General features: G+C 40.1%; 1 protein-coding gene across 1 annotated transcript; it reads right to left on the minus strand.

The window, feature by feature from the left end:
- Positions 1–9,205: 9,205 nt before the first annotated feature.
- On the minus strand, positions 9,206–58,863 carry LOC128741202 (protein peste-like). Its single transcript, XM_053836833.1, has 7 exons — positions 58,300–58,863; positions 22,754–22,955; positions 22,165–22,470; positions 11,058–11,264; positions 10,489–10,995; positions 10,353–10,426; positions 9,206–10,296 (listed from the first exon to the last, which is right to left on the minus strand). The coding sequence occupies exons 2-7, from the start codon at positions 22,874–22,876 to the stop codon at positions 9,888–9,890; spliced, it is 1,626 nt and encodes a 541-aa protein (XP_053692808.1). The 5' UTR covers positions 22,877–22,955; positions 58,300–58,863; the 3' UTR covers positions 9,206–9,887.
- Positions 58,864–60,948: the final 2,085 nt, after the last annotated feature.

The following is a 60,948-nucleotide window of genomic DNA, read 5'->3' on the forward strand; positions in this document are numbered from 1 at the left end:
AAAGTCAAAAATTGGCATGTCTCTGATGAACCAAGTTTATCAGACCACAGACATATCATTTTCGACATCGAGGCTAATCCTCTAAAGAGAGAACAATTCAGGAATCCGAGGAAAACCAATTGGAGTTCCTTTAGGGATCATCTGATTGCCTCACGTAATTCCTGTCACAATAATATACGAACTCCAGTTGAGCTGGATATCGCTCCCGTAAACACGCGAACAGTTTGCCGTGATGTGCCCTGGTGGAATGAGACGCTTAGCAATCTCCGTCGGAAGGCAAAGCGTCTGTTCAACAGGGCCAAAATCACGTCTAACTGGGAAGACTACAGAGCTTCCCTCACCAAATACAACGCTGAGCTACGCAAAGCCAAAAGGAAATCACGAGTTAAATTTTGCGAAAGCATTCAAACTCTGCCAGAGGCTACGCGTCTGCAGAAAGCGATGTCCAAGGACCATTGCAATGGTCTAGGGCAATTGAAAAAAGAGGATGGGAGTCTCACTGTTACCACCAGGGAAACTCTGGAAGTTCTGATGAACACGCACTTCCCTGGTTCGACAGTGACCACTGGGCAAAACATAGGCGGGCAACAGTGGAATGGGTCATTACACAATGTGCCAAATGATTCGGTTCTACTTGCACGCCGCTTGTTTGCGGTGGCTTCGATCAATTGGGCACTCAGCTCTTTTGAACCAATGAAATCTCCAGGTCCGGATGGTATTCTACCCATTTTCTTACAAAAAACGGACGGTGTTATAATGTCCGAGCTCATCAACTTCTTTCGAGCCAGTTTCACTTTGGGGTATATCCCAGAGAATTGGCGGAAAGTCAGGGTGGTGTTCATACCTAAGGCTGGCAAAAAAGACAAAACCATGCCTAAGGCTTTCAGACCGATAAGTCTGACTTCAACGCTTCTTAAGCTGATGGAGAAAATCACGGATAACTATATCCGCAATGAGTTTTTAAAAAACTCTCCGTTACATGTAAATCAACATGCATACCAACACGGTAAATCTACGGAAACCGCACTGCACTGCTTAGTGACGTTAATGGAGAAATCGCTCAAATATCAAGAGACGGCACTTTGTGCTTTGTGCTAATATGTGCTGCCTTTGATGGTTCAAAACGAAGCGTCAGGAGAGCCGGTGAGACATCGGACTCGTTTGTAACGTTAGATGGTTTGAAGCAAGGTGACGGACTATCAAATTTGTTGTTCAACATTACATTGGAAGGTGCTATTCGAAGGGGAGGATAGGGCTTATCATAAATTCTACCAAAACAAAGTATATGGTGGCTGGTAGAGAGCGTGATAGCCCTTCGGGTGTTGGAACTGCAGTGGTGATAGTAGGAGATATTTTTGAAGTGGTCGACGAAATTGTTCACCTTGGAACGTCAGTGACATGTGATAACGATGTGAGCCTTAAAGTAAAAAGGCGGATAGCGGCTGCCAACAGGGCTTTCTATGGATTAATTAGACAGCTGAGGTCCCGTAGCCTGCTTCTCCCGCTATATAAGACACTAATTCTTCCGCTGGTACTTTACGGCCACGAAGCGAGGACGTTGAAAGAGAGTAGCCGACGAACTCTTGGCGTTTTTGAGCGTAAGATCCTGCGTGGAGCGTCCCGTGCCTCTTCTTGGTGGAATATTAGAAAATGAAGTGTGATGCAGGCGCATTAAGGTGAAGGTCGTCAGAGGCCAGTTGCATTTTTACTGATTTCAGTACTTGTTTTCACTATCGTTTTGTTTATGCTAAGTTTACGCTACGTTGCTAGTAGTAGGTAATAATCTGTTATGAACAATTATGAAACGTAGAATCGCGTATCTATTTTTGCTGTTGAACTAGATCCGACAGTAATTCTATCACATAAAATGTTGTTTACGGTGAATTTTATTATCAGAGAATTTTATAAGCAGGTATAATTTCGACACTTTACGACCGTTAATTTAATAGTGAAAATTATTGGCCAATTTCACACTCAACGTAAATATGGCATCACTCCCGTTTCCTTGGTAACGTATCAACAACGACGGTCGCGGATTCGGAATGGCAATCGAAACGAAGAAAAGTTTTTCATATCAATTCACAGAGGTGGGCACCGCTAATCAGCTAACCGCTAACATTTTAGCTAGCGAGTAGCTCGTTCGCTAGGTTTTAAATGTGCTAGCGCTTCTATTACCTTCCGATAAACATAAGTACTACTAAATAAACTACCAGCCACTAATTTTTGAAAATAATTTTTGGAAATAGTTCAACTAGCCATGAATGAACTATATTTGCTCGCGTCGCGAACAGCAGCGAGCGATTTTATCAATTTGTAAGAAACCGCACACTTATTTTTGTTATTATTTTCAAAAATTAGCGGCTAGTAGTTTATTTAGTGGCACTTTAACTTATCGGAAGCTAATGAAAGCGCTAACAGATTTGAAACCTAGCGAACGCACTACTCGCTGGCTAAAAGGTTAGCGGTTAGCTGATTAGCGGTGCCCACCTCTGTCAATTCAAGTGAACAGTTTGGGCAAAATCATTATAATATCTTACCAGATAACTCTTCGGGTGGTAAATTCAAGTTTTCTGTGTTTCAAGTTAAGTTTCGCGAGTGATGTGATGAATGGAACGGCCGAAAAAATTAAAGAAAAATTGTCAAAATATAGTGATGAATTTTAATGGGGTAGAAATCTCAGTATTTAGTGTAAGTTATGCCCCAAAAAGTAATAGAACCTATAGAATGCAATGTTTAGTGCTTCGAGTTGCAAGATCTCGAGTCTATGGGAGCATGTTGATACACTGAAGAAGGGAAAGGAAGGGTGATATTCGGTGGCATACTAATATACGATATAGGATCTTTTTCTAATTCCCGTCGTAATAAGGAAAGCCATTCTAATTTTCATCATTTGCTGGATGGATTTAGTGAATACTCCAAAAGTTCTTGTACTGATTTGACTAAAACACACTTACCTTCCGAACCGTGAACTTTGAAATCACTGAAAAGCGACTATTAAAGCATATTATTGAAATTATGCAACTGACTTTATTGCTAAAATTCGTCGTACCGTTTTAAAATCCGTCCAACAAAATTTTTCATCGTCCGAACTAAAAATCACAACAATGTTTACGAAGTTAACGCGCATGTATTTGTGTAGGACGGCATGACAAATGTTATTCTGCAAAATTTCTGCAGGTCAGGCAAGCTTTCCTAGCTGTAGAATAACAACAATGCCTTGCGTGAGTTATTTTCATTTATGAATGACGGAAATTAAAACGATTAGTCGACATTTTCTTCTTCGTGGCACGAGAAAACGTAGGAAATTTGGCTGGTAGGACTTCTTTAATGATAAAAAGCATTTAAATAGATCTCAGCTCACTTTGATTGATTGCGTATGATAGACAACTAACTAAAATATTAGGGAACAACTAGTTTTGCATTGTGTGTCATACAAATGCTGATATTTTTAATAATTTGTGTTGGATAGGACGGGAATAGGTAATTACGACGATGTAGCAACATACCCTAATATACGAGTGCAAATTTTTCAACTACAGTCTAATTAACGTCTATGCACCGACAACTCCGATGATACTAAGGATGAGTTCTACAACAGGTTCGAGAGGACCTATGGAGAGTGCGCAAAATAAAACGTGAGAATCATCATCGGAAATTCAAATGCGCAAAATAGGAAGAAGGAATTCTTCCGTCCTGGCATTGGAAGACATATAGCGTTCATCTGTTTTCTAACGATATCAGTCTGAGGCTCATAAATTTCGACGCGACCAGAGGAATGGCCATCTGTAGCACCTACTTTCCACGTCTGAATATTCGGAAACACACTTGGAGGAACCCAAATTGAGACTCCAGCTCTCAGATAAGTGTACAAACTCAAATTTTGGGTGAAAACTTCAACAAATTTTGGCTACTTACTACCGATAATTGAATTATTCTCTGTTACAAATAACGCATTGATAAGTTCCTGCTACCATTTTTTTGGTTGAAAAACTACTCAAGTTTTAGCTAAATTCAACCAACTTACGGGTAAACTCATTTAAGCTCTAAAAGCGGTAAACGAACTACGGCTGTACAAAGTAATCCACCGGATCATTGTCAGGATCTAGGAGGAAGAACAAATGCCTGAGGAGTGGTTGGATGGCCTCTTTTGCCCTATTTACAAAAAAAGACATCATCTCGTGTATAAAACCTTACATGGCTCAATTCTGCCTATAAGGCGCTTTGTCGGTGAGTACCAAACAGGTTTTCGTGATGTTCACTTCACGACGGATCAGATGATTACCTTGCGCCAGTTACTAGACAAGTTCGGGTAGTACAACTTGCAGACTCATCATCGGTTTGTGGGCTTTAAGGAGGCGTACGATTCAGTCAAACAAAGTTAGCTGCTAGAACATGATTTTCCGACGAAACTAATTATGCTGATTCGTACGACGCTGGATGGGTTAAAATCATGCGTCAGAATAGCGGGTTGGACCTCAGCCGCTCTCGTGACGTTTGGTTGGACTGAAGCAAGAGGATGCACTCTCTAACTTGCTATTCAACATTGCCTTGGAAGGTGCAATCCGAAGAGCAAACGTGGAAAGGAACGGGACTATTATCACGAATTCTCACATGCTTTTTGGATTTACGGTCGACGTCGATGTTATCGAAATCAACCGCAGAGCAGTGGAAGAGGCCTCCAGGCCTTTTAAAAGGGAAAACGGCGAGCATTTTTCTCAGGTTTCCGATGGTGGTCTTGAAATTAGAATCGGTTGGGTGGATCATGGTGAAAACGGCGATTTTCTATAACATCCTATATAGCGACCAAATACAAGATGACCACCAAACAAATTTTTACTACATTTGAAAGCCCTGTTCTTCTTCTTTACAAAACCGGGCCATTTGTTAGTTGTTTCATGTCAAATTTAAGAAATATCACATGATATAGATCCCAAGGTTTGCTCAAAATTCAACTTTTTTGCAACTGTTAGGCCCCTTGGCGAACGTGGGGTCCACTATTTCGAGGTATCAAAAGTGTAATTCTTATTTTTTAACCATTTTCAACCAATTAAGCGCAAAAGTTCCAATATTTGAAAACCTCGTGTCTGTAGTGGCCCCGTTTCAGCGAGAATTACTCTAAAGTTACAAGAGTTATCTAGTTGTTTATGTGATCATCTATATTCCTAGTGTAAATGTTAAACAAAAATGGACTCAAACATGATCCTTGCGGAAGCTCAAAAAAGCTTTGCACTTTAACTTCTCTCCACGAAGTCGGAACGCAGTTTGACAAGAATAAGCTATTGCGAATTACTAGTAATATCACTTTGGCTTCACGCGGAAGGTGTTTAAGAACCGCGAAATTTATGTCAGCTTACCCTGGGGTAGAATTTTCGCAGTGTGAAAGAGCTAATTCCAGTTCGTCATATATAAAAGGTACAGAAAGTTCGTTGAAAAGCGAAACTTCTTCAAATTCTACATGCTGTGGGGAAACTTCCACGAAGGGTGGGCACATCTTTTGAGCGAACCTCGATTTGCACTCTTGGCTACATTCCGTTATTTCGTTAACATCCTCATTCTTCTGGCTGCAGACCATAATGTAGTCATTGCCGTACTATGGTCTAACGAATTTATAAAATTCTTCCAGTAATCCCGTTTTTTAACCTTAGTTAGTCTAACTAGTCCATCTTTTTGTACAAGACAAAACTTTCTCTAGTTCCAAACTTTCTGAAAGATTTATACGCAGTGGATTTGGCAGCAAGCGCTCTAGAGCAATGGGAATCCCAGCATATAGGGTACGGGAGGGTATTTTCAGCAGGTTTCTAAATTCAGCCTAGCTTAAAAATAAACTAGACGAGCATAACGACAGATCGATACAGCTAGATCGTGCAGGAGGGCAAATTATTCAAAACAGCTGAACTGGCCGTCTTCGGCGTGATATCAATTTTGACTTTCATCGCGCCCTGTGGCACCTAACTTCGGCGGCCTCTGGGAGGCAGCCGTGGGGTTTGCGAAAATGTAACTCTTTCAAGTTCTAGCTCAACGACATCTTTCCTTCGTTCTTTCCTTACTCAGGATGAATCAGTCATGAACTCTCGTCCGCTGACTCAGCAACATGGGAGATGGACCAGTGTTTTACTCAAGCAACACACCATTCAAGAAAATTGTAATCTTGATATTTCTTAGCGTTGTACAACTATTCATTCGCTTTACAAAGCTATGCCTTCAGAAGCAGGTCGCTCTAACACTTACTATTCAACATTGCTCTCCACTGGCGTGCCCAGGCTGGGCCACACTGGGGCACGTGTCCCACCTTTTCTGAAAAGTTTAATGTAAACCAAAATAATTTCTGTAACCAAGAAGTTCACATGGGTCATGTTTGCGATAGATAAATTTACGTAATTAGCGTAAAAATAATTCCTGTTTTAAGACGAATTCCATTTCAATATTTTTTTTCTTGTTCGTCAATTTCGAATGTTAAAGCATGATCAAATTTCTGTGATAACACTTTTTGTTGTTCCTGAGTTATAGCTGAAAAACTCGGTTTTCCAGAATTTCCTAATTCAAAAATACGCATCTTCATGAACCAAACAACGCAAACAGTTTCTTATAAAAATGGTAGTAAATTTTCTTAGCATATTCATAGATGGCTTATCGATGGATCTAGAGGTGGTGCGTCTACTGATGCACTATGGGCCAGAAATTAAAATTTCGGGACAAAAATTTGCGATTAAACGGCATGTCTCAGCTCAATGTGGTCTTCGGCAACTTTTTGAATAAAAAATTGATGCATATTTTAAAGGGGTCGTCCAATATTTAAACGTTACTTAAACAACAATTGAAGTAATAACTTTTTCAGTAAACTTTTTTCACCTTTTTGGTTTCAAAATATTAAAGATAAACCAATTTCAAGTAATGTTTCTGAAGATATGAAACTTCTACCTTTTACCCATTTTCAGCAATAGACCTTTGTTTATAAACGACCCTTCACATTTCTTCTTGTAACATGTTTATTTCAACAGACAGCTCAAAGTGATGTTCTAGAATATATTTTGCACATAAAAGAAGAATATTTTTGTTGAAGGCTGTTTTGCTTTATATTCATTAATTAATAAGATATAACTGATTTTAGGTTAAAAACCGTCTGATGAAAAATCTGAATATCTTAGCCATCTGCAAGTATCTGCAATTAGTTTGCATACCAATTTGTAGGGAATTATTAAAGCTATCTGCCCAAATGTGTATTTCAGAGAATACCTGGGAATACCATGGCTGGGAATACCTGGGAATAGTGCGGATTTTTTTTCATACATTTTATAACTTAATAAATATGCGTCCTAGCGTCAAACGGTCTTCACAGAAAATATGTATTTCAACATACTGAATAACTTTGTAGAACATTTGAAAGCTATAAAATAATCGTGTGCCAAGTTATTGAGTGTAATTGAATGTTAAGTGCTCTTTTTTAACACATCATTATATTTCGCAACCGGTAAGAGATAGATAGTTACTTTATTCAGCAAAGTTGCTTATTTTAGTATGTTCTGCAACTTTTGGAGAAAAAAATCTTTTTTTTTAATTATTTAAGAAAACAAAAGTTTGTGTCACCCTAACAGGTGAATTCATGGTCACCCTAATAGTGCAGGAAGATGCGCTATATTTTATTATTTTACTTCTGCGAAGACACCACCCTTGAAAAAATACACATTTTTCATCAGACGGTTTATAGCCCAAAAACAGTAATATCTTATTAATTAATGAAGAAAAAGCAAAAACAGTGATTAGCAAAAATATTCCTCTTTTATGTGCAAAATGTTGTCTAGAACATTACAATGAGCTGTCTGTTGAAATAAACATGTTACAAGAAGAAATGTGATTTGAGGGGTCGTTTATAAACAAAGGTCTATTGCTGAAAATGGGTAAAAGGTATAAGTTTCATATCTTCAGAAAAAATACTTGAAATTGGTTTATCTTTAATATTTCGAAACCAAAAAGATGAAAAAAAAATTTACTCAAAAAGTTATTACTTAAATTGTTGTTAAAGTAACACCTAAATATTGGACGACGCCTTCAAAAGATGCATCATTTTTTCATTCAAAAAGTCGCCGAAGGCTACATTGAGCTGAGACATGCCATTTAACCGCAAATATATTTGTCCTGAAATTTTAATTTCACGAGAGAAACGAAAAAAAATGGCATGAAAAAAATAAAAACGAAGGAAAAAAATTGTCAAAATAAACGAGACATAAGAAGAGAAAAACAAATGGTTAAGGAAGAAACCGGGGGAAAAAAGACGGAAAACTGAACAGAAAATGAGAAATAACTGAACAAAGAAGGAAAAAATACGGGAGCGGAAAAAAGGACAAAAGAGAACAGAAAAAGAGAAACTTAGCAAAGGCAGGAACGGGACTGAAAAAGAAAATAACTGAAAGGAAAAAAGAAAACAGAAGACAACAGGAATAAAACGGGAAAGAAAAAACAGAACAAGTCAGAGTACGGATCAAACGAAAACGAAAAAGGGATAAAAAAAGAGTTAAAAGGGAGAAAAAAGGCGAAAACCGGACTGAATAAAAATGAATAAATAATGATAAATTACGACTGGACAGAAAAAGAGGAAAAATGGAAAAAAATACGACAACGGCAGAAAAAAGGGGGAATTCCTAGAAGAGGACTGAAAAGCGCGATAAACGGGAAGAACCGAGCAGAGAAAGAAGAAACAGTGCTCAGAAAAAAATAAACCGGGGACAAAAGAAGGGGAAACTAGACAAGCAAGGGAAGACGAAACAGATAGCAAAAGTAACTAAAAGGGAAAATAATAATAGCGAGTGAGTAAAATAAGCAACAGAGGAAATGAAGACAACGGGAAAAAGAGGTCAAATGAGATTTAAAAGAGAAAAGGATGGGACAGGAAACGAGAAAATGAGACAGAGATAGAAGAAATGAAAAACAGGAGAAATGAACCAGAAAAAGGTAGAACGGGAATTAAAAGACGTAAAAAGAAGACCGGACAGAAAAAAAGAAAAACCCGAATTAAAAGACAGAAAAAATTGTGAAACGGGGCATCAAAAAAAGAGAAAAACGGCAAAGAGAAAACGCTACGGAAAAGGAAAAAATTGCAACAAAAAATGCAACAAATAGAAAAATAAAAACTCACCCGTTGCTCGTTCGATTTTCGGTCATCCGTTAAGTTTTGAATAAATCACTTATTGTCTAAAACTATATTCTCGTTCTCACAGTGCTATTATTATCATCATTTCTGTACAAAGTTTGTTTGCATGTGTTACTTAACATGTATGCACAATATTCTACGTAAAAAATATCCACTTACGGTATTTGATCACTTGAAGCAAGTGTTCGTGAATGTTCGGTATAAAAGTAGTTCAATCAAATTTGTCTCTTACCAATTCAACCGATACTGTACGCTAGTACGGTGCTGTCATCCTACTGTTTAACATATTCTTTATTTTGTCACCTCCAACACAGGAACTGTACCGTAGTAAGGCATTGGAAAATTTCTTAAAAATGTTCGTAAAAAAGTGGCAACTTTGGTCCATCTGATACTTGTACTGGCACTTTGTTCGCGGTTTCCGGATTTTTTTTTCCTAAATGTCTCTACATGACTATGATTTACTGGTAACATGCAACTTAGCCTAAACTTAGAGGAATCCTTCCGTTTCCTGTATGGTGATATTCTTTTAGGGATTGTTCCCTGCCGCACTCGTCAACACACAACAAAACAATTTGTGTTCTTCTTTCAATACAAACAGGTACCTTAACAGCTAACCTCCTAAAAGTAAATTCAGAGAACTGGAACGCTTCTTCCCACTCCGGTCCCACGCACAAAACTGGAGGAAGAAAGTCTTTTTGGTAGTTTGTCGCAGCGCCCGGGCTGCTGCTTCGGACATCGGGTTTCACGTCTTCGTGATGCCATTCTCGCTGACCAGTCGCAACGGTTTGGTCTCGATCAGCGGATGCGACTCGACGATCGTCGCCTGGTGCAGCTTACCATTGCCGGTGGCTTCCTTTTCCTTTTCCGGCAAAAGGATCGCTGTCTTGGCAAGGTTTTGTTGGAGCAAAACTTTCTCCGTACCTGCGGTATCGTTTACGGCGTTCCGCCGTCGATTCAGGGTAAGCATTCGTTCTACCGGATACCACGCGAGCATAACCGTGCCCAAAGCGAGCAAAACAATACCGCAGATACGGGCGGTTTTTGGAATGCTGAGAGCTTGTGCAATTTCACTGACAAATTCCGGCTGCATCGTGACGTGCTGTTCGAACCACAGCACCGGCAGGAACACTCGCTTGACGTCCTCATATAGGCTAAAAGAATGGAAATTGTGAGTTTTTACAGCCAAATGAACAGAACGGAAGCTTACGCTATGTTAGGGTGAGACTCCATGAGTATGTTCAACTGCAGCCTAGCCGCAACGTCCAGTGGAATTCCCGTTGTCTGCAATAACAAATGATTGATTTTAAAAATCACTCCAATATTCTGAAACAACAGTAACTCACCGGTTCCATTGTCATATAGAACTGATGTTTGCTTTTGTCCGGACTCAAGCCTTCCACCTGGTTCAGATAATACTGATCTGCACCGTAGAAATGCGGAAAAGACATAAACACGGGCGTTCCAAAGCGACAGGACGAAATATTCAGCACACCGGAAGGTACAATTTCCCCGGAACTGAAGCAAGCCGTTTCCGGAAACTTGGTACCATTGTCCACCGTCCGTGGACCCCCGGCATACTTGAACCCTCGGATGCCGGCAATTTCCTCCTCCTGTTCGAAGTCCAGCGGTAAACTTCGACACATATCGGGTGTAAACAACTGAATCGGAACATCTTTCGACAAGTTTGGCGGATAGAATTCACCAGCCGAACCGTTTAGCATCCCGCAATGGTCGGAAAAGAAATTCGTCCTCGGTTTGTAGTTCCACTGGGCCATCGAGCCGATCTTCGCAATGTCATCCACTCCGGTGTGAACGTTGTAGTGTCCGATTAGGTCGGCCGAATTATTGCGCTGTGAAAATGTGGATTTTAAATCTTCAGAAAGGAGGTTACCATGCTGTAATTGTAATTTACCGTGTAGAACCATCCGACGCGATCGAACGGCACTTCGCTGGCATCGAACAGCTGCTTTCCCATCAGGACCATATTGTCCTCGTACCCGTCGAACAGCAGCTCGCCGGCCGTTTTCATCACGAACACGTCCTGATCGTACAGGGTCAGTCCCATCGAGACGCTCTTCTGTTTGACGTAGTTCCACGTACGTGCTCGGTTCGCCGCTGACTGGAAAATTAAAATAGTAAATAAATTTTAATATAAAATAGTAAAAATTTTATGACGGCAGTACTCAAATATTAGAAATTTATAATTAAGATAAAGTTTCTTAATAAATCGAACTGTTTTGCTTTTGTAGAGGAAAACTTTCATCAAAACGGCAAAAATCACATTGAATTTTGTATATTTTTTCAATAATGATTTCTAAAAACTCTTAATTGTGGAAACTGATCTTTTTACGAAGCAAAATAATAAGTTGTAACAAAGGGCGACGCAGGACTGTTGCTTTTCTACATCAGAAAATTGAAATTTTATTTTATTCACTCATGCATATGCAGGGAATCAAAATATCATTGTTCCGAAATAACCGACAAAAACGAAGAGCGATAAACCGGTTATTCTCTGCCTGTAAAACAAACATTCGTAGCAACCAGAATGTATCACGATAACCAAATATTAGGACAAATAAATGTCCCTTCACTACTTTCGATGAGAATATATTTTGATGCACACTCGCTCTCACAAGCGCTCGTTGTTGATGATGCAGATATACAATAAAATATGTCTTTGTCGCCAGTCGGTTGGTTAAAGACAATACTTTATCAGCAACTTGAACAAAACGGATAAACAGCAAAAATCTTAAGAAAATGACTAGCTTGCTTTGATCGAAAATCTGGCGTACAATGTTACCCCAGTAACTACCAAACACTGCAGCTGCCGACACAGTGTGACACGACTAGGATTGCATATGTTGCGTGTATTGACTGATAAAGAATAATGTGATTTGACACTAGCGTATCCAGACGTAAACAAAAGGTGCACCCGACCTTTCAGAAGAATATTTTGGCTTTGAAAATCGAGTAATCGTAGGATGACGAATCTACTATTACTTATCGCAAAAATACCGGCCGATTAGGTTTAAAAATCTTGACTTTCTGGTGCAATTCGATGAAATCATACTTCACCGGACGAAAAGCTTTTGTTCAGGTTGACCATGAAACCTCAGCAACATTCAACGTCATTTCAAGAATTCCTCAAGGGAGTGCACTGGGCCCGCTTATTTTTATCCAGTACGTAGACAATCTTGCATATCGGCTGACGTCTGGAAAATTATTCTTCGCTGACTAATTCCAAATTTTTCGGGTAATATCATTGGCCTTGCCAAACAACATTGATCAACTCTTAATATGGTATGACAAAACCGGCCTGGCTGTAAATATCAAGAAATGCAGGGTAATATCTTTTACTCGCTGCCTAGCTACTATTGAGTTACAAGATTAGCTCGGCCGTCCTTGAGCGGGTTAATTTCATACTGACTTAGGTGTGGTATTGGATAACTGATTGCGATTCAATGAGCATGTGGCATTACTTGCAGCTAACGCTTTTTCTTCACCATAGAGCATACTTGACAGAACAGTCCATGATCTTCAGTCACTCTATTGCTCATTGGTATGGAATATACTTGAGTATGCAGCGCCAGTGTGGGCACCTTAGGGGTGGACTGGGCGACGAAGGGCCCACCGGGCCTTTCAGATTAGGGGCCTCATTTTCCAACATTCAGCCAGCGCTACAGACGTTCTTCCTACAATATCCATGTCATCGGCAGACGAATAGATTTGATCGATTGAAAATTGTGTCCGCGATTTGATATCCGCTAAGCTCCCGAGATCTGTTTAGAGCACTGACTATCGTTCATCGTAGCTCTTATAAGTTTGATCAGCTTTATGGAAACGCCGTTCTTGTGATTTTCCATACGGTCAATGGTATCATTCGTAGCTTTAAAATCAATGGAAAAATTGTGCGTGCTAACTCCGTATTCACGGACTTTTTGGAGGGCAACCACCCAGCTAGCATTTTTATATGTATAAAAAAGTTAAAAATCAGCATTACGTACATATATACATGCTAATAAATCGTATTTGATGCGACAAAACTGACATATTTGTACTATTTTGGAGACGATATACGTGATGAGGAATAAATATGCGCGTTTCAGTTATATAAGTAATTATATACGATAATGTTCGATTAAGCCCGGCTCGCTCCGTGCTGCTGTACAATTTTGTGCTGAATATCGTATGTGTGTAAGTTACTATCATTATATACGACAGAAAATCAACTTGGGCGCACTTTATTAATTACAATTCCGAGTTTATTAAGAGATATTTACAATAATTTTTGTACGTTGATATACGAGTTGGTGCTGATTGGGCACATTAGTGAGAGTCGTCGAAAAATGATCACACCGAACGATCAACAATCCAACGCCTCTGTATGAAACACTAAATACAAAAAATAAATTGTATAAAAAGGGCAGTTTGTAGTTAGCATTGGGTGATCGCACGATTATTCTCACAGTCTAGTTTGTTGCCTTTCTTATACATTGGGCTTTTCATGCCTCCGGTATCCAAAAGTTTTACAATCTGCCGGTGTAGGCAATTGGCTAGCTCTCGGGCCTCTTGACCAGCTCCATTCCAATACCATCCTTCCCAATTGATTTATTGATCTTCAGCTGCTTGATGGCCCTCCATAACTGTCATATGCCCGGTTACCCGGTGGGCCAGTGTACCCCTCACTTTATCACATCTTACACGCCCTCCTACAAGATCACCTCATCACCTCTAATCGTATGTTTGGTAGCTGTTATCTGTGTATTTGGTAATTCTAAGTAAAAGTTGCAAAAAATCATCCACCAATAAGCCTCTTTAGGAGCCATAGCGCTGTTGGCACTGTAATTCGTCCGTCGGAAAGGTAAATTTAGTAGAGATAACCTCCGCAGTGATCTGGTTGGTGCATTCAAGTTGACTTGACGAAGGATGGTAGGGCAGTCGATGTTGGATGTCAAGATATCCGAAACAACCATGGCGCGCGCTGTTTCTCGGCGAAGTTCGAGAGTATCGATTCGGATGAGTTGGCAACGATCCTCGTATCGAGTATTCCTAATTGGCTGTCGCCATGGAAGCAATCGAAGAGCGTAGCGTACGAAGCGACGCTGGATACTTTCGATGCGGTAGATAGCGTTATTGTAGTGAGGGATCCATACTACGGAACAGTATTCTAAGGAAGCTCGAACCAGTGACCCGTAGAGCGCTACCAAACATTCAATGCTGTTAAAGTCACGTGTCATTCGCATAATTAAGCCTAGTTGTCTAGAGGCTTTGGCAACAATCAATGAAACGTGTTGTTTGAAAGTTAACTTAACATCAAGTAACACGCCGAGATCCTTGACTTGTTCCACTCGCTGAATTGGAAGTCCATTGAGTTTGTAGTTGAAGTGAATCGGTTGATTTTTTCTCGTAAAAGTGATTACAGAACATTTGATCGGATTTAGTAGCATACGATTCGTCTCGCACCAACTGACAAATGCATTTAACTGTTGTTGAAGAAACAAAGCATCGTCAATGTTTCGGACAGCGTTGAACAATTTCAAATCATCCGCGAAAGCTAGGCGTGGGCAATCTAGCGAATGGATTCCGTCGTTAAAATATAGAACAAACACCAGCGGACCCAGATGGCTGCCTTGTGCAATCCCGGAAGTAGCAGGGAACGAAGCGGAAGTCACATCACCAATTTTCACACTCAGGATTCGTCCAGTTAAGTACGATTCGAACCAGTTCAACATATTGCCGCTAAAACCATACCTATCCAATTTAGCGACAGCGATGCGATGATTAACTTTATCGAAAGCAGCGGAGAGGTCTGTGTAAATCGCGTCGGTTTGCGCTCGTCCAATGAAGCTGTCAGTTACATAGCTAGTGAAGCAAAGTAGATTCGTAGCACACGAACGTTTTGGGAGAAATCCGTGTTGCTCATCTGCAATCGCTTGTTGGCAATGTGAAAAAAGTGGTTTAATGACCACTAGCTCGAATAATTTCGACGTGGCACACAGCGCAGAAATTCCTCGATAGTTATCGACCTTCGACCGATCGCCTTTTTTGTGAACCGGAAACAAAAATGCCTGCTTCCAAGCTGCAGGGAATTTTCCAGTAGAGATGGACAGACGAAACAGGAGAATGAGAGGCTGAAGCAAACCAGCAATGCACTTCTTGAGCAGCGTAGCCGGAATCCCATCCGGGCCTGGAGAGTACGAATGTTTGAGCTTTGCAGAAGCGGCCAGAATCATGTTGGCATCAATGTTCATCGATGCGAAAGGGTGATCAAAGCGAGGAACGATACTTGCGGCATCCGATACTTGGTTTGTTGTAAGTACTTCGTTGCAAAACACGCTGGAGAACTTTGCTGCAAATAAGCTGCAAACATCGGCAGCATTATTGGCCATTTCGCCATCTAATTCCATAATGGAGGGCAGGCCTGACTGCTTCCGCTGATCATTAACAAAATTCCAGAACCGCTTAGGGTCAGACTTCAACTTTCTCTGCATATGCCGTTTATAATTCGAAAAACAGCGTCGTCTAAGTCTTTTGTAATCGTAGTTGATTCGTCGATAATATTCACGCAGCTGTAGTGAACCGCACGCAGAAAACCTCCTGAATGCAGCATTTTTTTTTGTTTTCAAGCGTCGAAGCTCCGCTGATTGCCAAGGAAGAAAATTCTGCGAACGCCTTTGCAGTTTAGGAACGAAACGGTCAATCAATCGATTAATAATTGATGTGAACTCGTTAACAGTCAGGTCGATGTCGCTTGCATTTAGAGCGTCTGCCCAATCAACGTTGTATAATGCGGTTAGTAAACCCTCATAGTCGGCTCGTCGAAAATTGTAAAAAGTACCATTGGTGGGCTCGGTGTATGCAACACCATCACAGTTCGCAATGGAAAGAACAAGGGCCGGGTGGTGACGAACCAGCTTGACGAGTGGTGCTGGAGCGCATGCCAATTGGGGAGCGGCATCGCTAGTGCTCACAAAACAAAGATCGAGGCAGCGCCCATTCTCATTTGCGTTGTTGTTAATTTGCTGCATGTTTGCAGAATTGTATCCGTCGAGGAGGTCCAAAGCGCAGGCGTGAAAAATAGAGTGATCTGGGTCAGCGTACAAAAATCCGTCACGAGAGGGACACCAGAGTAAATTAGGCAGATTAAAATCGCCGATGATAATAACCTCATCGCACGGTTTAGTCCTAGCGATGATCGACAATAGAGATTGAACATGTGTATCGATGTGTATGTAGTGTTGGTCTTAACTACCATCATAAGAGTGTAATAAAACTCAAATTGTTACTTGGGATGGACTGTCAGAGAGGCAATTCGTGTTCAGGAAAGGAAAGTGTACGGTAGACGCCATACGTACAGTGATCGAAATAGCTGAGAAGGCAACTAAGCAGAAGAGAAGAGGAAATCGACACTGCGTCGTAATCACGATTGACGTTAAGAACGCTTTCAGTAGCGTCAGTTGGCAAGCTATCGCTGCAGTACTGCACATAATGAGGTTCTCTGACTATCTGTGTAGGATCCTCAATAGCTATTTCTTCTTCAGCATAGAGCCGGGGTGGCTCGTGCACGTTGGGCCCCGCTGTTCCTGGTACCGGTGGGGTTGTTGAAGCGAACTATTCTCGTCGCACTGTCTTCTGGCATTCTTACGACGTATTCGGCCCACCGTAGCCTGCTAACTTTCGCTAGATAGACGATGGGAGTCTCTCCAAGCAGTGCCTGTAGCTCGTGATTCATACGCCTCCGCCACTCTCCGCTTTCAGTTTGTACTCTGCCAAATATCGTCCGCAGCACTTTCCGCTCGAACACGGCAAGGGCACGTATGTCCTCCGTGAGCAGCGTCACGGTTATGGACTTGATCATAAAGAGCTACCGGTCTAAAAGGGTTTTGTACATTGTTAGCATCGTTCGGTGGCGTACGCTTCCTGATCGTAGCGTTTTACGAAGGGCAAAGTAGGCCCGATTTCCCGCTTGGATGCGCCGCTGGATCTCCTTACTAGTGTTGTCGTCCGCGGTCACCAGCGATCCCAAATACACGAACTCTTCTACCACTTCTAGTTCGTCGCCGTCAACGGTTACCGTCCGTGGGAGACGCGCATTTGTTTCCTTTGAGCGTCTTCCTTTCATGTATTTGACGCATTTATTTTTAGCCTAATTCTCCCAGACTCCGCTTTCAGTCTGGCGTAGATTGCCTCCGCCGTCGCAAAGTTCCTAGCTATGATATCGAAGTCATCTGTAAAGCCTAGAAGTTGGCTACCCTTGGTAAACATCGTGTCTCTCGTTTCGATGCCCGCTTGTCGGATCACCCCGTCAAGAGCGATGTTGAACAGCATGCAAGATAAACCGTCACCTTGTCTCCACCCTCCCCGCGTCTCCAAGGGACTCGAGAGTGTCCCAGAGATGCGTACGAAACACATCACTCGATCCAAGTTTGTTCGGAAAACTGAATTTGTACATTATCTGCCATAGCTTGTCTCGATCGACTGTATCTGTATCGTATGCTGCTTTTAAATCAATAAAGATGTGATGCGAGAGCACGTTGTACTCCCGACATTTCTGCAAGATCTGTCGGAAAGTAAAAATTTGGTCCGTAGATGCGCGAGCCGCCATGAAACCCGCCTGATAATTCCCTATGAAACCTTGTGCTATCGGTTACAACCGGCGTAACAGGATCTGGGAGAGTACCTTGTAGGCGGCGTTTACCAGCGGTATACCACGATCGTGGCAGCAGTCTAGCCGATCACCCTTTTGGGTGGGACAAACCACTCCTTCCATCCATTCCTTCGGTAGCTTTTCCTCCTCCCAAATCCTCGAAATAACCCAGTGTAGAGCCTTTGCTAGCGTTTCTCCGCCATGTTTATAAAGCTCTGCCGGTAGGCGGTCCTTCCCAGCGGCTTTATTGATCTTCAGCAGCCCAATTTCCCGTTTGACTTCTTGGAGATCAGATGCTAGGACATTACTATCTTCCATGGGCACTCCTGGGTTAATTTCCGTTCCGCCTCCTTTTGCGACTTCGCCATTGAGGTGTTCATCGAATAACTGCTTCCATCTGTCGACCACCTCGCACTCGTTTGTGATTAGATCCCCTCCCTCGTCCCTACACATGTCAGGCTTCGGTTTGTAGCCCTTCCGAGTTTGGTTCACCTTCTTATTCTTATTCTTATTCTTATTAATACCATCACAGCCACAATAAAGGATTCCTGGAAATAATTTTAATTATTTCTAATCATAGAAATATTTCAAATTATTTTCTTGTCAGTATTGACATTTGCGAGATATCTTGCAAATGTTAAATCGGCCAGGCCAACTGTGAAGTATTGACGCAGAGACGATTCATTGAAATGAATCTTGTGTGAATAAGTTATTCATACATAGATACATTTCTGAATCTACAGGGGTAGAAGAAACGGGGACGTCTCGTACCAACCGCTTCTGATTTATAATTAAGTTGATCAAGTTTTGATTTTCGCTGGGAGTATTTGGCTAGTAAAGGTTAATTAATACTCCGGACCCTCGGGGATGGAACAAGTACATTTACTTACTTGCCCTTGGTAAAAACCTAGGTTATAGCGCCTTTGGTCGCTCTTAATTGCTACTTCGGACCCTCAGGGATGAACTTATGGCATTAACCACAAGCCAAGCTGCAATAGGCCAAGGTTATAGCGCCTTATTTCGCTCTCTGAAAGTAGATAAAACACTATCTACCCACATACAGAATATATATAGAATCGTTTTAATTAGTTACTCCGAAGAATCAAAATTTAAGAATAATAAAATATATGAATGAAAGAAAAGCAAACAGATAATAAGTGAAGCTATAAAACGATCTCACCGGCATTTAAATTCTTCGTCCGTTCTATTAGGTTCCGCCACTGAACAGCAGTTTTTATTGAATTTGCGACACTTTTAAGACCTCTTCGAAAGCAAGGTTTTCGGAGCTCCCAGGCCAGGACATCATAAACCACAAAAGTCGAGCGTAAATATAGACGAGCAATTTGGTTGCCGCAAGCAACTCCGTCAGCATAATTTGTTTGTCACTACGTTCAAGGCACTTTTTCTGTATCTGCTCCTGTCGGCCGGTCACGGAACAACTCTTCATTAGCTTGATTATCGATTGACGATCGTACGGCACCAAAAATCCGTTTTGTTGAATAAATTTTTCACAAATTGTATCAAAAATTTGACAGCGAAAAATTTTGCTGCCGACCACACGCACTGCTTACTGCGATCTTTCTCTTCCGAGTTTGGTTCACCTTCTCATAAAACTTGCGCTTGCCATTAGCTCGGAATAGTTGCCCTAATTCTTCACGATCTCTGTCCTCCTTTTGGCGCTAAAACCCCCTCCATGGAACATTTCTGGTTATACCCGTGACTCAAATTTATAATCAAAGAGAAATTAATTTCAAGTAGTAAATGCGTAATTTTGCTACTTATAATTGCCTGTCATGGCCGAACATTGCCCGCCAAATCTGCCTATCGCTGTTGACGTTCGGGTTTCGCCTGGCCAATGGGCTGACCAAGGCGTTACAATAAATTTATGCCAAGATAAGTGGGTATAGTTACGTGGGGTCTCGTCGCGACATCTGCCAACCCGTGAACCTTGGTGATTATTTGGTTAAACACACCTATCCCAACGTTAACCGCTTTCCGCAACATCTAATACAGCGATCTGTACTGCTGCGTCTGACGTACTCTGTCATCTCGTTCCTTGAACACCTCTTAACAGAGCCTCTGCCACGAATCCACTGGTTCCTCACTGCTCCGCCAACCACCAACATCAAGTCTCCAATCTTTATGTCCTGCGGGTTCACGAACCATTTACTCTTCCAGGTAATGAATAGTAGATAAATACTCTTTTATCCATCTTCTCCAAAACTCCCCCGTGATGAGCTCCCAACTATTTCAAACACTGTCAGCACCACTTACGGGTGCTAATGACCTCATTTTTGTAGCAGCAGGGCTCCCTAGCAAAAAGTGATAGACGTAAGGGTTTCGTGATCCGTCAACTCTAGAACAATAAATGTAAGCGGACGACGGTTAATCATTGCTTCGACTTCTATCATAATCGTTTCTAGAGTTTCATCGTCTGATTTACGCGGGGCATCAAGGATTGATCCAAATGCCACCTTTACAGATCTTACCAGCCTCTCCCACGCCCCACCCATGTAGCGTTTATCTTTCATATTTATTGGTCACTTTAGGTTTACACCGAGTGCTACACAGTGTTTGCCAATGGGTGTGAACTGAGAGCGCTGAGTAAATACAGAAATAGAACAATATTGAGAATGAAAATTTTGGAAAAAAAAGTTCTATAGCTGGTAACCAGCTGGTTAATGCATACCATCGGTGTCTTGTGCACTGAGCATAAAACAGACCCTACAGTGGTCCATAGCTTCTTATCCAGTAGCTCCTACCCCTATCTCCTCGTGCTATCAGCCGGAATACGAGCAACCCCGGTGTAGATCAGATAACCAACCCCAGTGAAAACCAAGGTCGTATGCTGACAAAAAATGCAGTGCGGTTGGTCGTGGGCCTAGCAAGCTGGCGCCACTAAAAATACAAAGCAACGAACAATCGGCAAAGATCAGGCGACGTGCTTTCTAAAAAAAGTGAAGTGCAGACTAAAACTTAAGGGCCGATTTTTTAACATAAGCATAATTAAAGCCCTCACAGTCCTCACCTCGGAAGTACCGATGATGACAAAGACGAAGTTTACGCGCAGTTCCCACGTCAAGCGGTTGATCAGGAAATCAGCAGGAAAGGAAGGTATTGGAGCAGAACTTATCAAAATGGGCCCTGACAAGTTGGCCAGCTGTTAACTAACATCAAGATTTGGGATTCGGAACGAACATCGGAGGAGTGGAAAGACGGAGGTTATTTACCCTTTTTACAATGGTATACAATGGACTAAGTTTGCACTGTTTATTGATTTCAAAGCCGCCTGGACGACGCTAATTAGACCGAATGTCCTCTACGAGCATGAAACGTGGACATTACTAGAAGAGGACCAACGACCACTCCGAGTTTACGAAGAATGGACCACGAACACACATGTTGCTAGAATGCCCGATAACTAGGTACGTTATGAAGTCTCTTGTCTCTTCGGCAAATTATAAATAGAGAGCGCACTTCTTGTTCTAGAGAGCGAGATTGGTTGAAAAGCATATTAATAGTATTAATAAGCAGTTTTCTCATACCACAGTACTGTGGAAAGAGCAAAGTGCGGAATACAGAATACACCGACATCAGACGGCATCACAATGCACTGAAGTCGCAACTATTGTTACGCAAATTTCGAAACTTTTAAACTAAGTGGAACGGATCCTTCGAGTAAAAAGCCGCTTGAGTGTAAATTAAAATATTGGACGCAAAGATAATGTTCATAAAAAAAACTCAAATCCAAATCAATTTCAAATCGACAAAAAATAAATATCGAACTGTTGAACGTTTAAAGGTATTAAAAAAATCTAGTCTGAAAGAACATAGAGAACTGCCATTTAATAAAACATAGGGTATCATCAAGCTTCTATTTCCCGAAAATTTTGAGCGAAACCGGACTTAAGGAAATTTTTTGACGACCTGTTTTGTGCGTCCTCATTTTGTTGATGCGGATCGGCTGCGGCTGCAGTTTATTTTAATTTTATCAAGATTATATTTTCTTTTTTGAAACCGAACCCGATCTCAACTATTTTTAAGCTCTCTCTTTAATTTCGTTCCAAAATCGTGATGAAAAATTAACATAATACTGTTATGCAATTTCCCATCTGAACGCACCAAATAATCAGCCCGACCGGTCTCAGCCCGACCAACCAGTGCAACTTAACGAACAAATTGCTTTTATTTAGAGTGTAACAATAGTTCAGTTTTGTAAAAAATACAACAACTTGAAGTTTCCTGTTCTTTCAAGTAGTTTGAGGTAGATTTCTTCACAGTAGTAGATTGACGACGATAGTAACACACAAGTTGTAAGCCATTATCAGTTATCCAAATGACATTCCCCCATATGTCTAGTTTCCGCACTCACCAGAGCGACCACATTGATGCTGCTAATCACATCATCCAGCGTGCCGTTGCTTCCCTCCTCGTCGAAGAAGTACACGCTTTTCTTCCGATAGCTGACGGTTGCGTTGTGATCGTGCCACACGATGTCCACCTTCTCCGGTCGTTCGGTAAACCGATAGGGCCCTAGCTCTTCCAGGATCGGTTTGGTACTGTGATTTCTCAAGTCTGCCGGGTTGGTCCAGTTGAAAAAGTACACATCCATCGATAGGGGGAACGGCGGTGAAACCCATGCATCGTACCCCCTAGATGTGGGTCGAAGTTTTAGTTCCTATAGGTATGGGGAAAAAATCAGGGGAAACGATCAGTTCGGAATTCGCAGAACTCTCTGATATGATTGCTGAGTAATCGTGACACAATTGTAAAAATCATGATGAATGCGACACGGCAGTCGGTCTAAGTCAATCACGCGCCAATGGAGGTCAATTTATCATTTGAACCTAACCGATAATTAAATCCGGTGACTTATATTGCGGTTGGTAGAGTACATACATATGTACATATGCAACATTTCGTAAACTTCTAGAATGGTGCTCATCAGAACCAGAACTTACCTCGTGCAGTATATCCAAGAAGATAGCCTGGAAACAGAAGGTGAAAAAGACGCCGAGTGCAATCAGGATTACTCCACCGGATGTCAGCAAGCACCTTCGGTTGCAGAGCTCTTTTAAATGCATTTTGATTGAGGTAGATTCTAGGTCCTAATGGCTTAGTAGTAGTTTTCCCTTTCACAGGTTGATGGTTGTTTCAAATGATCTGGAAGAAAAGACGAACAGATAAAGAATATTAAATTATTTTCCAATGCAGTAAATTTTTTTGACAAATTCGCCACAAGTACTCATATATGTTTCCCTCATAAAACAATGATAATTGATAATTCCCATTCTGCCTCAATCCAGAAATAGCACTTTCCACAAAGCTGCATAAATGAACAAACAACTCTTTCTTCTCAACCATACACACTGTCAACAAAGTCCCCGCCGCGGTTTTGTTGATAACTGGACGACGATGGTACGACGGCGCGAATTAAATTAAACTATTTCTTTCAATTGGTCAATTAACACGCGAACCCTTGCTCCCGATCCCGACGACTTGCTCCTAGCTGTACGGAAAGTCTGAGACCAATTCCGACGAGATGTGCTTCATTTTTGCCGGAATACTTTTCACTCACAGATACGGAGATGTTTCTCCGAGCTAGATAGCAATGATAACTAATTACGTTATGGAACCCGGTGCAATACAATGCACAATCGGCCACCAGCCGGCACAGCCGGCAGATCAAAATACCCCGGCTCCATTGTCATCGCTGGCTTGCGAACACGGCATCATCGACACAATTATCGCCAATCTAGGCTAGAAAGTCCGGGCGAGTCTCCAAGCTAGAAATGAACACAGAACTTAACGACCAACTGCACAGACCTATTGGATATGCGCCAATTGAACTTTACACCATTCAGCACTAAACCAATTACCTACGGGGGCTGATCGGTCGGTCGGTGCGGTACGGAGCGACGACGGCGGTCAATTTTGCCAACGAAGCATCGGAGTCCGCCGGGCCGTCAGCTGCAACAGGTCTTTCCGTGACCGGCACAATTCGGTGACTAAGCCGGCTTCTCGGCGGGGTAGCGTTTTCGGTGGTAATCGCTCGGAGCTTATCTTATCATAATTGTGACAGCGGCCTCACGCACACGAACGAACACACACAAACACACGGGCGGAACAGAACGGCCGGCCGGCCGGCAGGTCCGTTGGTGATCTGATTTTTGCTGTGTTTACTCCAGCAGGTCTTGCTATTGACTTGCTGTGGATCGCAGGATCGGATGACAACATTGAATTTGTTGATATTCAAATTAGGTTTTATATGATCCTTGGTTATGACTAGATAAGACTGGCTATTTTTTATACTTTACCGAAAGATAAATTGCATAATGCGTGTTTGAATTTATTGTTTCAGCAGGAAGGAGAAAACATAAACATTATTTGGAAAACGGATACTTTTGTAAATAAATTTCTCGCTTTTGCAAATCAGCAAAAACTCTTATCGAGGTTACGACTTTCATGCGTTAGAGTACTGTCACGATTCATTTTTTCTGAAGCCTCAAATTTCGGAGACTGAAATGAAAAAATATTCGCATGTTTTGGTTCTCATATAACCTGCCCTGATTCTTCAAAGTTTTGATGAAAACTTTAGTGACTTTGCACAACGAAGAGAGAAAAGCTTTACGCTGTGACACATTCCAGCGTTACGGGACACAATTAGCACCCATTGTTAGCCTGTGAATCGCCTCCTGTTTCACCAGTTTTTTGGCAAATACCTTGTAAAATAGTTGTTTAAAGAGTACTTCATTTTCCACTAGAATGCCTGGGATTTGATGAAACAGGAACCAATCTGCATAGTAGGGATAGTGTCCCGTAACGCTGGAATGTGTCTGTGTGTTTCGTTATACAAAAAATACAGCTTTTACTTGTTTAACTGACCAGACAAGCGTCCAGCGTTTAAGTCTCTAAGTTCAAAAATGCAGGTCGATTAGTTTGAAAACTCCAGACTTTCGGGTGCAACTGGGTTTAAAAGTAAAGTTGAAATTGGACAACAAACTAGACTTGAAATTAGACTAGAAATTAGAGTTTAAATTAGAATTGAAATCGCGCTTGACGCAGGATATTAAATTAGATTTGAATTTGAATTTGAATTTTATGGGCTTGAAACGTTACTTCATGTTGAACTGGAACTTGAAATTGGGCTTAAATTTGGAATAACTTGGATTAGAAGTTTTACTTGAAATTAGACATCAAATCGGACTTAAAACAAAATTAGAAGCTTATATTTGAAATTGGAATTGGAATTGGTTTTAGACTCGGGATTGGATTTGAAATTAAGCTCGAATTGGAACTTAAAATTTAACTTGAAATTGGTCTTCAAATTGGATAAAAATCAGATTTAAATTAGATTTATGATTAGACAAGAAATTATATTTTAAATTAGGCTTGAAATTAAAATTCAAATTGTATTTCAAATTGGACTTGAAATCAGAGTTTAAAAATTGAACCTACACTTGAAATTAAATTAGACTTGAATTTGAACTAAGTTGAACTAGAAGTTTTACTTCAAACCGTATAGATACGAAATTATACACGAAGTTGTACTTGAAATTAAGATCGACATTTTTCGTCTTATTCTTTCACGCTTTCAGTTCAATTTTTTTCTTTTCCAACTCCGTTTTTCAGCTAGTTGTTCCGTTTTTCTCCTTTTCTGTACCGTTTTCTTGGTTTTTGTTCTCCCTTTCCTTTCGTTTTTCGTCTTCTACTTTTTTCTTTTATTCGGTCTCGTGTTTCTTGTTGCATTGTTCTACGTTTTTCTACGTTTCCTATCCCAGTTTTTCTTATTTTAAGTCCTATTTTTCCTTGTATTTCATTCGTTTTTTTATTATTTTGTTACTCGAATCCCGACATTTTTATTCCCTTATTTCCTTTTTTTTCGTTTTCAGTTTTCGTCTTTTTCTAACTCCTTATCTTTTTATATTTTATCGTTTTTCGTCTTGGTTTGTTCCATTTTTCCTCTTTTTCATAGACTAATCTCATGTTTTTAGTCTTGACCTTGAAATGCGGTCATACATATACAGTGGGATTTCGAATTTGGCATGGTTCGATTTTGGCATGCCTCGATTTTGGCAACAAAAGTATCCGTTTTTGGCAACACAAAGTATTTTACTTCCGGAAATATTCTTAAATATTAGCCATTTTCCGCAAACATACTTTAAATGACGAAAAAATATTGCCCGAAACGTGTTCATGAAAAAAAGTTTGCGGTTTCGAACAATATTTTTATTGCCGTAGGACTACGTCTTACCGCAGATCGCCAAAAAATTACTTGCACCGCACGGATAGCTCTTGGCGGATTTTGTAAACATAAAAAGGTTGCAATCGTTGATTAATAACATTTAGTCCATTTCTAACGCACTTACATTCAATTTTTTCATACTAAAAAAGGGTCTCGATTTTGGCACGGTTTCGTTTTTGGCAACATAGATGACACGCATTTGTTGCCAAATTCGAAATCCAACTGTAATTAATATTTTTTGAAATGGTGGTAGGGGAAAGAAATGAAAATTTTTTGATGAAGGAGGAGAAAGAGCGGAAAGGTGGGGAGGTGGGGGGGGTGGTATTGGTAGCTACGCTTAACAAGTACAGCAGTCCCCCGAATAACACGGTTTCGAATAAGGACGTTTCCATTAAGGACGGTCTCGAGCAGGGCTGTCATTCGCTCACACTATGCGCCCAATGTTCCAATATTATGCCTTGTCGCACAGAGCGATCCGGCAACACACCTCTACAGCTAATATGCACACAGCGTACGAGCGAAAGCGGAGTGGGAGCGAACGACAGCACTCGGTGAAAATCGCCCAGTGAGTGACAAACAGCACTTGGTGCTGCCCTTTGCCACACTCCGTGCGGAATTGCGAAAAAAAAATTGTTTTGTATTTACAAATTTTCTGCCCTTTTAAAAGTGAAAATACACGCTGCACTGAACAACTAATATGGTCTATGTTAAGTTAGTACGGATCAGGCACCGCAACAGTAAAAATGTTTTTTTCAATCACACCACTTCAACTGACCCAGCGCAGGGTGTACAATCCAGCCGCGCAGAGTGCGGCTCTTGGTGTGGTAAAGCACGCAGGAAATTTATCACTCTGCGTTTGCGGCTGCCTTTTCTTGGTGCGCATAAAACACGAAAGAGCGTGTTTAGCAAAAGAGACACTGAAGGGAATTTGTGGGCGAACACACACCGCATGGCGAGTGTTGTGTTGTTTAAGAATGTGTGTCTTTTGGTCTGCGCTGCGGTTTATGCCACCTCTGGTCTCGAGTGATTCCATTAACGCGGTCGAACGTCCTTATTGGAGTCTACGTAGCATATGGGAATTAACCTAATTGGTTCCAACATGGAATAACTTGTGATCCTGACCTAATAGACGGTTGGTGTCTTCGACAAAGTTGTTCAGTACATCAACGGGTTTTCATTGGATTATAGTATTGCAGAATTGTCTCACAACGTGGCGCTAGCGTATATGTAATATTTTTGTATAGGCTGCATCTGGCGCTGCAGGCTATCTAGAAAGTTGCGGCCTTCGGGAAGGTTGCTCAAATGGCTGCCACCTTCAAGATGGCATGGAAAAGAGCGCAGAACTGACTCACTACGTGGCGCTAGTGTATATGTAATCCTCTTATGCAGGCTGTATTTCACGCTGCTGATTATCTAGCAAGTTGCGGTCTTCGAGAAGGTTATTCATATGACTGAGACCTTCAAGTAGGGATGGAAAATATTGCAGAATTATCTCACTACGCTTCCCGAAGACCACAACTTGCCAGATAGTCATCACATGGCGCTAGCATATATGTAACATTCTTGTATAGGCTGTATCTTGCGCTGTTGACTGTCTGGAAAGTTGTGGCCCTCGGGAAGGTTATTCATATGACTGCCACCTTCAAGATGGTATGAAATATATTGTAGAATTTTTTCACTACGTGGCGCTAGTGTACATGTAACATTCTTATACAGGCTGTATCTTGCGATGATGACTATCTGGAAAGTTGTGGTCTTCGGGAAAGTTATTCATATGACTGCCACCTTAAAGATGGTATGGAAAATATTGCAGAATTGTCTCACTACGTGGCGCTAGTGTACATTTAATCCTCCTATGCAGGCTGTATCTTACGCTGCTGGCTATCTAGCAAGTTGCGGTCTTCGAGAAGGTTATTCATATGACTGCGACCTTCAAGAAGGGATGGAAAATATTGCAGAATTGCCTCACTACGTGGCGCTGGCATATATGTAATCTTCTTAAGCAGGCTGTATCACGCGCTGCTGATTGTCTGAAAAGTTGCGGTCTTCGGGACGATTATTCATAAAACTGCCACCTTCAAGATGGTATGAAAAATATTGCAGAATAGCTTCACTACGTGGCGCTAGTGCATATGTAACATTCTTAACCAGGCTGTCTTTTGCCCTGCAGGCTATCTAAAAAGTTGCGGTCTTCGGGAAGGTTATTCATATGACTGAGGCCTTCAAGAAGGGATGGAAAATATTACAGAATTGCCTCACTACGTGGCGCTAGCATATATGTAATCTTCTTAAGCGGGCTGTATCACGCGCTGCTGACTGTATACCAAGTTGCGGTCTATGAGAAGGTTATTCAAATGACGGTGAGATTTTTCTGGCCATTTAGGAAGTAGCATTTACGGATAGATGGTAGACTAACCCGATGGATTCCTTTTGCGAGGACTGTGGGAGATATACGAGTTTCTTCTAAAAAAAGCATGCTGAACATAATAGCATAAACATAAAGGTCATTGATTTGCAATTGTGGAGCCCCACCTCTGGACACGCCGGTGAGCAGATGCGTTCCATGTAAAAAAGTTGTAGGGACCTAAACTGCCATTTTCAAAAGATGATTAGATTTCGTGGTTACCGTTGAACCACTATTATGAAACTGGTTCATCTCTACCAGGATGCTTACCAGGATGAGTCCAAAAATTTTGCTTTGTTAGGTTTCAACAAAAATTTAAGTAATGTACAAAATTTTTGTATTTAATTTTTAATGTATGGAAAAATAAACACTGGTTTTTTTCTTTTTTGTTTAGTTATTGACGGTCTGATGTTATTATCTTTTTCTTGCCCCCCTCTTCAAAAAAATTTCCAGACCAGGACACCTAAGTAGCACACTTTCGTCACTTCTGGTTGCTGCAACCTATTTATGACTGAAATCAGTCATTAATTGGTTACCACAACTAGTTTATAACAACTGTACTAGTAGGGCATAATCTCCACGGATCAGCATGGTTTTTACCCTGGTAGATCAACAACGACAAACTTACTTCAGTTTACGTCAAACTGCATTCGAAATATGGAAAAAGGCGTGCAAGTGGACACTATCTATACCGACCTAAAAGCAGCGTTCGACCGCGTCGATCACTCTATCCTGTTAGCAAAAATCGAACGTCTCGGAGCCACAATACATTTTACTGAATGGCTTAAGTCATACCTAGTTGGTCGTTCACTCTGTGTTAAATTAGGAAACATTGAGTCTAACTGCTTCCTTAGCTTGTCAGGTGTTCCTCAAGGAAGCAACCTGGGACCACTATTATTTTCCGTATTTTTCAATGACGTCTGCTTCATTATCCCGCCAAACTGTAAACTCATCTATGCTGACGATCTGAAATTATTCTTCGTCATACGAACTGTAATGGACTGCATTAAGCTGCAACGGCTCTTGGACTCTTTTTGTAACTGGTGCTTGCACAATTCACTGACTCTTAGTATATCAAAATGTTCTGTAATTACTTTCACACGTAAGAAAAACCCATTATTATGGAACTACACCGCATCTGGAGAAATACTGGAAAGAGTATCAGTAATTAAAGACTTAGGCGTATTACTAGACTCACAACTCTCCTTTAGGCATCACTATTCACACGTCATAGCAAACGCTAACAGAAACCTTGGCTTCATAATGAGGATTGCCAGAGAGTTCACAGATCCGTTTTGCTTACGGTCGTTGTACTTTTCACTAGTCCGCTCCACTTTGGAGACATCAGCTGTAATTTGGAGTTCGTATACTGAAATTTGGACCAACCGCATTGAAGCAGTACAAGCTAGGTTTCTACGTTTCGCTCTCAGGTTTCTTCCGTGGCGTGATCCTAACCATCTGCCAACCTATGTTGACCGTTGTCGACTATTGGGAATTGACACACTTGAAAAAAGGCGAAATATCGCCAAAGCTGTTTTCGTAGGAAAACTTTTAGTTGGTGAAATAGATGCTCCACATATACTTTCACAAATCAATATAAATGTGCCTTCCAGAACACTAAGAATACGAAATTTTCTACGCCTTGCATTTCACCGAACCGATTATGGCCAGAACGAACCCGTTAGGGCGATGTGTGACGTCTTTAACAACGCGTTTGAACTATTTGACTTTAATTTATCCAGTGTTACTTTTAAGAATCGACTTAAGCGATTGTTGTAATGTGTTTTTGAGTTAAATTTGTATTAGTGGTAAAGAGATTTTTTATATAAGCTACTATAAATGTATATAGATCGTAAGACAGTTTTGTAATTGTAAAACTTTTGTAACGGTGTCAAAAGATGGTGGGGTTTTTACGCGCACCTGAGGGTCGACCTCAGGTGGGCTTTTCCCCACCCCCCAAATTTCATTGAGGCCTGTGAAGGCCAGATGAAATAACTATGAAGTAAATAAAGTAAATAAATAAACTGTTTTACAAATTTGTATAAGCTTTATTAAACTTATTATTAGAATGTGAATTGGTTGCATGGTTTTAACAGATATTTTGTATTCACTGCAGCGCAACATAAAGCGTTCACAAGATTACATATACACTAGCGCCACGTAGTGAGACAATTCTGCAATAACTTTCTCGAAGACCGCAACTTACTAGATAGCCAGCAGCGCGAGATACACCCTGCCTAAGCGGATTAAATGTACACTAGCGCCACGTAGTGAGACAATTCTGCAATATTTTCCATACCATCTTTAAGCTGGTAGTCATATGAATAACCTTCCCGAAGACCACAACTTGCCAGATAGTCATCATCGCAAGATACAGCCTGTATAAGAATGTTACATGTACACTAGCACCACGTAGTGAAGAAATTCTGCAATATTTTTTATACCATCTTGAAGGTGGCAGTCATATGAATAACCTTCCCGAAGGCCACAGCTTTCCAGACAGTCAACAGCGCAAGATACAGCCTATACAAGAATGTTACATATATGCTAGCGCCACGTAGTGAGTTAATTCTGCAATTATTTCCATCCCTACTTGAAGGTCTCAGTCATATGAATAACCTTCTCGAAGACCGCAACTTGCTAGATAGTCAGCAGCGTGAGATACAGCCTGCATAAGAGGATTACATATACACTAGCGCCACGTAGTGAGTTAGTTCTGCGCTCTTTTCCATGCCATCTTGAAGGTGGCAGTCATTTGAGCAACCTTCCCGAAGGCCGCAACTTTCTAGATAGCCTACAGCGCCAGATACAGCCTATACAAAAATATTACATATACGCTAGCGCCACGTAGTGAGACAATTCCGCAATACTATAATCTACTGAAAACCCGTTGATGTACTGAACAACTTTGTCGAAGACACCAACCGTCTATACGGTCAGGATCACGAGTTATTCCATGTTGGAACCAATTAAGTCAATTCCCATATGCTACGTAGACTCCATTAACACGGTTTCCATTAACGCGGTCCCTATTAGCGTCCTTATTGGGGGGACTACTGTAGTCGTTTTGACTCCTACCTTTTGTCCAATGTCCAATGTACGAAGTATGACCGCATTTCAAGGTCAAGACTAAAAATGAGATTAGTCTATTTCATGGGAACGGGACATTTTCCCGAAAACCCGCGCTGAGAATCGCGGCTAACACGCTGACAGGCGAACAACGTCACGTGTAGTACCTTGCAAGTCGTAAGGGCCTGTATAGTGTCGTCGTCCTGCCAGTAAAAACCAGATATATTTAAACTTCTCGGTCGCTGGTTATCTACAGTAGACGAAGGAAGAGGCACAATTTGTGTCTAAAATGCATCCAGAAGCGTCGCTAACTTAATAAGTGGGTTTTGCAGTCTCCTTTTGTCCAGCGCCCTATGGTTTAAAGGTACAAGTACCAGCGCACCACATGCCCTGGCGTGTGTTGTGGGTTCGAATCCGGTAATAATCTCAGATTATTGCTTGGTTCGACTCATGCACCTTCCAGCATTGGACAAAAGGTAGGAGTCAAAATGACTACTTGTCAAGCGTAGCTACCAATACCCTCCCCCTCTCCACACCTTTCCGCTCTTTCCACTCCTTTCACCAAAACATTTTCATTTCTTTCCCCTACCGTTCCTTCATCAATTGTAGAACCACTCTTTTTCATGCCTCGTTTTGCTTTCTTTTTTATCATGTTGATTCTGTTCCAAACTTTCTTTCTTTCCTTTCCTCTTCGGTCTTCTCTTTTTATTTTCCGTATTTTTCTCTTCCGTTTAATTTTGTTCTTTAATCCGTTTTTCCAGTTTTTCATTTCCTCGTTTTTCCGTTTCCCATTTTTTCAATTTTGATTTTTTTTTTGTCCCATCTTTATATATTCCGTTTGACCTCATTTTCCCCTCAGGTACACGGACCTCAGGACCTCAGGTTCAGGACCTCAGGTACACGGGTACCAGTGAGCGACACGCCCTGGCAGGTGTTGTGGGTTCAAATCCGGTTATAATCTCTGATTACAGCTTGGTTCGACCCATGCACCTTCCAGCATTGGACAAAAGATAGGAGTCACAACGACAACTTGTTAACCATAGCTACCTATTACCCCCCCCCCTTCCTTTCCACCCTTCCCCTTCATTCCCGAAAAAATCCTTCTTCATTACTTTCCCTTACCGTCCCTTCATCAATTGTAGAATCATCGTTTCAAAAATAAATATTTATATATGCCTGACCGCATTTCAAGGTCATGACTAAAGTCACGAGTTTGGTCAACTCATTTTCCCATTTTCTTCATTTCCTCTGCCCTTTTCCTTTCAGTTTTCCTTATGTTCCGTTCCGTATTCGCTTTTTTGACTCGTTTTACTTTTTCTCTCTTTTTCCTCTGTTTCATCTCTCCCCATTAATTGTCTCTTCATATCCCGTTTCCTTTTTTTCACCCTTTTCCCACATTCTGATTCTTTATTGCTTTGTTGTTCGTCTACCATTTTACTTCATTTTCATGTCCGTTTTTCCTCTTTTCCAGTTCCTCTTTTCTCGTTTCGACTTTTTTTTCCTTTTTGCCGCTTCGGTATCGTTTTTCGCTTTTAAACTCCCATGTTTTCGTTTTCGTCTGTTCCGTTCTTCCTTTTATTATTCTCTGCTTTTCCTTTTTTCTATTACGTTCTGTTTTTCCCTCGGGTCATCCATTTTGTCTTCCGTTTTTATTTTTTATAAATTTTCTTTTTTTTCTGTTCTCGTTTCTCCACTGTCCTGATCCTGTATTTTCTCCTTTTCTTTTCCTCCTTTTCTATCCAGTTCTTTTACCTTTTCTGTCCTCATTTTTTTCATTTTCTTAATTGTGTTCTTCGTTTTCTATCATTTTCAATTCTTTTCTCCATCGTTTTCTTCTTTTGTTTATCGTTTCCTTAGACCTTTTTTTTAGTCCGTTGGTCTTTTCTTTTTATTCTGTCACATTTTCCCATCTTTCCTCTTTTATACCCCGTTTCACTTCTTTTCCCCGTTTTCTTTGTTTCATCTATCGGGTTTCTTCTTTCTCTTTCTTGTTCCTCTTCTGTTCCGTAGTCCCTTCTTGTTCCGTTTTCGTTCTCGTTTTTCTATATTTCCTACTCGGTTTTATCGCCCTTTTCCTGCATCCTAATTTACCTATATTCTGTTTTATTTGGCCTTTTTCTTCCGTTTTTCGTCCTTGTCTTGTCATTTTCTGTACGGTTTCGAATTTTCCAGTCCCAGTTTTCGTGTATTTTCGCTCCTCCTCTCCTTTTCTATTCCGTTTTTCGTTTTCGCCTGTTTCTTTCTACCTCTTCTACCTCCTCTGCTATATAACGTTACGCTCTCCGCTTTATTTCATCCTTTTCTACCATGTTTTATATCTTACGTATTCCGTTTTCATTTTTTTTTCACCATTTTTTCGTTTCCGTTCCTCGTTTATCAATTTTCCTACTCCCGTATTTTCTTTTCCTTTTTTTCTATTTATTCGTTTTTTTTTCATTTTGCGTTTTTTGAGCTTAAATTAGGCTTGAAACCAAACTTGAAATTAATTTTTAAAAGTGGACTTGGAATTGGACTTGAATTGGACAATTAATTTACTTATCCTAAAAATAGTGGTCGATTAGCAAAAAGGAGAAAAGGAGGAAAAGGGAACAAACTGAGAGAAAAAAAACGAACGAAATCTCACCTTTGCTTTGTCAACATTTTTTGTCTAAGATCAAGATTTTTCAGTTTATTCAATTTTCTTCTTTCACAAGAAGCATTTATTTTTTCTAAAAAGAAAAAACGAGATATAAAAAAAGGAAAGAAAATACGGGAGTAGAAAAATTGAAAAACTAGAACAGAAAAAGAGAAATAAAGAGAGAAAAAATAAAGAACAACTGGAAACGGAAAGGAAACACAGAACGTGACCAAAAAGGAGGAAAAACAGGACAAAATAAAAAAGAAAACGAAAAAGAGAAAAAAACAGAACAGATGTTACCGACAGTGCTTGACAGCCCTGCATGAAGGCGGATATAAAACGCATTCACCGCATACAGCATACAGTACATACCCTTGGTAGTATTCTATTACATGTCAGTCCATAGACATGACTACTGAACTGCTGACAGTGTTTGTCTTTCTCAGTTTTCTACCCTTCAAAACATTTCATTCATGAATTGTAGTGCTGAATGATTGCTCGACTAACCTGCCTGGTAATTTTTGTGCTCTTGACTGATATTTTAGATCTCAAAGTTTAGTTTCTTAAGCTGTCTGCTTTTAAAAATCACCGAAAACATGGCTGAAGGAAATTTTTTGAAACTTCGGAGCAATGTTTGCGTTTATTTTAATTTCAAACGCCGTTGTCGGCAGTTCAAAATGAATGATTAATTCGCATTTGATTTCATTCACTATTGCCGAGAATGAATGAATGAAGAGAATAACACGAACATGATCGCAAATGATTCGCTCGAATTGTTTGCTTCGGGTTGACAATGCTAAGTTCATTCCATCTGTTCTAGAAACAGAATAGAAAGAGCAGTATATTGCATCAATTTGGGCGTATTGCATAAATTGAATATGAGATTTCTACGCACCAGGGCTTGTTCGTTCACTTTGACTCACTGTTGATTCATTTGACAGTACCGTCTCACACAAGCAAAATTTGACAATGTTTTATATGAGACATTTGTAGAACCAGTTATTATCTGCAATTTTGCTGAATAAAGTACCTTATTAGTGAATGTTCATTTAGTTACTAATGACGTACTAGCATTGTAGCATCGTAATTACAACAGATACAGCAAAACTTTATTCAGCAAAATAGAAGATGATAACAGGTTCTACAAATGTTCCATATACTACTGGGGCTGCCAACGGAGTAGCAATCGCATAGCGCCGTAAATACAAAAGATAGAACTATACTTTCTTCAACATTAATGTAGATAATAATTAGCTCTGCAATTGCCCTTTGCACTACTTTTTCGAATTCTATTCAGTTGAGGCGCTGCTGTCAAATGAGCATCTACTGAGCAAAAAACCGAGAATGAAGCCTGAAAAAAAGAAACGAGAAAGACGAGGAGTGGTAACGAGGCAAATAGAAGGAGGACGGGGCAGAAACAGTAAACAACGTGACAGAAAAGGTGTGAGAACGGGAAAAGAGAAAATAGAAAACTGATGGAGGAAACGAGGAAAACGGAAAAGAGGTCAGAATATAAAAGGAGAAGGGTGGGACAAAATACAAATACGAAATGGTAAAATGGATCATTAAAAGAAGAAAAGAAAGGCGAGCCAAAGTAAAATATAAAATGGTAGATAAAAAAATGAAACTGGATAGCAAAGGGAAAAAGGGAGTTAAAAACAGAAAAGAGGAAAAACGGAACAAACGAAGACGCAAAGCGATAAGGAAAAGAGTTAGAAAAAGTTGAAAATTGGCAACAAAAAAGGGGAGAGACAAGATGGAAAACATGAGAAAATGTACAGAACAATGAGTGGGAAAATAGCGGAAAAACAGGATTGAAAATCAGTAAACGTAGAAAATGATTGATGAAATAGAAAACATGGAACAGAAAAATGAAAGAAAAAAACAGAGAAAAAGAAGAAAAACGGAAGGAAAGAGAAGAAAAATTAGAGCAAAAACCAACGATGAAAAGTAATAAGCGAACGAAAAGAAGAAAAACTCAAGTGCAATTTTGTCCGATTTTGTCAGCCCCATGTTGAATTTTCGGCTGACAAAACGGGGAAAATTGACAAAATCAGGAAATATTTCTTCGAATTTTTTTATATTTCAATACTCAAGACCTTGCAATATCAAAGACTTCTACTAAAAATTAAATTTGAACCCTCCATTGGCCAACCGAAAGCTCAATGAAATTTGGCTTTTGGTTTATGGAACCTTTGGAATCTATCGTCCAGCAGAATTCAAATTTTGATTAATCCCCCTAAGAGTGCAATGAAAAATTTATTTTTCTTCAGTTTCAATATAACTCATGGAGTTTTACAGCATATTATTACAAGAAATTTTGCTGAAGACAGTAACCTTCTATCTCTTCACCAGAAAAGATGGAAAAATCCGGAATTTTCATAAATGAAAAATCAGTAAAATCAGCTTTTCTATTTTAGCTGTTTCTGTAGTTGTTGTATGACTTTTTACAGTTCTGCAAAGTTGTACAAATAGTAAAAATACACAATATTGCTGAACATAGTATGCCTCTATCTTTGCTTGTTTAGGAACTATAGAACTTTTACTATAAAAATACGCTAATTTTGACCCCGAATTTCTCGCAAGAAGGCATCATTTTATTCAAAAACTCTTCCCCAGAAAATCAGAATAGTTTCAAGCAGGCTGAAGAGTTTTATAAATCATGTTTAAAAGCACAAAAGTTAAGCAAAATTTATAGGCTGACAAAATCGGGATAAACAGCTGATAAAATCTGGGGTAGGCAAAATCGGGGATAGACAAAACCAGGAGCTGACAAAATCGGAACATTACTGTAGTGATGGGAGTAAAACGTGTAAGAGAGATGAAAAGTATCAATACTAATTACAATCAAGTTCGTGTCTTATTTTTTATTGCTGTGCCTTCTGTCAGGCCTCGAATGGGCCTCGCCATTGTCGCCAGAAAAAAAGACGCGAAAAAAATAAAAACGAAAATAAGCATGAAAAAAAGAAAACCGAAAGAGATCGTGATACGGTGGGAGTGAAAACGGGCGGTGAAAAGAATAAAAGAGCGGAAAAATAGAAACCGTTAGAACAAAAGGGAAAACGAGACTAAAGAGAGGAGACAGAAAAGGAGGAAAAACGGAAGTGAAAAGAAGAAAAATAAGAGAAAACGAGTAAAAGGGGAATGAAAATGAAGACAAACTGGACAGAAAAAGAGACAAAAAACACAAAAAACCGAACACAGAAGAGGAAAGTGGAGATAAAATATGAAAACGGAAAACAAATGAGGTAAAATTAAAAACAGGACGTGACAGAAAAGGAGAAAAACCAAGTTATAATAAGATAAAGAACGTAACAGGCGAAAACAAAAAAATAGAAAAGGAGTTAACGGGACAGTAAATGACCCTAAAATAAATTAAAAATGGCCCGAAAACGGAAGATAAATCGAAAAATGGAACAGAAAAGTGAAAAAGAAGAGAAAAATCAGAACTGACAACGGCGAAAAACGGTACAGAAAAAAGAGAAAGAGAAAACAATAACAAAAAGAAAAAAATGAGAGAGAAGGAGGGGCAATGGGACAAATAGAGCGTAGACAGAATAGAACAAGACAAGGAAATCGAAACAGAAAACAAGAGAAACCTTAATATTCTTTGAAACGGTAGTTTTTTACAATTGATGAAGGACCGGTGAAAGAAAGTAATGATATTTTTGGATTAGAAAACGGGACAGAAAAAAGGAGGGAAAAATGGACTAGAAAAAGTAAAACTGGAAAGATAATGGCGAAAAACGAGAGCCAATAAGGCGCTTGCAAATCATTTTTGAAGTTTTTGTCACCCCTCCCCTCCTCACCTTGGAAATTGGTTTGAAAATCGGGGGGCAAAAAAATAATTTGTAGGATATGAGTTAATTTTTTTTATAAAATCAATTGTCTGTGGTAGAGCCCACACAGGTAGAGCCTGAAAACTTGAAAATTGAGTGTACGAGTTGAGTTAACGCTTCTAGCATGAAATAGAAATGGAAATTCAAACAGCGGAATTTCCGAAAATCAGCCAAAAAAATTCTTTCGTTTTTGTCTTTTTTTTCGTAGATTTTTGCATGGAAAATAATAACGTATATATTAAAAGTTAGAATATATTCGGTTTTCACGTTGAAACTTTAAATAAAAATGCCTAAAATTCATTTTTTTTTTGCTCGATTAAAAAATTCTCTTTGTTTTTTTTTCTTACCCCCTCCCTCCCTTCCCCCTTCAATGGCCCTTCAACAGAGGGACAAAAACTTTTTAAAATATTTGTAATGGCTGAAGAGAATAAACTCGGCAGGAAAGAAGAAAAAATTTAGCACCTAAGAGAGAGGAAATGGAGCAGACGAAAGCAGACGAAAAGATACAAAAGAAACGAAAAAAGGTAAAAGGGAAAGATGAAAAATGGAAAATACAAAAAATTAGTGAAAAACAAGACTGAAAATAAGAAAATAAGACTGGAAAAGAAAAAAAAACAGAACAATAAAATAGAAAACACAGAACAAAAAAATTTAGAGAGAAAAGGAAAAACAAAGAAAGAGAAGAAAACTGAGAGCGAATACCAAGAAAACAGTCCACAAAATAGGGAAACACTACAAAATGTGGAAAAACGGCAGCCTTCATTTTCAGTTTGTTGCTCAGTAGATGCTCATTTGACTGCAGCGCCTCAACGAAACAGAATTCGAAAAAGTAGTGTAAAAGGCGATTGTAGAGCTAATTATTATCCACATTATTGTTGAAGAAACTAAAGTTCTACCTTTTGTATTTACGGCGCTATGAGGTTACTACCCCGTTGGTAGCAAAAAGAGCGCTCATTTGGCTACCAACGGGGTAGCAATCGCATAGCGCCGAAAATACAAAAGTTAGAACTATACTTTCTTCAACATTAATGTAGATAATAATTAGCTCTGCAATTGCCCTTTACACTACTTTTTCGAATTCTATTTAGTTGAGGCGCTGCTGTCAAATGGGCATCTACTGAGCAAAAAACCGAGAATGAAGCCTGAAAAAAGAGAAACTAGAAAGAAGAGGAGCGGTAACGAGGCAAATAGAAGGAGGACGGGGCAGAAACAGTAAACAACGTGACAGAAAAGGTGTGAGAACGGGAAAAGAGAAAATAGAAAACTGATGGAGGAAACGAGGAAAACGGAAAAGAGGTCAGAATATAAAAAGAGAAGGATGGGACAAAATACACATAGGAAATGGTAAAGTGGGTCAAAAAAAGAAGAAAAGAATGACGAGCCAAAGTAAAATATAAAACGGTAGAGAAAAAATAAAACTGGAGAGCAAAGGGAAAAAGGGAGCCAATAACAGAAAAACGGAAAAACGGAACAAACGAAGACGCAAAGCGATAAGGAAAAGAGTTGGAAAAAGTTGAAAATTGGCAAAAAGGGGAGAGACAATATGGAAAACATGAGCAAAATTTACAGAACAATGAGTGGGAAACTAGCGGAAAAACAGGATTGAAAATCAGTATACGAAATCAATAATCAATGAAATAAAATAAAAACATGGGACAGGAAAATGAAAGAAAAAACGAGAAAAACGGAAGGAAAAAGAAGAAAAGTTAGAGCAAAAACTAATGATGCAGAAAAGTAAAAAGCGAACGAAAAGCGAAAAAACTCAAGTGGAAAAGAAATAAATCGAATAGTAAAGGATAAAACGTGTAGGAGAGATGAAAAGAATCAATGCTAATTTCAAGTTCGTGTCTAGTCTTTTTGTTGTGCCTTCTGTCAGGCTTTGACTGAGGCCGATAACGGATGGGCCTCGCCATTGTCGCCAGATAAAAAACGCGAAAAAACAGGCATGAAAAAAAGAAAACCGAAAGAAAAATCGTGATACGGTGAGAGGGAAAACGGAACTAAAAAGGGAATAAAAAACGGAAAAATAGGAAAATAAGGAACATAAGGGATTACAAGTTAAGAAAAGAGGAGACAGAAAAAGAGGAAGAGTAGAAGTGAAAAGCGGAAAAATAAGATAAAACGTGGAAAAACGAAAAAAAAAAACGATGAAAAGGAGAATGAGGGCAAACTGGACAGAAAAGGAGAAAAAAGAAAAAAACGGGAAATACTAGGAGAAAATATGCGAGCAGCAAAATTGAGTTCAGAAAAGAAGAAAATGAAGGAAAAAAATTAAAACGGAAGACAAACGAGATAAAATGAAGAAACGAACCTGAAAGAAAAGGAGAAAAACAGGATATAATAAGACGTAACAGACGAACACAAAACAATTAGAGAAAAGGCGTTCACCGGATCGAATACCAAAAATGAGACTGGAAAAAAGAGAAAAGTACCTGAAAATGGAAAAAGAAAATGGAATAACGGAACAGAAAAGTGAAAAGAATAAGAGAAAAATCTGGACTGACGAGGCCGAAAACCGCGGTAGGAAAAGAAGAGAAAGAAGAAACAGCGAGCAGAAAAAACGAAAAACGAAGGAGAAGGGAAAACGAGACAAATATTAATTTATTGACTATCGGCCCCAATTGAGATGAATAGAGGGTAGACGAAATAGTAAAAGATACGGAAAATGGAACAGGAAACAAAAGAAACCAAGAGGAAACGAGGAAAGAGATCAAACCGGATATAAAAGGAGAAAGATGCGGCAAACTGGGAATTGGATTGTAAAATGGGACAGAAAAAGGAAAAATCAGGAAAAACGGATCAAAGAAAGAGGTAAACTGGAAAACAAGGCAAAAAACGACAACCAATAACATAATAAAAACGGCAAAAAAGAAAAATGATGCATCTAAAAAGTGGGAAACGGAATAGACGAAGACAAAAAACGAAAAGCAGAACAGAAAACACTACAAAAAAAAACTGTTGAAAGTAGGGAAACAAAAAGAAATGGAAAAACGGAACTGCAATGGTGAAAAGAACGAAGAGTAAAGGGAGTATTTGTCAATTCTAATTTCAGGCAAAATTTCGTGTCTAATTTCTTGTTCATCTCTAAAGTCTAAAGTCTAATTTAATGTCAAGTTTAACTTCAAGTCCAGTTGGATATCCGAATTTAAGTCTAATTTAATTCCAATTTTAAGTCAAACTTAAACTCTGACTTCAAGTCCAATTTCTAGTAAAATTTGAATTCCAACTTCAAGTCTAATGTCAAATGTAAGTTTAAGTGTAATCTTAAATTCAATTTACGTCCAATTTTAAGTCTAATTTCCATTTCAATTTGAAATAAAGCGTCGAGCTTCCACACAATTTTGTGGTAAGTGATAGATAGATTCACCGTTCTACGATTACTCGATTTTCCTGGCCAAAAGATTGGCACACTAGTGTATGTTGGAAGCAGCTTTGACTTCCCGAATGCCCTCATTCAACCACAGTCGACGACCAAGTGTTCCACTCCATTACTTAATTCGCACTTTGCGAGCATTCTTGAGAGTTTCCTTGTATATTTATTAGCCACGCTGATGAATTTTGCAAGTGACAGTACAATTAAAGGACGTACCCCATTTCTAAATTTATAAATGATCTAAGCTTTAGTGCAAATAAATGCACAAGTTTCCAAGAGTTGCAAACATTTTTTTAACCGACCGTTTAAAGTTCATTACCCACCAAAAAATGAGCCATCGCTCACAAGGGGCTATCGCTTTTTCCCTGCGAATCGCTGATAATAGATAATGCAGACCAACGATCGATTCCTGCAGCTGCAATACAATTGACCGATTGTTTCGGAAATATTTGGCACAAAAGATTACTTATCTCCTTCTACTCTTATTAATAAAAAATGAGTTGGTGTTTGTACGTCACGGATAAGCTCGACAGTGGATTAACGGAAATGAATGTTTTGCTCTAGTCACGTTAGTAAATAATGAAATTTCATGGGAAAAGCTGGAAAATTGTGAAAACCCAACACAGTACGTTCTCTGAAAATTCAGTGATCAATTAAGTGTTAATTAGGTTTGAGTTTAATTTTAATTAACAATCAAATTTGAAAAATAATAGTGTTTGTCATAGCATATTTTCTGGCATGAAACATGATGAAACTTCACACTCATCCACTTGTTTGTTCCTCGAGTAAAAAAGAAATCTAAACCCACATAGGCAAAGTGCTTCTTAACCCGACCCAAGCTTTATCTGCTTTTACTGCACCGAAACGTCAGAAAATCAATCTCTCTTATCGACCCAAAACAGTTTGCTCTAATCAACTGTCTTTCCCGCTGATAACCGGTGCGGCGCGGTGGTGTAATATTACTTGCCTGTATGTAATAATAATCTAACGCACTATCACCGGGCTAAGCGTTTTCCCACCATCATCGAGTGGCTTCAAAGTGAGTTGTTTTTATCGGCTTATCAGCTAAACCGTCCGGTCCAAATGAACAAGACAACGGCAGCGCAGCGCAGCAAATCCTCGGGGGCTTTGAACGATAGTTTTTTTTTAGAAAACAAGACACATAATAAGAAGTTTTAAATTCCCAGATGCTCAATACAACTAGTGTTGCACCAGTATCAGACGCACAATCAATAACTGTTTCCAAGATATTGGTCCTACTTCAATGTTGTTTGTTATTGATAACATATTTTTCTTCAACGGAGACGATCGCAACAAATCCTGTAGCAAATGTCACCGTACGCTCGGACGGCCGGCGTGGCGGTACGATTTACTCTTTCTTTTCGCGCATACATTCCCTCGTCTAATTGATATAATTGAATCCATTTGAGACGAAATTAGTGCTGCATGTGGGAATCACTTAACATTGTCAGCCCCAGGCTGCCTGAAAAGATGAGGTCGGATATCCGAGCGACTATTTTTAGCGCACACACACACATTGGACCAAACTAGATGCGAATAAACACTTGATTTGCATAAATTTTGATCGTCAGAAAACATTCTAATGCTGATTCTAACTAGCTGATGCTTTCGTCAGATTACGGAAATCCTTCTTTGCGGCGCTAGATTTTATTTCTACAACAAGGAAGTAAATTATAATACATTTTGTTTTGAAATCTGTGAATTGAAATCTACAATCGAAACATGATGTTGCTACTGATAGTGAGTGGCACTATCAATTGCTTTCATCTTCCTTTCACTTCGGTAGCGATCAAACAAACAAAAAATGGTCTGCCTCAGCACAACTAGACAGAATGGAAATCAACTGATAACGAGGGAAGTAGGAAATAGGCGGCTTGATTTCACACTTAAATTTAAAACAAGCTGTATTTCAATTTTCTAGTCAAAGAACTTCCCCTAATGATATCTTGCTTTATGTCACGTTTTGAATCAATTTCAATTTATACCTTTTACCTTATCGCGGTAATCTTTGTGCAGACAGTCATCGTGTCGAGCATATCTGATTGTATAAAGTGTAACTCGTAATAATCACTGTGACGGATCCCGTGAATAGATATGATAGATCCAAAGTACGAGTGCCAATCCAGTTCACGTTGCACAAGTACATTTACGCTTATCATAAACTGATAATAAAGCGTTTTATTAAATCTTACTGGAACAAATCCCGTGGATTGGAAGTGGTTTAAAGGGCAGAAACAAAACCTAGCAAAAATATTCGTAGGCTCCACTGAAATCTATCGAAATTGTTAAGTAAACATGAGTGAAACGTGACGGTGAAGTGATATTTTATTTACGCACACTTGCTAACATATTGACCGCAAAAACAGCTATTTGGAATATCCCAATCTGGTAGCTCACTCATCATCATTTATAAAAAAAAACAATCCCAAAAACCTGTTATTTTGATTCGGGTTGTCTCATACTTGAAGCAATCTTTAAGCAGCCATCATCGGATCAATATGGATTGTTATTAGAATTTGCTAAGGTATACAAACTAGTCGGGAAGCTTGAATTGATTGGTTCCAAATTTCGCAGACCGGCCGGCGCTTCTGGCCCACCAGGAAATAAGTTCCTGGATGCCCGCTACGAATTCAAATTCACGGAAATAACTTCCCTTCTACCAGAATGAGTCAGACAGAACCGTCGTTTTCTCTGCTCTGCTCTGCTCTAATTTGCAAACCCCACCTTGAATGACGCAGAAGTAAGCTCGCATCCCGAGCCCGACTGGCGAGGTGATCACGAGATGACTTATAAAAGCTTAATTACGTCGATCTAAGGTATCGATTTCCAAAACCTAGACTGCGCGCGCTAGACTGGAAATAATATTGTCCACGGTGCCTGTGGCCGGCGGCGCGTGGATCGAATTTCAACAGGTACCTATTATAGCATTAGGATTTTGCACCCTCTCGAGCACGACGAATCGACGTATTTATATCAATTTCGCAATGATCGTTCATCAGCGTTGTGAATCGTTATTCACTTCTAGAACAGATCACAAAGGGTTATAGCGTTCAAAAATTATTTCAGATTTCATCCCGGTTAACTCAAAAATGTTCATTTTATAAACGCACTTTCAAGCCTTCTGGCATGATCGTTTACGGATCAATTTGTCAAACTTTGGTTATCGCTCATCAATTTTAAGTTAGAATTAGTACGTTAGAGTCAATAGAATTGTAGCACTAGCTTCACAATTGTTTTGGATTCCAGCTGGCTTCGAAGTCGGTCGAATAAATAACAGCAGGTCCAACATCCGAAAGCCGTTAGCAAGACTTTGCTGTTTTTGAAAACATTTAATAACTGACACGAAAAACATGAACATATACTTTACACTCTAAAATTCAATATTTTCTTTTTACTAAAAAAAAGAACTCCAGGGAGAACCTTTCGATCTTCTTCTACACAGCTAATTTCAAAACTTATCGTTAAACAACATGTTTTTCTGCCAGATGTAGGTATGCAAGTTTTCTCAGCAATCCGGAAAAATATCAAAAAACCCGATTTAATCCACCTAGTGGTGAAAGAACCTTTGTTATACGGTCTGCATCTACGTTAACGTTGTGTAGTGCGTTTGTTTACATAATTTTTTTTGGCAATTCAAAAAGTTTACAAAATTTGAACAAAATAGGAGCACTTATAAATTTTGATAGATCCTTTTTTCATGAAATTGCTGAGAAAGTATAAGTAAGTTGTTACTAATTTGAGTAAATGCAAGTAAAAGTAAGTTGTAAGAGGAAATATTATTATTTAACATATACATTGCGTAGTAAAGGTCTAGTTTAAAGGTTTTGAACTATGCATAATTTACTGTAATGCCATTCTAATTGATTCAATAAAGTTTTCATCAATTTTTATTAACCTTCGGTTACTCACGCTGTTGTATTTTGTACAACACGTGTAGATTTTAGAATGCCATATTGTTATAAAGTTAGAAATTGATGTTTAACTAACGTATATTTTTCAATAAACTTGTTATGAGCAAAATACCATAATTATTCAATGCATTAATACTTTAAACTGTTGGCAAAATAGATCAGCAAAAACTGACATCACAGAAACGAAGCAATCAGTATGTGAGGTGTACCGCAATAGGCCCCAGCTGGAACTTTCTCTCGTTTCTCCATATGGAAAAATAGTGTCTGTATGCAACAAAACTATCAGCAAAAGTAAAATGTTTTAAATGTATCCGTCTGTCGGTAGTCGAGTAATTTGGGGTCAAAACTAGGATATTTTTATAATCAAAGTTCTACAGTTCCTAAACAAGCAATTATAGAGGTATACTATGTTCAGCAAAGTTGTGTATTTTTACTATTTGTACAACATGAAAAAGTCATACAACAATTACAAAACGAGCTAAAATGGAAAAACTGATTTGACAAATAAATAAGATTTTTCTCTCTTCGCTGAAGAGATAGAAGGTTACTGTCTTCAGCAAAGTTTCTTGTAATAATATACTCTTCAACTTTACAGAACACATCAATGTGTTATATTGAAACTGAAGAAAAATATTTTTTTTATTTCACTTTTAGGGGGATTAATCAAAATTTAAATTCTACCAGACGATAGAGCTTGCAATTTCAAGAAACTCTTCCAAAGGTGCGATAAACCTAAAACCAGTTTTTCCTAGTCAAAACTCTAATGCGCACATTTTGGTTTTGGGCTATTGTCTCCCGCGAGCAACCGTGTTACAAAAGTTGGCGCGAGTGTTCAAGGGTTAATATCTTTTGACCGGCAAAACCAATTCTTCTGAAATTTTGCAGATATATTTGCAGCAATTAAACCTCTAATTTGATGCCAAAAAAATTTAAACTAGATAAATTATCTAAGATGAAATAGTCGAAAATAATTGTAAATTTTGATGTGTTGTATACAATTGCTCATAACTTTTGAATTAAACGTCCAATCAAAAAACAAATCAATAGTGATCTATTAGGCTATATTACCTTTCAAATGAGAATAATAGCGCATAAATCGGTTCAGCCAACTCTGAGAAACAGGCGATCATTTGTACCTAGTCAAAACCGGTTTTTTAAGGCTAACTTTTAAACTGCTTGTCCGTTTTCAATAAAACTTGGTAAAAAGTTTAGTAATAGCAAGAGCTTTCGTTTGGTACTAAGATCGTTCAAATTGATTGCGTAGTTCCGGAGAAACGCGTATCACGTAGTTTTCACATTTTTGCTTATAACTTTTAAACGAAACGCCAGACAGCAATGCAATTCAATAGTGATATACTAGGCAATAATACCTTTCAAACAAAAGTAAAAGCGGTCAAATCGGTTCAGCCACCTTTGAGAAACAGGCGATAGAAAACGAGCTGCACATACACACATACACACATACACACATACACACATACACACATACACACACACACACAGACATTGCTCAGTTCGTCGAGCTCTATCGATTGGTATATGTGATTCGGCCCTCCGGGCCTCGGATCAATTTCGTGTTTTTCGACCAATTTCTAAACCTTTGTTATATAGTATAACAAAGGTAAAAAGTTTTCCACAAAATTTTTCATGGTGGGGAAAAACTGCAAAGAAAAGTCCAAAATAAGCTAAGTGTTTTAATAGCCGAAGGAGCGCGAGGACACGACTAACGCACAATTTTGAAAAAAGAAATATTTCTTTGCCTTTCTGCTATATAGGGGAAGACTGTCCAGAACGCACCGGGGTGGTAGAATGGCCCACGCTATTAATTGTTTAAAAACGCGGAAACTATTAGGTAAAATTATGGATGCGCATTTTATTTTGGTGTAAAACAAGCTAATTCATAATTGTGTAGCATGTAAAAGCATCAAACATAGCCACATTCAATAAATTCAAGTGATTATCTGCGATCTCATTCCACGTGTAAGAAATCACGGTTTTCTCTTAAGGGGGGACCCTACTCTGGAAAGTCGGAAAAATCGAATTTTATTTTTTGCATTTTCGAGAGGTTTATACCTTCAGAAATGTCACGCCAAAAGGATTTTTTGATATCTGATCTCGTCTAAAAGTTATGGCAAAAACTGTGGGGTCACCTCAAAAGAATTGCATCGCTGGACGAAACTTTAAACGTGTTTTTCTCGAAACCATACTTTTTCAACTGGCGGTACGTGTATCTCAGAATCTAGTAGTCCGATTTGGCTGAAATTTTTTTTCAGCATGTAAAAATGAATTATCAAAATTGTTACGTAGCCGTTTTTGATATCTCAATTTTTCAATTTTTAATGAGCTCGCAATTGGCGATTTTTGATGAAAAAACACTTTTCTTTTGGAAAAATTGCCGCCATTTTGGTAATTTTTCAAATTTTCAAAAACCCCTACGTAACAATTTCGGAGCGGAGCTTATTAAAATGGGACCAGAAAAGCTGGCCGCTTGTCTGCACCTACTAATTGTTAGAATTTGGGATACGGAACAGCTACCGGAGAAGTGGAAAGATGGGGTTATCTGCCCGATCTATAAAAAGGGCGACAAGTTGGACTGTGAGAACTATCGGGCGATCACCGTTCTCAATGCCGCTTATAAAGTGCTGTCCCAAATCATTTTCCGCCGTCTTTAATTTCTTTAATTTCTTTAATTTATTCGTATAACTCATCGGACAATTTGGGTCTAAATGAATACTTAAAAGTTACTTAATTGTTAGTATTTACATTGTCAAGTGCATGAGTTCGTTGGCGGTAAATGCGTGATGGTTCGTCAAAATTAAAAAGGTCAGCAAAGCAGTTGAATTGTCTGGTCATGGAAGCGATGGGAGAGTTGGCAGCATATTGCGTTGAATAGGAGTCTTCCTGTAGAATCATTCTGGGTCGTAAAACTCTTGAAGGTGCGTAGAGTCCGATTTGCGATAGGATGACCGGTGCATAATATTCGCCAGTTAGAAGCTTGCAGACAAACACAGATTGCGAAACCTGTCTACGTCGACTTAGCGTGCTTAAACCCAACAGACGACAACGGTCTTCGTACGGTGTTAAGTTTTGCTGATCCCTCCACGGAAGATAACGAAGTGCATATCGAACAAATTTTCGCTGTACGTTTTCCAGTCTGGCGGACCAGACAGACTCGTGCGGGTTCCAAACGATGCTCGCAAATTCCAGCGTTGACCGTACAATAGAGCAATAGAGAGCTTTGAAGCAGATCGGGTCATTGAATTCACCAGCAATCTTAAATATGAACCCAAGATTACGATTGGACTTGTCAACGATGGCAGAAATATGAGAGCTCATGGTGAGTTTCACGTCAAGTAATACTCCAAGGTCCTTAAACCTGTTCTACCCTACTCAATTTTGATCCGGAAATTTCGTAATCGAACTCTATTGCGCCTCTAGTGCGATGGAAACTGATGACGCAACATTTCTCCACACTCAGTAACAACTGATTCCTTACGCACCAGTCACTAAACAAGTCCAGAAGCTTCTGCAACATTCTGCAGTCCTCGATTCTTCTGACTTCAAGATAGATTTTCAGATCATCAGCGAAGAAAAGCCTTCCACCTTCATTGAGTAATAACGCTGCATCGTTTATGTAGATACAGAATAGCAATGGTCCCAAATTGCTACCCTGTGACACACCAGAACCATTTGAAAACGCGGCAGACCGGCAGTTGCCAAGTTGTACGAAGAGTTGCCTATCCGTAAGGTAAGTTTCCAACCATCTGCACAATCTTGTGGTACACCCAAGTTTCTCCAGCTTGCTTAAAAGAATAGTATGATTAACGGTATCAAAAGCGGCTTTCAAATCAGTATAAACTGTATCCACTTGCGCTTTGGCGCTCATACTATTTATGCAGAACGATGTGAAATTCACCAAATTCGTTTCTACAGATCGTCCGGGAAAGAATCCATGTTGTAGTGTGCTTATATAATGCTGACAGGCTGCAAATAACGTGTCTTTCATAACAATCTCGAATATTTTGGATTCAGCACACAAAGTGGTTATTCCTCTGTAATTTATGACATTGCATTTGTCTCCCCTTTTATAGATCAGAAACATGCAGGAATTTTTCCAAGAAGTCGGAAAGTATTGCTGCTGTAGCGACAAATTAAACATACGGGTCAATGGAGATACCAGGCAATCGGAGCATTGTTTTAAAATAGCTGTAGGAATTATACCAGATCCAGGCGAAAAAGACGACTTGACGGTTTTAATAGCGGATGAGACAGAGTGCTCACTTATCGTAAAAATATCCATGCTTAGTATATCCAATGGAACATCGCTTAAAGCTTGCTGGGTTTGCGTATCACTGATCGTAATATTTTTGAAGACACTTGCAAAATGCTGCGCAAATAAATTGCACTTTTCATGAGGCGTTTTAGCGGATGCTCCATTAAGATGTACCGTGGACGGGAGTTCAGTTTCTTTCCGCTTCGTATTAACAAACGTCCAGAAGTGCTTAGGATTCCTTCGGATATTTTGTTGCAATCGCCGCACGTATCGTGTGTACAAAAACTTATTGTAGATACGATATTTCTTACTCGCAACGACAAACTTACGCTTCAGCAACATACATCGGTTTTTGGAATATTCTCGCAAAGATTTCGCTCGTAATCTTTTCAACCGTCGAAGCTGCGCGTTAGCCCAAGGTGGCTTGTTCAAAACCTGACCACAAGTTTCTCCATGTAACTCGTTTGAGGGCTACCGCTCTCCAATTCCTCGGACACCAAGTACTCTCCGCCAGATCTCGCACCACCTGGTCCAACCATCTTACTCGCTGCGCTCTTGGTCGTCTTGTTCCTACCGGATTTGAGGCGAACACCATCATTGCAGGGTAGTTGTCCGGCATTCTTGCAATATGTCCTGTCCATCGTATCCGTCCAGCTTTAGCCACCTTCTGGATACTGTGTTCGCCATAGAGCTGTGCGAGTTCATGGTTCATCCTCCGCCTCCATACTCCGTTCTCATGTACACCGCCGAAGATCGTTCTTAGCACTCGTCGTTCGAAAACTCCGAGCACCGCAAGTCCTCCTCGAGCATTGTCCATGTTTCATGCCCCCGTAGAGAACAACCGGTCTAATAAGCGTCTTGTACAGGGTGCACTTTGTATGACTTCCGCTAATAATACACCTCCGTATCTCACGACTGGTATCATTGTCCGCCATTGTGGAAAAGTGGTCAGGTTTTGAACGCTAATAGCTTAGTGGTTTCCCGAACGATTTTCAATATTCTTACACCAATCGATTGGAAAATCTTCTAAGAGTTGGCCCAAATGAAGAAAAGTATGGATTCTTGGTGTTGAACTATTGAAAAATTGAAAATAATGAACCTGTTTTACCAGAATTCTCGCTTCGTGATTGGTTGAAAGATTCTTTACGATGATCTAAACCTATACCAGTTTGATATCTGTGCTTGGGAAGTAAACCAAAACAAGTGACAAAGTTTCATGATTTCAACAATATTTCTTAACACCGCGATTAAACCTAGACCATTTTGATGTCCTTGCTTGGGAAGTACACCAGAAAGAGTGACAAAGCCCCCTCGTGCCAACAGATTTCTTACGAACGCGATTAAACCTAGTCCAATTTGATGTCTGTCTTAGGGAAGTGTGCCAGAAAAAATGACACAAGTTCATTGTCCTAACAGATCGCAAATTCTTACTGCGAGACGATTAAATCTTGGCGAATTTGACGTCTGTGTTGGACAAATGTGCTACAGCTGTAGCGTTCGGTTATAATATGACTCTGTATAAATACGCATGCTTGCCGTTTCATTAGAAGTGCAGTGAAAAGAAGTGCTGTTGATAAAATAGGATTGAATTGGTAAAATCCCTTCAACGTGGGGAACCATGGGTAATAAAAACACTCTTTAATTTCTGTTTACATGTTGCGAGTTGTGAGTTTGCATGTTTGTATGTATATTCCGCCATAACTCCAGAACGTCTTGACCGTTCTCCACCAAACTTGGCTCACATGTTTCCGTGACATAAGGTAATCAGCACTGAGGTGTTAACAAAAATGGGGGGAAGGGTAAGCTATAACTCTGAAACGCCTTGACCGTTCTCCAGCAAAGTTGGTACACATGTTCCTTGACATAAGGGAATCAGCACTAGGGGGTTGACAAAGGGGGGTCTCTAGCAGGGGGATCTTTAGCAGGGGGATACCATAACTCCGAAACCCCTGAACGGGTTTTCATCAAGCTTGATACACATGCTCGAATCAGTGCAGTGAAGTTGACAAAAGGATGGCGGTCTCTAACAAGGAGGGGAGGTCCAAATGAGTAAAAGGGGTACGTTTCTCTTGCATTTTGTCCGATTGCAGTTGTGCAAGTGACTGTGAGAAAAGAGGGATGTTCCAACGAGGAGGGATATATGAAAAAAAAACCTTTGTTTCGTTTCCATTATAAGGATTTTCATAGAGCAAACCGATGCATAATTAGCTGCGTGACTGAAGGAGCCTATAGAGGGGACGAGAAACGTAAGTATGAATGTATGTTCCACTATTACTCCGAAGCGCCTGGACGGTTCTTCATCATACTTGGCACTAATATTTTTTGACATAAAAAATAGCGCAGGGCTTGACAAAAGATGGTGGCAATCTCATACAAGTGGGGAAGAAGGTTTAAATGGGTAAAAGGGTGCATTTCGCTTGCATTTGGAACAGTGACTGGATTTCTGAAAAGGGAAATAGGGTGGCCATTAACAATGAGGAGGTTCAAAAACGTACAAAAGCCGAGAAAAAGACAGATTTACAAGTGGTTGGAGAACAACAGAAGAGGAGCTGACAAAGAGAGTAGACACATTCAAATGAAGAAAAAGAGTGTTAGTGTTTCTTGCATAATGAGAATTTTCGTTACAATAACAGATGTACAACTGACTGAGAGACAACGGGACCCGAGTAAGATCGGGAAATCGGCTAATTAGGTATAAAAATACGAGACTTCGTTTTCTCATAGGTCCTTCAACCGGTTTGAACAAAATTGATTGCTTGGCGTTATAGTTTGAAAGTTAGGAAAGAAATGTGAGCTAGCCTGTAGTGTAATGGAACTGTGTGGGATTCAATGTGTGTACATTGCGCCTAACCACTAAAAAACTCCCTACTATCTCCTTCCAATTCCCATTCTTCCGGCAATACCGACAAGTATTACTTCGGGAGGAGGATAGGCATTTGCACTTCGACGTTACGAGACGTAAACCGATCCAGAGATGGCGACCAACGTAAAATCCATCTTCTCACGGCCACCCTCACAGGGTTTCTGTCCGCACTCGTTTCTGCTCTTCTTAGTACTCGTCGCTCCGCTTCCGGCATACATGTCAAGACGTGCACCGATGCAGGAGAGGCGACCAACTTGACGTCCATTCCTTCACGCCACCCTCGCCGGGTTTAATACCGTATAAGGTGGTCCCAGGCTGGAGACTCGAGTAGGGTTTTAGTGGGTGTGGATCCTCACGCCCCGTTAGGGGGGTCGGTATACCTAACCCCACTCCCTGAGTTGTACCGTATCTTCTAAGGTGCTGGGCTGATCACAATAGATCAAAATGCTGGTCGTAGTGATAATATCCACACACAAAAAAAGGTGCTGGGCAGATTTCCCTACTCGTAAAACAAAATACAAATACTGTTTGAAGCATCATAAAAGCGGATAAAAATTGCGTCAGGTAGAATGCTTTCTCTCGAAAGATCTGAAATAAGTCAAGGTCATCGTCCTTTTTTCGTCGTATTCCACTGGTGCTGCTGTTTGGCCAATGTCTTAGTTCTCCCGGCTCTCCGAATTCCACGGATTTCCTTCCGCTTATAAAACTCACTGTCCTCCGCCAGGATGATGCAAATTGGCATCATCCCAGCGATAACGCAGACAGCTTCGGACGAGTCTGTTCTGTACGCGCTTGCTTCTCTTGTTACTACTTGTTTTTAGTGCTACCATCCAGTTTGGGCTACCGTATCTAAGAATCGATAAGAATACATCAGCCAAAAGGCGTCTGTTACTGCTGTTTGGCCCGTAGCTATTGGTCATGAGTCTCCTATTACCGTTACAACGACATCATCCGCGAAGCCTAGAATCTCTACACATTTAAGCGGGGTTAGCACTCCGCTGTGCATAGCTTTGGCCTGAGAATTGAACCTTGTGGAACTCCAGGGGTTCCGTAGTCAATAGGATCGTTCCTGTGCTGTAAGCGAGTAGTCGTGGGCAGCCACGTAGCCAGAAGGGGGGGGCCCGGGGGCCCAATTTTGATTTTAACTGTTTTATATGCATATTTTTTCGTTTAGAATTACAATACATTAAATGTATTATAATGTATTATAGTTATAAGCAATAAAATATGTATATAATGTATAAGCAGCCAAGATAGGACTCCTGGCCCCCACCTCTGGCTACGTGGCTGGTCGTGGGTCCGAATCTTAGTATAATCAGACCATTCGATGGCAAGCGACTTTAGCATAGGTTAATTCTCAGGCCCCTCATTACTGCATGTGCATGCATGAATTCTGCATGTGGGTGTTTTAGGAGGCAAAATTTTTTTCTATGGTAAATTGAGACCCCTCCCCTCTTTGAGAAGGGATTTGTGACCCCTCCCCCCTCCCCTAAGAGGGGGTACTCCCATACAAATGAAACACAAATTTCTGCCTAACTCGAGAACTAATCAAGCAAATGGTACTAGAAATTTTTTCTATGGTGAATTATTACCCCTCTATCTTTTAAGAGGGGGAGGCAAGAGGGAGGGGGGGACCCCCCGCAAAAATCACCACAGTCTAGGTTTGTTTGTTTTCCTAGGTCTACTGACCTCTATTACTTTCCTTCAGTTGAGTTCGAACGAGCGACATTTCCGTGAAATGGAAGCGGATTATCTTAAGGTTTTTCGCGAAATGGTATTCGGCGAAATGTTTTACAATCACGGCGAACATCCGCTTTTGGCTAAGCAAGTAGGGAAGTTGTGTTCTAATTTACTGTGAGGAAAAATCGCAAATTTGTATATTAAACTACCCATCCCAGGTAGCCAATAAGAATTAACATAAGCAGCCAATCAGCATAGCTGGCATTTTATACTGCATGTTTTTGTATATTAACTTTTTGACTGCATAGGTGTCGTGATTTTATTCAAATTCTTCGTGTCGGTAGTTAGCTGCAAATTAGCATTATCAGCACTATAAGCACTAAGAAGGTTAGCAGTAAAGTAGCTGTATATTTTACCAAAATAGCATTTAAGTAGTATTTAAGGCGATTTAAATGCTAATTGGGTTGCATTTGAATAGCATTGGTGAGTCTCTTTGGTTACCTAGGATACTTTCATAGTTACGCAACTGCCAAAATGAATCATCTAGGGTTGAACTCCTCAGAAACTTGCGAAACTCAAGATTGTGGCAAAGATCATTCAAGATTCATGATTTATGTACAACGCAGTTTAATTTGTGGTAATACGAAGTTTGTCGAGTCAGCTATTAATATATATAGGATAGTACTGGCTAGAGCAAGCTATGAAGGAAGGGTAAACCCAATACACACAAGCACAATAAGCATAGCGCTCACTCAATAGCGGTTATAGCAAAAAGAAATGCAGTGCAGATTATACAGCAAACACCCGGGCGATATCACAATAGATCAACGATCATTGGTCGCAATGATGAGTTCATATTGAAAATCTCCAGCCGTAATCTTCATCGATCTTTGTTCTATATTCGTCTCGTATATCCGTACTCGATTTTGGAAACAACTTCTCAAAATTCTGCACGCATCGGGACCCTCATCCTGTGTAACAATTTCGTGACGGCTTCGGAAGCCATTTCAAAGCAGTGTTCTTAACGTCAGCTGTTATCACAGCGCAATATCAATTTCCTCTCCGTTTCTGTTTAGACGATTTTTCGGTTCTCTCTAGCACTGTGCTAGTCGCATCCACCGTTGATCTCCCACTCCCTAACCCGAATTGCTTATTCGATAGACATTAGTTACCTTCTGTGTATTTCGTCAGTCTTTTCAGGATTATCTTTTCCAGAAGTTTCTCAACTGTATTTAACAAACAGCTGGGCCTGTACGATGCTGCATCTCTATGGAGCTTGTCTGGTTTCGGCAACAATACAAGCTTCTGTTTCTTCCACCTATCTGGAAAAATACTGTCAGTTTAAATATATCCGGGCTTGCCCGGATCGCCGCCTTCAAGACTCTGTGTTTGGAATTGCACCCGGTCCAGGCGCCTAGTCGACCTTCAACTCTTTCGCAACTGCTCTAAACTCTTTATTGAAGACTTCGTCTGTTCTAGCTCTTTGAATAAACCTCCTGCGTCTAAGACAACTAGCACGAACCAACTCGTATATCAATGAACGAAAATTATCGTAAATATCTCTTAACAAATTCGAAATCGTAGCTTGATAAATTGGGCCCAAGTTGATTTTCTGTCGTATATAATAATAATAACTGACGTAAAATACATACAATTTTCAGCACAAAATCGTATAGCATTACGAAGCGAGTCGCGCTTAATCGAATAATATCGTATATAAATACATATATAATCGTAACACTTTTTATTATTCCTAATTACGTATGTCGCTTCCAAAATAGTACGGATATGCCAATTTTGCGCATCAAATGCGATTTATTAGCATGTATATCTGTACGTAATGCTGATTTCTATCTATACATAGGAAAATGCTAGCTGGGAAGCGCACCAATCGTCTCGTTCCACCAATAGACGGGCGCCGATTGCATCTTTGCTCAAGTTTTCTTGGCATGATTATATTAGGTCCACCATTTCTGTCAACCCGTCCGCTTCGCTAACATTTCTGTCAAACCTGTCCGCGTTCAGTTCCAAAGAGCTACTGACCGCTCGCAGTGCTTCTACGAAAAGCTCCTTATTGAAAATCGTTGGCTTTCACTTTCGTTCCCATGATCGTGTTCGTTACGTTGCCTCTGGGTTCTGCTGGCCGATGCTGAATAGGATTGCCGGATGGTCACAATGAGCATATCTTTTGCAAACTCTCCGGTTCATGATCAAGTTCGTAGAGTACCATCGGTCTGATTAGCGTTTCATACATCGTCAGATTTGTGCGGCGGTGTATGCTCCTTGATCAAAGCGACATCTTATGGAGGAAAAAGTTGACTCGACTTCCAACTTTAATGCGTCGTTTAATCTCCTTACACGTATTATTGTCGGCGGCGATGAGAGATCCCAAATATCCAAAACATCAACCGTTTCCGGTTCATCGTCGTTAATAGCCACTGTCCGTGGGAGACAAATGTTGCTTTCTCTGGAACCTGTTCCTACCATATATTTGGTTTTCGATGCATTGATTTGTAACCCAATCCTCCTAGCTTTCGTTTTTAGTCTGGCGTAAATTGCTTCCGCCGTTCCAAGGCTAGGAGGCTAGGAGTTGATTACTTTTGCTAGAGATCGTTCCTCTCGTTTCGAAGCCCGCTAGCCGGATCATACATTCAGTAGTGACGTTTAATAACATACAGGACAGTCCATAACCTTGCCGCAACCCTCTAAGCGATTCGAAGGAATTCGAGATTGCCCCGAAACGCGCAGGTAGCACATCACTCGCTCCAGAGTAGCTTTGTTTAGCTGCGTCAGTTTGTCCGGAAAACCGTGCGAAAACCGTGAAATTCGTGCATGATCGCTGTTCGCGCTCGACAGTATCGTATGCTGCCCTGAAATTCACAAAAATATCCGGAGGATTTGTGTGAGAGTAAAAATTTGAGCCGCAGCAGCAGGGGCTCCCATCAAACTCGCTTGGTACTGCCCCACGACTTCTTTTGCGAATTTGATCGTAGTAGTTTAAGGTTTAGATTAGTTTCCTTAGTTTCCACCGGGATTGGTTACTCGTTCTCTGCTAAGGTTGCCCGTATTCCGGCTGGTACCACGAGAAGGTAGAGATAGGAGTTGCTGGATAAGAGATTAAGGATCACTGTGGGATCTATGCTGCGCCATATCCAGCTGTTCACCAAGCCAGAGCCTTAGTCATGCTAATATCAATGACTAAGAATCAAATTATTAGCACAGCTTGCAACAATCTGCAAATTTGGGATAGGCCAATTTTGCTAATTATTACAGGTTGTAAAGCCATGACTACACCTACCACCTGACGCACTACAAAAGCCAATCAGCAGCAACAAACAAAAGACAAACAATGATAATCACTAATGCAGGCTAGGTTTTCCAAAATTTAGCAGAGTGCTGCCACAAACTCCGTTATCAGGTGATAATATACCTACACTCTCGCCCAAAATGTTTTCGGAGCTTTTATTACTTTCGAAATCACCCGCAGCTGCGAGTTGCGAATAATGCGAGAATAAAAACCCGCAAGCTAATCTACCTGGTGGTGGAAGGAACCTTTGTTAAAGCATTTATTTTTAACCAATTTGGTAGATGACTGTCAAAAACTTTATTAAAACTTTGTGCAACTCAAATACCGTATGTGATGCGGCTCTTCGGGCCTTGCATCACATTTATCTTTTTTCAACCGAAATTTATGCCTTCCTTATTGCATAACAAAGGTAAAAATTGCAATCCATTCCTGGAACACCTGTTACTTTCGATAGGCTGCTGTCGACAGTCACAAGGCAGATAGCGATTATCAGTGCCGTTTACCCCGAGCGATTAGAAACCACACCGTGCGTAGCTGCGGCCAGCCACGGGAATGTTTGGAGCTGGAAATTAGCACCACCTACAAGATAGCAGCGCAGCGCACTAACGACGTGATATTGGCTTTGGCTTTGATCATTCCAACAATCTCGGTATTTTGATTACCGTTTATGATTCATGTTAATTACGATAATAACACACACGTATTCGCTAGTGCCATTGGAATCCTCGTCTAAGTACCCAAAGGTATTCATTGATTTTCGCATCATTAACCCTCCGAGGGCTGAATTAGGTGACTTTTAATGTTATATAGAAATTTTAGCAGTAGTAGCGAGTTAAATTCTTTAGTAGTATTACGTTTAATCTAAATCTAAATTACATAAAATGAGTTTCTAGTGCTAGACTAACCTGAAATATAATTCTTCCTGGAATATCACGATGCACTCGAACGTAAACAAAGAGCAATCAAATACTGAAATCAAAATTCATATCCCCAGGGCACACTATGATCCAGCTACTTGCATCCTTTGCAACTCGCACAGCAGATTGAATAATTCACAAATACAATCACAACGAAATCCGCGAAACAGCTTGTACTCCTTTGCATTCAGGCAGGCAGCCGAAAGTAAAAAACAATTCTTTGTTTTGCACTTTTTTTCACCAACTCGAAACGCACATAAAACGTAAATTTAGCAACACGTAGGTACCGAATTGTCAATGAAAATCTGCTTCGCTTGGCAGGGGAAATTTTCACAGCCGACCGCACCGGACTCGATCCGCTAGCTCTAATCAGTCGAAGTGATCTCAAATTTTAACCAAACACTCGTTGATTAGACTCAAGCAATCGAAAAAAACCGCGATTACCTACCGTAGTATTACGGTTATTAAATATTTCGCCAGCAATCAGAGCATCGATGACGGTAACGGTTATGATAATAATGATGATGGCGATGTCGCGCACAACTGCATAGCGCGGCGACCGTTCTAACACTGGCCGTGAGCTACCGCAAAGTGCTGCGTATAAACGGCGTCGTCGTCGTCGAATGGCGACCGACGAGGGATCAACTGTGAAGTGAAAAGCACGTGTTTTCCGTGTGCGCGTCCCCGGTCTCTATGAGACGTTCTGTTCTGTCTATGCGTCGCGCGCGCACCGGCGAAGGAAAAAGGCGCCCACCAGCCATACTGACCGGAGGGAGCATAAACATAAACTGATTCTCTCGCACTCAGGCTTTCTCCGTGAGAGAATATGTTGGCACCGTGAGATAGGTGCGTTTTAATTTATAAAAGGACTTTGAAGGGATGCTCAATATTCCCTGGTACTTTGGAAATGACCGTAACGGGATATAAACTCCTGAATATATAAAATGAGAATTATTGTTAGACCAACCTCTTGTTCTGTTGTCCTGAGCTTTATAATGGTAGACTACAGACATCTTTGATTTCATTCCTTTCTTTTACCGTTTCTTGCGTCTATTGGAAAGAAAAATTATTACAGTTGCTGAATGAAGAAATAAGACAAAACTAACCAGTTTTTACATTCATACGTCTGTTATCAGTACAACTGTTTAACAGTACAACTGTATAGATACTAGAATAGATTTCTTCTAAGTCTTCAATTCTTAATATTTTTGACGTGGGACTGCATCTTACCGCCAGGTGTCATTCCAAAGTTTAGATTCAGGCGAGCGTCACGAAATAATGAAAGATTTCGAACACTAATAACTCGTTTAGTTTTGAACGGTTTTCAATGATTTGTACACCAATCGATTCATAAAATATGTAGTAATTCAAGGGTAATTAGTATAACATAGGTTTTCTATTGATAGTGATAGTGCAAATCAACAAAAAGTTTCAATGTAAAATTTCTTTACATATTTTCAGTGTGATCGCCTTACTTCCTAGGCAGACGAAGCAAAGCCATTGTCGAACAGTTGCGTACTGTATAAACTTCCAACAAGCCCTGTCTCGATCAACACAATAACATTGTAGTCGCACTCGCCTGCAACCAGAAAGAATGGATTTACCTTTGTGGGTAATCCTCGCACGTTTTGATAGTAAAAGAGAGTGATACGATCAGAGGTTTGACGACGAGGGATATCGCTACAAATGCCATTGCAATAAAAACGGTTAAAAATTCAGGAAACAAAGATAAGCTACCACGACGGTACTTGCCTGAGAAAGCGAGTTGGAAACCCTCATCACCGGGACCGAGCACAGGAATGAAATGGGTCTCACGGCAGGAACTGATTGTAGGATCGATGAAACAACGATGCTCGACTGTGCCGGGTGGGCTGAGGGTTTATATCATACTTTCTTTCGAATGTTGATGGAGAAATAGGCTCACGAGGCAAATTAAACAGCGGAGCGCAGGTTAGGACAAGGTATATACTTGCCATAAGTTAGGTTCCAGAAGCTCTGTTTCCCGCACCCACACGCAGGACCGGAAGGGCTGTTGTACGCTTAAGTCGTTGCGTCCCAGTATCCAGTGCAGCGACGAAACTCTTGCTTTCGCGTTCAAGTCGGCATCCTTTTTTATCAACGGAATCACCTTGATCGGATCTACCGAGTGCAATCCTTGATCCTCGACTAACTTGACGACAGCTTCAATTCGGGATAGGTATAGCCAGAATAGTTGCTTTGGGGGCGGAACGGTTATCACGGTTTGTGAGGTGATCGGCTTTGATATCGATAAGAAGCGGCTTGTTGACATTTACTTGCTTTTTCCGACGACGCTTCTTCGGCGATTCTCCAGTCGAGAGTGTTGATGTTAGGCGGCGTAGTTACGGTTACGGTAACTTTAATGGAGAGTTGCTCCATTCGCTGGTCATTCACCTGAATGGCTTGTTTGAATTCGCTTGATAGCTTCGCCATGGCTATCAGTGATCGATGAAACTGCGCAGCTCAACGATGACATGACCCCCTTGAAGCGAGCCATTCTCATAAGATTGATGCACTCATCGCACTTCCAAAGAAAATTTGTACGCTGACAAAGCACTTTCATAAAAGCCGATCTTTTTTTCTTTTTATTTACTCGTATCCAAATCCTTTCCCGCATCC

This window comes from Sabethes cyaneus, chromosome 3, assembly GCF_943734655.1.
Source record: "Sabethes cyaneus chromosome 3, idSabCyanKW18_F2, whole genome shotgun sequence".
Taxonomy (NCBI): Eukaryota; Metazoa; Arthropoda; class Insecta; order Diptera; family Culicidae; genus Sabethes; species Sabethes cyaneus.

Excerpts from the sequence above, each read along its gene's own strand:
- LOC128741202 (XM_053836833.1), bottom strand. The coding sequence starts at position 22,876 with ATGCATTTAAAAGAGCTCTGCAACCGAAGGTGCTTGCTGACATCCGGT. Across the intron at positions 22,471-22,753 it reads TCTTGGATATACTGCACGAG|GAACTAAAACTTCGACCCAC; the intron begins GTAAGTTCTGGT and ends CCATACCTATAG. Across the intron at positions 10,996-11,057 it reads GCGTCGGATGGTTCTACACG|CGCAATAATTCGGCCGACCT; the intron begins GTAAATTACAAT and ends ACATTTTCACAG.